This window comes from Zea mays, chromosome 2 (assembly GCF_902167145.1).
Source record: "Zea mays cultivar B73 chromosome 2, Zm-B73-REFERENCE-NAM-5.0, whole genome shotgun sequence".
NCBI lineage: Eukaryota > Viridiplantae > Streptophyta > Magnoliopsida > Poales > Poaceae > Zea > Zea mays.
In genome coordinates this window covers 239,112,614-239,184,702 of record NC_050097.1, presented here as the reverse complement: position 1 = coordinate 239,184,702, position 72,089 = coordinate 239,112,614, and the positions used below count along the sequence as shown (strand labels likewise).

Sequence of the window (72,089 nt, the reverse complement as noted above, 5' to 3'; positions counted from 1 at the left end):
AAAATGCTCAAAGCCTGCGGTGTGGTATATTTTTACAGGCGGATTCAGTTATCAACCGCCTGCGCTATTTTTAGTGGCGGTTTCTTAAGAAAACCGCCACTAGAAATCGTATTTTTAGAGGCGGTTCTTTATGAAAACCGCCAGTAGAAATCCATAATTTCTAGTGGCGGTTTTCTTAAGGAACCGTCCGTAGAAATCGATTTCTAGTGGCGGTTTTTAAGGAACCGCCACTAGAAATCATTTTTATCCTTAATTTTTTGAGTTTTTTTTCCAACGATCTCGTATGATGAAACCCTCAAAATAAAAGTTGTAGATCTCTAAAAGTTATAAAACTTTGTAGTTTACAACTTTTTTTATTTGAAATCATTTCGACTCTCAAAAATTGTATCTAAATTTGTCAAATTTAAAATTCAAATTTTGCAAACAACCTCGGATGAAAAAAGTGTCAAAATGAAAGTTGTAGAACTTCAAAATTTATTCAAATTTGTAGTTGACAAATTTTTTATTTGAATTCGTTTACGGTCTCAAACAAGCAGTTTACACTCAGTTGGTTGTAATATGTGGGCAACAAAACTACAAATTAGACACAAAACAAGTCATATGTGGAATGGTAGAGGAGGGTACGCGTGAGGGTGAAGTTTAGGTGTTCGATTCCTAGCAACTGCGCGTAGTACACGAAAAATGCTACGACTTGCGACTTCAATTAGAGACAGACGAGTGAGGGTGGGTGGGCCGAGGCCTCACCAAAAAATATTTTTTTTGCTATTTTTAAAACACGTTTTTATGTTTCCTGAAAACGATTTTTACTGACGGTTTATTATGCCGACCGCCAGTGAAAAAACGATTTTTACTGGCGGTTTATTATGCCGACCGCCAGTAAAAATCGATTTTCACTGGCGGTCCTCAGTTAACCGCCTGTAAAAATGATGATTTCTACTGACCTCTAGTACTGGCGGTTACATAAAACGTCACTATAAATAGGTTTACGACCGCCACTATAGAGCTTCTCTGTACTAGTGGACCACGAAAAAAAATTTTGGTGGCTAACTGTCAACCGTCGTAATTAGGGTTGTTTAGTCGCCCACTAGTTTATTTTAAATTAATCGGTGATAAATAAATAAAACTAAAACGAAGAGAGTACTGTATATATTTAAGTGGGCTTGTTGTGGTCCTACGCCCCCACGCTCAGTGCACTCCCGTGCGCTTGCTCACTGAGCTGCACAGAAAATAGTCGGTGTTGAGGACTCACATCTACACCACTCTAGCTCCAAACATCTAGCGTTTATCACCAAACCACACATTTGTTTATGTTTAAAAAGGAACGATAATTTAAATATGTAAATACTAATAATTAGAAATTTTAAAAATATAATCATGCTTGACTATATATCTCATTGAATTAATGTTTATCTATATGATATATAGAAATCGTAGCAAAGCACGAGCAACTAACTAGTGAAGATTTAATTTCTGTGACGAACTATCATTCGCCGAAAATTAGTCATGTATAAGCCTCACGCTCGGCTCTTCTTCCGTCGCTTTCTTATTTTGTAGCTTGTTGTTGTCGCTATCCATGCTCTTCGCGCCCCCGCCCCTGGCCCAGCGCTGTCCTCGACCCCGCGCGCTCGCCTCCGCCCAGTCCCCTCATGGCCGCAACCGCCCCTAACCCTAAGGGCCCATCGTCACCCCGTCCCAAGCATGACTGCATCTTTTCATACCCTGCTCGCGCCAGTGCCCCCACACCCCACCACTAGCGCACCCGACTGGCCTCGCAGCCGATGGCACGCCTACCCCATGCGCTAGCACCGCCCTAGCCCTGCACGCCCGACAACATCCTAGCCTCTCACGTCCATCGTTGTTGTTGCCCCGTGCGCCAGCCCTTGCGCTTGCGACGACCTATTGTAAAGCATGATTAACGATGTGTTTGGTTTGAGATCAAAGTAGGATGAGACAGGGGCGACACTGTCCCAACGATTTTTTGGGACCACACCGCCAAAAAAATTGCTCCCGTGTTCACTCAGCCCGTGTGACTCTCATCCAAATACTATATAAATTGTGGTCGTCCCCTTCCATCCCTTCTTATACGTCCAACCAAACACACCCTAATACTCCCTACGCCCCAAATTAAAATTCGTTTTAGTTAATAAATAGAATAATACAATACTTGGTGTATGTGTTCTATATATATGTCTAGGTTCATCTTCATCCATTTAAACATCGACATAAAAACCAAGAGCTAAAACGACTAATATTTTGGAAAGCATGGTTTTCTTGCAGTAAAGGCTTTTGTAAAGCCTGATTAATATCTGAACATTCTTGCCCTTCTTATCTATATCTTTGATACCAGCAAGCAAACCAGAAAAGGCAAGGCTGGCTGAATCCTTTTCGGCAATATAATCAAGCTCAAGCGATGGGTTTTGACATCTCTAAACCTCTGAATATATTCCGAGACCGACTCATTATTGTACTTTTGCTTGACCAATATCAAATCTGCAAGCCTAACTAAGTTCAGTTTCACCACTACAAAAGATATTCAGCAGAACTAAAAAGCCACGTGCATGCATGCATGTTCACAAACATCACGTTGCATATGTAAAGTAAAAAAGGCTGACACACGTACAGGGTGTTGAGAGAAGAAAAGCATCACCATCAGAAGGAATATAGGATACATCCAAGCATTCAGCAGAAAGAACTATAAAGCCACATGCGTGCTCACAAAGCACCATGTTGCATAACTCACATACAGCTGGTTGGAAGAAGAAAAGCGTCACCATCAGAAGGAATAGGAATATAGGATATAGAACATCTAAGCAAGAGGACCCGACAACAATCTGAACTTCACCCTTGCACATTTACAGCAACAATCTGATCTCGATCTTCTTCTTATTCACCCGAGATTATAAAATACAACACACCGTTAAGAACGGCACACCCAGTGCCCTCGCGAGGAGTTAAGCCATATCTACGCGCACTGATTAGCTTTCTAAACCCCTATGCCATCTCTGCACAACATATTAGCTTCCTAAAAATGAATTGGGCCAGCCATAAATAGGCTAAAAGAGCCGAATTCTAACAGAAAATTCCTGGCATACTGGAGCAAGCTCCTGATAATGACATTGCTGCACAGCACGAATATGCTCAGGTATTTTTCGAGGAAGAACGTGCAACCAAAGATTTGGAGCCAATTCAAAGGTTTCAGCGAGCAGCTGACAAGTATTGCTTGACATAAAAAACTGGTCGTATAGCTAGTAATAACTATTAGTGCAATTTTTCTTTGGGTTTTATGGAAATGTAGAAATAGCTATCTCCCACCATAATCTATCAGGCTGGTCCAACATGTTACTTCTGTCGATCGGAGGGAACTACCTTTTTACTCAGAAACTGACACCCAATATACAATGATTCCATCCAAACCAAAGCTGGAACTCCCTCGCCAATGCTTCAAGCACCAGCAGAACTAATATAAATTCGACAGGCAATAATATTTGAAACCGGTCCATACTAGCATGCAAGATTTCCAAGAAACGGAAGACGATTTTACCAAAGATCGACCAAATAAACAAAATTCGACATAAACAACGAGCTGCTCGTTACTACAGCCAACAAAAGGAAGCATATAAATCATGCATATAATAACTTATGTATAGCCAAAAACATAAATCATACAACGTATCCATTAATTTAACTAGCATCCATAAATATAGACTACATATATATATAAATGCCTCAACAGGCTTGCGGAACTAATTAGACCAAACACTCATGGACGAAATACTTCACTTGACCTTATTACAGTCTAACTAAGTTGCTAGCAGCTCATACTTGTATTAGACCACGCACTAATTGCTTGTAGTGCTTATTTGAGAGGCGCCGGTGAGAAACAAGGAACATAGCAACCAACCTTCCACCTGTGTATAGCTTTGGAACTGCTGAAAACACTCACTTCCTTGCTGTCCATGTCATATGCTATGAATCTACGTTCACAGTGTGAAAAGAAGAAGACCACATTGCGATCCAGATGCATGCTGGCCACCTCGCTGTACAACTCCAATGCGACACTTGTGGGGCAATTTCCTCCAAAGAGCTGGAGGGAGCTCACAGTGTCCTTCAGCACCCACTCTTGTGCATCGTAATCCTGAAGAGCCCAGATGGACAGCTCGTATTTCTCTTCGTTGAAGTCGAATAATTGTTTAGTAATGCAGTGCAGATGCCCCTGGGATTGGCCAAAGTAAACACAGTAGCATCCCTCACAATTACCAGCAGCCGCGTCTGGCAGTCTGATCATCCTTCTTGGACGTCCTTGTACATCTACAATGAGTATCTGCATTTTGTTGGAGCCCCAAACTAGCAAATGCAGGAAGCCATTAACAAAGGCGCATCGATTACTTATAGATAAGTAGACCTGATTCTGCCATTCTTCTTCTTCTTTCTCAGTTTGGCTATAGGTCCATATCCCAGTTTTAGACGAGTAAGCATGCACCGACATGGGCTCCATGTATTCGCGATTCTTTTTGAACCGGACCAAGTGGAAGTGGGAGGATACAGTCGGATCAAAAGCCAAATATGTGTAGTTTATTGGTACATGGGAGCTGCAGTCGGGCTCGGGCACGGCTCGCCATTGCTTCGTGGTCGGGTTGCACACGACATAGCCCAAACTGTTGTAGTGCGGCAGCTCCATAAGGTGCTGGAATAGGATCAGGCCATTGCAGGAATCCAGTAAGACGAGGCGATGGATCCCAGGCTGTTCCGTCAGGTAGGAGATGAAGCCTGCAGGGTCGACAACGTCCAGAGGCACGGATCCTACTGTCAGTGGCAGGTCCAGGAAGCTGAAGCTGTGGCGGTCCTTCTCTGGATTCATGTAGATGAGTCCCTGCATGGGTTGGCGGAGCTTCTTACGGTGGTCGGGACCGGCAATGAGGTCGAGCCAGGCCTTGGACACGCACTTGAACCGGCAGATGGACTTGGCGGGGACGCGGGAGAGGATCTCCACAAGGAGGTCGTCGTGGAGGTGGGCCACCAAGCCCGCGCCTGCCTGCTTGGAGCTGCGGTCCTCCATGGCACCCATCGATGAAATTAACGATCTGTGAAGGCAGGAGATGGACCGAGACGGAGATGTCAGGGGGGATGCGCGAGAGCACGCCGGTGAGCCGAGCCCTGGTGTTCTACACGATGCGTAGATAAACATGAATTGAGAGGAAAGGTCATTACCAGGAATCGGACGATAGCGTGCACTGCTCACAGCGGATGGTGGTTCGGCGGCGGAGGGTTTGCTCCGGTGAGCAATTCCACGCACCCCGGTCGGTTATTCGCTGAATTGGTAGCGTACAAAGCTTGCCCGTGTCCTGACGACTCCCCTGACAACCCTGCCGAGGACCAGGAAACGCCAAATCACCGCGGCGGCTCTTCCTCCTTCTCCCTGGCTTCTCTCTCTCTAAACGCTCTGGGTTGTTTGCCCGACAGTGGTTTATATGGTACCATCCAGGTCGACGAGAGGAGCCCTACCCCAACGACCCCCGCTACTCCGCTAGCAAGCGGGAGGTTGTTGCGATTTCCTCGCCGGACGACGCGATTCCCCCTGACCTGGGATGGCGCAGTGGAGAAAGTCCTGGCGACCCGGCCCCACCTGGCAGTGGCATGGGGGCGAGTCCGCGCGCGCGAGTAGAAGGGAAGAGAGACTGGCGCTCAGGTCCCAGCTCCCGAATACCGCAACCCGATCCTACTTTCCCAAGGGCTGATCAATGGGCCCCAACCTGCAGTCGGTGGAGAGGGATGCAAGGCAGTGGCTGGTTGGGCTGTGCTGCGGGGCCCACCTGGCGGTGAGGGAACGGCTGGCGCGGAGGGATGCTGGGCCGGAAAAAGGGAGAACACAGATGGGCCAAAAGCGATGGTGTCAGCCCAGCTAGGTTTCTTCTTCTCTTTTTTTTTATTCTCTTTTCTTTTCTCTTTTGAATTTCTATTCTAGATTTCAAATTAGATTAAACTCCAACTTCAGTATTTTATATATATTTTTATCATTATTAAGTGCATAAACAAATAACCTCCAACATGATGCATAGATTATTTATGTTTCATTACTTAATTTATTCACTTTAAATATGATTATTCATCATATGTTCTAATAAAAAAAGGAAAATACACATAAGGAGATTAACCCTTCTCTTTTATCATCCACAATTTAGGTATTACACACTTTTATAGTTTCTAGTAGGTGAGTGCCTGTGCGTTGCAACGGAAACACTTAATACATTTGTGATCCTATCTATACATAAATTTTGTTATTTTAATTTAGTTGTTTCACCACTACATTGCTTAAACACTACCCAGAACCCAGATCTATTTGTCTTCCAGAGCAAAACCAAAAAGACACGATTTGAATATTTCTACAAAAAATGATGCAGCATGCCATTGCTAAAAATTACAGCATATTTAGTGCCTAGTGAAGCAGACTGCTTTAAAAAAAGAATGAACAATAGCATTTACAAAGGTCAATAGTACAACAATAACAACAATAAAATATCAGTAACAAATAAATAGTAAATAATGGACAATTAATCAATCTAAGTAATAGATAGGCAATGATCACTTTATATCATGGGCTAGCCAACACAACTCAGGAAACATAGAAACACATTTGCCCAAGGTACGGGGACCGAGGCGCGGCTGCCATGGATTGGTCGCGGCAGCCATGGATGGAAGCTTTGTGGGCGAGATTCACGGCGGAGATTCGCGGCCATGGATGCAAGCCCAGCGCGTGGAGAAAGGCAGAAAGGCAGAACCGTGCACCAATTTCCTCTGTGGATGCCTACGTTAGTTACATAAGTAGTAGTAGAGATTAAAAGAGTATCTACCAGCAATAACCATAAGTTCCTGCCACAAAGGGAAGATATTTTCTTAGCTGCTATAATTTTTCTAAATGAAAATTGTACAGACGGAGAACACCTACACAACCACGGGTAAATTTTGTAAAGATAGGACTGCCAACTTGTTAGCATCATCATGGAACATATTATAAATAGAATATAACAAAAGGTAGAACGTACCATATAATAATTTACAATACTGTTCTTTTTATAATATGTGGATATAATATATTCTATTCCACATGTTCACCTTCTGCATCTAAATAACAAAATAATACTGAAATCACATGAAACAAATATAAGCTAAAAACTGGAAATTAGCTATTTAAAATAGGCCTATTTTAGAAATATGTGGTGTGGAATTTTGTAGGTCATTCTTTATGCCAAACAATATTAGCATAACTGAAACAATGCTAACGCAATATTGACCATGACATAGGACAAGCATGGTGCACTTCATATGAATACAACAGGAAATATGAATGGGGAAACAAGGGAAGCTAAAATGATTTCTGCTTACGGAGTATAGGAATATAAGATCACAAGCTGCTACCTGCAAAAGTACTCTGGATCTGTTTCTTCCTTTATGTTGGTGGGGTAACAAGCATCAACAATCATCCTTACCCAGCCATTCCTCTTTTTAACAGGAACAATGTTCCAAGCATGAGGTGTATAGTCAAGATGGCCCCTCACAAGCTCACAAGGAATTGGAGGATCCGCCCGGTCACACAAATACTGCAAAGCATACAGTTGTTGTGTTCAAACTTTAAATGCAAATACATAATGTCAAAGTACAAATACAGAATGGAAGCTGGTACATATAACAGGAATCAGGAGAGCTACCTTCATTAGGTCAGCTCGGTGCCTACAAACACCTAATTGCAGTGAACCTATAGGTGCAATATCCGAATTCCTTCTTTCTTTGATGAGATGTATTGACCTATTACACAAACCAGCAAAATCAAAGTGCCCAGAAAGAATATTGGTCTGCTTAGCTTCATTGTTGTCGCCCAAGTTCCCAGCAGAACAAGTACAGACAAAAGGCTACTCCTTCCTCAAGCTAATAATAGCTCTACGTGTTCTCCCAAGAGAAGCGCTTCGGTCACAACCACCAAAGTAGTAGAAACAAACAAAGCGAGAACAAAGGGAGCACAAAGGGGGGAAGAAGGGGACGCACTTCGGGAGCAAAGGGAGGAAAAAGGGGATCTAAAAGCAGGGATCTCAGACCTGAGAGCACACGGCGGGTTGGTGCCGTCTCCACTGACCGAGGCGGTTGAATCTCTGCGCCATGCCCCTGCTAGGATTGCTTGTCGCCATCTCCCTCAACGTCGTTGCCACCACCTCGCTCAAGCACGGTGGGGAGTTCGGGCATGGGCGCGGGGTGTGGGCTCGGACTGGCGTTGTACACCATGAGCTCCATCCTCGTCTTCGCCACGTGGACGGTGGTCGGCGCGGTGCCATGCCAGGACCTGGCGTCCGTGGCCACCAGCCCCCGTCGCGCCGCCGAAGCAGGCGCAGTGGGCGACGCTCATGTCCACGCTCCAGGAGCGGATCGTGCAAGGGAAGGGGGAGCCAGGCGCGCGGGCAACCATGGATGGAAGCCGGTGCGGTCGGGGGACCGGGGCGTGGCTGCCATGGATTGGTCGTGGCAGCCATGGATGGAAGCTTTGTGGGCGAGATTCGCGGCGGATTTGGCAGACCGACGATTCGCGGCCATGGATGTGATTTGTGGGTAATGCAGAATCTCCATCTCACGTCGTGCAAGAAAATGGGGAGCCGGGCGCGTGGGCAGCCATGGATGGAAGGCAGCGTGGCTGGGGGACCGGGTCACGGCTGCCATGGATGGAAGCTTTGTGGGCGAGATTCGTGGCCATGGATGCAAGCCCAGCACGTGGAGAAAGGCAGAAAGGCAGAACCGTGCACCAATTTCTGTGAGTACTCAAAACACTGATCTAGCTAATGTACTAGTAGCATCATGATATTTTCCTTCAATGGGAATGACCTCTTTCAATATGAATGTGCATAGATCCTCAATTATGCCATACAATACACCTTTGGCCATGTTCTCCAGCTTTCCTGGTTGAAAATTCTATAAAGAAAGTTTATAAACATCATATATTTACACTCGATAACACATTTGTATCTTAAATGACATAAATACATACATGACTATTACTAATAATACCTGGCTAGGGTTTGTGATGTATCGTCCGTTTTGTCTCATGAACTCGCACACATAGAACCCACATAAGACAGGTCCCAATGGTTGCTTGTGGCACCACATAAGGCTGGATGTCAAAGCTTTCCATCGTTTTTGTCCTCATCAGAAGCATGCCAGCTCATAAGTTTGGCATCCTCAGGGTTAGCTAACAAACACCTCAATCGATCAACGACGAGGAGGTACCACATCACCAAAGCATAAATCATTTTGAGCGCATAATAATCTACTTCTTTTTCTTTGCTCGTGGGTTTTGAACTTTGTTGGGTCTTCTTTTGGGTTTTCTTTCGCTTTTTCCCTTTATACACAAATGCAACACACTCTTTCTATCGATAGTCTTTATTCGTCTTGTACCTACTTGCACCACACTTTGGGCAGCTCTCCAAGTCTTTGTAATCATCACATCGATAAAGGATGCATTGATTTCTACACGCGTGGATCTTCTCCACACCCATAATGAGATGGTTGATTAGTTTCTTTGTGTAGTATGTGTTAGCAGACACTTTACTCTCCTTTGAAAGCATGTCTGTGATAATACTCAAGAACGCAGCAAAGCCAGCATGAGACAAATCATATCTAGCTTTTAACATCAACAACTTTAGCATAGACCAGAGCATCGTGAACTCTTTGGTACAACCCTTAGACTCATCGTACAAAGCTCTTTTGCTACCTTCATCAAGGACTCCATACCTTTAATGAAGAACATCTATGGATCTGTATGACGACGTAATATTGCCTCTAACAACTCTGCATCTTCCTCATCCATAACATTTGGAAGAACATGAGTTCTAGCACGTTCATTTCTGTGGAAGAGGTTGTTGTGTCTCGTGAACGAAATAAAATATGTCGTCAATGTTCGCTGGGTTTCCGGTTGTATAAGGCGAAGAACTACCATTTCCATGCTTTGTCCAAATAATGTAATCCTTCATAAATCATCGACATACCAGATGAGATATGATTTGTTCTTTGTGGTCAAACACAACAACATTTTTGTAGTCCATGCATGGACAATATATGTGCTCTGTCTTTGTTCTCCAAGTATGGTTCGTAGCGACATCAATAAACCTATGGACCTCAAATATGTATGATGGACCTAGCCTTGATAAGTTATACATCCAGGATGTCCTCTCCATCATCACCTGTAAAAAATTAACATAAGCACACAAGAACACAAATTGGCTAGAGAAATATAAACCAACATTTCCTAACAACTAAATATAGCACGGATAAACAAAAATTGACAAAAGGTAACATAACCAACCTTTGTTAGCAACATTCTTCCAAAAAATAAAGATCAAAATCTCTCCCTTTGTATTTTGTGAAATTTGGATGTCCAATGAAAGTTGGGCTGCGAGCTATAGTTCCTGTCGGGAAGGATGAAGAGGTGAAACCTTATATAAAAATGTGGCTAACATTGAGGGAAAATGAACAAAAATTGGCAAGGAAACATAAACCAAACTTTTCGAGCCATACTCTTCTCTCTAACACATGGCGAAGGGCTAGTTCCAAAATATAGTTAAAATTGAGCAAAAATGAACAATAATTGACAATTGAAACATAATTAAACCAACCTTTCATAGCAACTAATAAAAACAATCTTAATTACTAAACCTATCTTCCTCTCTCTCCATACAACACATGCACCATTCATTAAACAACCTAATATGCCATGGATAAAATGATTTCAGAACTAAACATGAAAAAAGAGAGAGAATAAACAAAATCTAACCATCTTAAACAACCTCATTTGAGGAAATAGAGAAAATAACCTAGCTATACTCTTTCTCTCACATGGTTAAACCCTAGATCCAAAATATGACAAAATGAAGATCAAAACTCCCCCCTTATATTTTGTGAAATCTGGACCTCCAAAATCACCTGCAATAGAAGTTGGTTGCGAGCTACAACTCCTATTGAGGAGGAAGAAGGGGTATTTTATAGTGCTAATGTCAGAGTCGGTTACTTAAGCCGGTCCTACCAGTTTTTTTCACTGACGTTTGAAAGGGAAATAGGGTCAAACCTTTTCCTAAATGATTTTGGTGGTTGAATTGCCCAACACAAATAATTGTACTAACTAGTTTGCTCTAGAATATAAGTTCTACATGTGCCAAAGGTTCAACACAAACCAATAAAAAGAGCTACAACACAAACCACAAACCTTTGGGTTTCTCCAGGCGCACTCCACTATAATTCACCGGACTGTCCGGTGCACCAAGCAGAGCAACGGCTATCAGCGCAACGGTCGACTGCATAGTGCCCTGACAGAGCTACAGTTCGCGACAGAAGTCAGAGCAGGTGCCAGAGGCGCACCTGACAGTGAACAGTGCTTGTCCGGTGCGGCACCGGACTGTCCGGTGCACCAAGATGTCAGAGCTCCAACGGTCGAAACCGTCAGAACCCTAACAGTTGGGTGTCGTGGATGGCGTACCGGACAGTGTCCGGTGGCGCACCGGACTGTCTGGTGCGTCCATCGATAGCAGCCCAACCCCAACGGTTGGTTTGGTGGTTGGGGCTATAAATACCCCCCAACCACCACCATTCAAGGCATCCAAGTTTTCAGCCATTGCATTCAATACAAGAGCTTCATACTTCACTCCAAGACACAAACAAGAGATCAAATCCTCTCCCAAGTCCAAAATCACTCCAAACACTTAGTGACTAGTGAGAGAGAGAGATCTTCATGTTCATTTGAGTTCTTGTCGCTTGGATCGCTTTTCATCTTTCCCATTCTTGTTCCCAAGACACTTGTAATCAAAGCAAGAGACACCAATTGTATGGTGGTCCTTGTGGGGTCTAAGTGACCCAGTTGATTGAGGAGAAAAGCTCACTCGGTCTATGTGACCGTTTGAGAGAGGGAAAGGGTTGAAAGAGACCCAGTCTTTGTGACCACCTCAACGGGGAGTAGGTTTGCAAGAACCGAACCTCGGTAAAACAAATCACTGTGTCATCTGCTTCATTTGCTTGTGATTTGTTTTCGCCCTGTATTTCGGACTCGGTTTTATTTCTAACGCTAACCCTGGCTTGTAGTTGTGCTTAAAGTTTATAAATTTCAGATTTGCCTATTCACCCCCCTCTAGGTGACTTTCAATTGGTATCAGAGTCCGGTACTTCATTAGATTCTAACAACTCGAAGTAATGTCGGGAGGATCCACCAAGGGGGAGATGGAAACGGGCACAAGCCACGGGAAGGCTCCATCAAGAGAGTCCAGCGACAAACGAAGGGAGGAGTCACCTCCCCGCGTCAAGTCGCATCGGAGTGGCGACAAGAAGAAGAAGATGAAGAAAGTGGTCTACTACGAGACCGACTCTTCGTCCCCATCCACCTCCGGCTCCGACGCTACGTCCGTTACTTCTAAGCGCCATGAGCGCAAGAAGTTTAGTAAGATCCCCTTACGCTATCCTCGCATTTCTAAACATACTCCATTACTTTCCATCCCATTAGGCAAACCACCGGTTTTTGACGGTGAAAATTATTGTATGTGGAGTGATAAAATGAGGCATCACCTAACCTCACTCCACTCTAGCATTTGGGACATTATTGTGTTTGGAGCGCAGGTACCATCCGTAGGGGATGAAGGATATGATTCGGACGAAGTTGCCCAAATCCGGCACTTCAACTCGCAAGCCACTACTATACTCCTCGCCTCTCTAAGTCGAGAGGAGTATAATAAGGTGCAAGGGTTGAAGAGTGCCAAAGAGATTTGGGACGTGCTCAAGACCGCGCACGAAGGAGATGAGGTGACAAAAATCACCAAGCGGGAGACGATCAAGGGGGAGCTCGGTCGGTTCGTCCTCAACCAAGGAGAGGAGCCACAAGCCATGTACAACCGACTCAAGACCTTGGTGAATCAAGTGCGCAACCTCGGGAGCACAAAATGGGATGACCGTGAAATGGTCAAGGTTATTCTAAGATCACTCGTTTTTCTTAATCCTACACAAGTTCAATTAATTCGTGGTGATCCTAGATACAAGCTAATGTCTCTCGAGGAGGTTATAGGAAAGTTTGTGAGATTTGAATTGATGATCAAAGGCTCCAAACAAATCATCGAGCGAGGCGCCACATACACACCCGAGGTGCAACCCATCGCATTCAAAGCGACGGAGGAGAAGAAAGAAGAGTCTACGTCAAGTAGGCTCCCCATCGACGCCTCCAAGCTTGACAACGAGGAAATGACGCTCATCATCAAGAGCTTTCACCAAATCCTCAAGCAAAGGAAGGGGAGAGACTACAAACCCCATTCCAAGAAGGTTTGCTACAAGCGTGGTAAGCCCGGTCATTTTATAGCAAAATGTCCTATTTCTAGTGACAGTGACAGGGGCGGCGACAAGAAGGGAAAGAGAAAGGAAAAGAAGAGATACTACAAGAAGAAGGGCGGCGATGCCCATGTGTGTCGGGAATGAGATTTCGACGAAAGCACCACCGACTCCTCCTCCGACGACGACGCCGCCAACATCGCCGTCACCAAAGGCCTTCTCTTCCCCAACGTCAGCCACAAGTGCCTCATGGCAAAGGACGGTAAGAAAAAGAAGGTACAAGCTAGAACCACCCCCCAAGTATACTACATCTAGTGATGAGGGTAGTTCTAGTGATGATGAAGATAACTTGCTTGCACTTTTTGCCAACCTTAACATGCAACAAAAAGAAAGGTTAAATGAATTGATAGGAGCCATTCGTGAGAAGGATGAACTCTTGGATAGCCAAGAGGAATTTCTTATTAAGGAAAACAAAAAGCATGTTAAAGTAAAAAAATGCCTATGCTCAGGAAGTAGAGAAAAGTGAAAAATTAACTAGTAAACTTAGCATTTGCCATGACACTATCTCTAACCTTAGAATTGAAAATGCCAAAATAATTGCTACGATTGAGAAATCAAATATTTGTGATGATTCTCTTGTCAACCTTAAAAATGATAATGCTAGTTTGATTGCTAAAATTGACAAGTTGAATGAATCAATTTCTAGCCTTAAGATTGAGAATGATAAACTAATTACTAAGGTTAAGAATTTAAATGTTTGCAATGATATTGTTTCCAATTTTAGAAATGAGAATGCTATTTTACATGCTAAGATTGATGAATTACATGTTTGCAAACCCTCTACTCCATTGTTGATCACGTTTCTATTTGCATGAGATGTAGAGATATTAATGTTGATGCTATTCATGATCACCTAGATTTAATTAAACAACAAAATGATCACATAGCATAACTAACTAGTAAAATTAATGAGCATGAGATAGAAAATGAAAAATTTAAATTTTCTAGAAGTATGCTCTATAATGGGAGACGCCCTGGCATAAAGGATGGCATTGGCTTCCAACAGGGAGACAATGTCAAACTTAATGCCCCTAAGAGATTGTCCAACTTTGTAAAGGGCAAGACTCCCATGCCTCATGATAACAAGGGTTATATTTTATATCCTGCTGGTTATTCTGAGCACAAAATTAGGAGAATTCATTCTAGAAAGTCTCATTCTAGTTCTCATCATGCTTTTATGTATAAGAATGAGGCATCTAGTTCTAGGCACACTACACATGCTAAAATGCCTAAAAAGAAATCTCCTACTGCATCAAATAATTATAACATTTCATTTAAGACTTTTGATGCTTCTTATATTTTAACTAACAAATCAGGCAAAGTAGTTGCCAAATATGTTGGGGCCAAACACAAGGGCTCAAAGACTTGTGTTTGGGTACCCAAGGTGGTTTTTTCTAATGTGAAAGGATCCAAGACCGTTTGGGTACATAAGAACAAGGCTTAAATTGTTTTGTAGGTTTATGCATCCGGGGGCTCAAGTTGGATCATTGATAGCGGATGCACAAACCACATGACAGGGGAGAAAAAGATGTTCTCCTCCTACGAGAAAAACGAAGATCCCCAAAGAGCTATCACATTTGGGGATGGAAATCAAGGTTTGGTCAAATGACTTGGTAAAATTGCTATATCACCTGACCATTCTATTTCCAATGTTTTTCTTGTAGATTCCTTAGATTATAAGTTGCTTTCAGTTTCTCAATTATGCAAAATGGGTTACAACTGTCTTTTTACGAATATAGGTGTCAATGTCTTTAGAAGAAGTGATGATTCAGTAGCATTTAAGGGAGTATTAGAGGGTCAGCTATACTTAGTTGATTTTAATAGAGCTGAACTCGATACTTGCTTAATTGCTAAGACTAATATAGGTTGGCTCTGGCATCACCGACTAGCCCATGTTGGCATGAAGAATCTTCACAAGCTTCTAAAGGGAGAACACATTTTGGGACTAAACAATGTTCATTTTGAGAAAGACAGGGTTTGTAGCGCATGTCAAGCATGGAAGCAAGTTGGTAGTCATCATCCACACAAGAACATCATGACGACCGACAAACCGCTTGAGCTACTCCACATGGATCTATTCGGCCCGATCGCTTACATAAGCATCGGCGGGAGTAAGTACTGTCTAGTTATTGTGGATGATTATTCTCGCTTCACTTAGGTATTCTTTTTGCAGGAAAAATCTCAAACCCAAGAGACCTTAAAGGGATTCTTAAGATGAGCTCAAAATGAGTTCGGATTAAGGATCAAGAAAATAAGAAGCGACAACGGGACGAAGTTCAAGAACTCTCAAATCGAAGGCTTTCTTGAGGACGAGGGCATCAAGCATGAGTTCTCTTCTCCCTACACACCACAACAAAATGGTGTAGTGGAGAGGAAGAATATAACTCTACTTGACTTGGCAAGGACCATGCTTGATGAGTACAAGACTCTGGACCGGTTTTGGGCAGAAGCAATCAACACTGCTTGCTACTCCATCAATCGGCTCTACCTTCACTGAATCCTTAAGAAGACATCATATGAACTCCTAACCGGTAAAAACCCTAATGTTTCATATTTTAGAGTCTTTGGTAGCAAATGTTTTATTCTTGTTAAAAGAGGTAGAAAATCTAAATTTGCTCCTAAAGCTGTAGAAGGCTTTTTAGTAGGATACGATTCAAACACAAGGGCATATAGAGTCTTCAACAAATCCACTGGATTAGTTGAGGTTTCTTGTGACATTGTGTTTGATGAGACTAGTGGCTCTCAAGTAGAGCAAGTTGATCTTGATGAGTTAGAAGATGAAGAGGCTCCATGCGTCACGCTAAGGAACATGTCCATCAGGTAGGTGTGTCCTAAGGAATCTGAAGAGCCTCCACAAGTACAAGATCAACCATCATCTTCCATGCAAGCATCTCCACCAACTCAAGACAAGGATCAAGCTCAAGATGGTGAAAATGAAGATCAAGAAGAGCCACCTCAAGAGGAGGACAACGATCAAGGGGGAGATGAAGTTGATCAAGACAAGGAAGATGATCAGGGTCCAAGACCGCCACACCCAAGAGTCCACCAAGCGATACAAAGAGATCATCCTGTGAACTCCATCCTCGGCGATATTCATAAGGGGGTAACCACTCGATCTCGTGTCGCTCATTTTTGTGAACATTACTCTTTTGTGTCTTCTATTGAGCCATACAGGGTGGAAGACGCACTAAGTGATTCAGATTGGGTGTTGGCAATGCAAGAGGAACTCAATAACTTCACGAGGAATGAGGTATGGCATCTTGTTCCACGTCCTAACCAAAATGTTGTAGGAACCAAGTGGATATTTCGCAACAAGCAAGATGAGCATGGTGTGGTGACAAGGAACAAAGCCCGACTTGTGGCCAAAGGATATTCACAAGTCGAAGGTTTGGATTTCGGTGCAACCTATGCACCCGTAGCTAGGCTTGAGTCAATTCGTATATTACTTGCCTATGCTACTTACCATGGTTTTAAGCTTTACCAAATGAACGTGAAAAGTGCCTTCCTCAATGGACCAATCAAGGAAGAGGTCTATGTTGAGCAACCTCCCAGCTTTGAAGATAGTGAGTACCCTAACCATGTGTATAAACTCTCAAAGGCGCTTTATGGGCTCAAGCAAGCCCCAAGAGCATGGTATGAATGCCTATGAGACTTCCTTATCACTAATGGCTTCAAAGTCGGTAAAGCCGATCCTACACTCTTTACTAAAACCATTGCAAATGATTTGTTTGTATGCCAAATTTATGTTGATGATATCATATTTGGGTTTACTAACAAATCTACTTGTGAAGAGTTTAGTAGGATAATGATTCAAAAGTTCGAGTTGTCGATGATGGGGGAGTTGAAGTATTTCCTAGGATTTCAAGTGAAGCAACTCCAAGAGGGCACCTTCATCAGCCAAACCAAGTACACTCAAGATATACTTACCAAGTTTGGAATGAAGGATGCCAAGCCCATCAAGACACCCATGGGAACTAATGGGCATCTCGACCTCGACACGGGAGGTAAATCCGTAGATCAAAAGGTATATCGGTCGATGATAGGATCTTTACTCTATTTATGTGCATCTCGACCGGATATTATGCTTTCTGTATGCATGTGTGCAAGATTTCAAGCCAATCCTAAGGAAGTTCACCTTAGGGCCGTGAAAAGAATCTTGAGATATTTAGTTCATACACCTAAGTTTGGTCTTTGGTACCCCAAGGGATCCACTTTTGATTTAATAGGTTATTCAGATGCTGATTGGGCAGGGTGTAAGATTGATAGAAAGAGCACATCAAGGACTTGTCAGATCTTGGGAAGATCCATGGTGTCTTGAGCTTCAAAGAAACAAAATTCAGTAGCTCTTTCTACCACCGAAGCTGAGTATATTGCCGCAGGCCATTGTTGCGCGCAATTGCTTTGGATGAGGCAAACCCTTAGGGACTATGGCTACAAATTAACCAAAGTCCCTCTCCTATGTGATAATGAGAGTGCAATCTGCATGGCGGATAATCCTGTTGAGCACAGCCGCACTAAGCACATAGTCATTCGGTATCACTTTTTGAGGGATCACCAACAAAGGGGGATATCGAGATTGCTTATGTTAGCACCAAAGAACAACTAGCCGATATCTTTACCAAACCATTAGATGAGAAAACCTTTACCAAACTTAGGAATGAGCTAAACATTCTTGATTCTCGGAATTTTGATTGATACTTTGCACACATATCTCATTTATATATCTTTGATCATATTTCCTTCGTGTGCTATGACTAATGTATTTTCAAGTAAATTCTCTTGCTAAGTCATAGATTGAAAGGGAAATGGAGTTTTCGGCGAAGACAATCCATCGTATTATTTACCCTTCGCCATCTCTCCGACCTGCTCTCCACTTTGGTATAATCTTCACTTATATTCATTACTCATACTATTGGGGAGAAATTAGAAGGGCTCTAAAGACTCCGTTTTTGGCGATTAATGCCAAAGGGGGAGAGAGTAGCCCAAAGCAAAAGGACTGCACCACCGATTTCCAAAATTTTCGAAACAAAGTTTTTAATGTTTTTAATTGGTATCTTTCAAATTAGTTATTCCTCTAAGAAATTCTATCTCAATTGGTATTGAAATGTTTAAAAGAGGACTTTTTCAAAAATTGGTATATAAAATATTTGATCTTCTTTTAATTGATAAAACCCTCTTGAACACTAAGAGGAGAATTTCATCAAGGGGGAGTTTTGTCTAGTCAAAGGAAAAAGCATTTGAAACAGGGGGAGAAAACTTCAAAATCTTGAAAATGCTTCTCGAAATCTTATTCATATACCTTTGACTATTTGCAAATGGACTTTGAAATGATTTTCCAAAAGAATTTGCAAAAACAAAACACGTGGTGCAAATGTGGTCCAAAATGTTAAAAGAAAGAAAGCAATCCATGCATATCTTATGAAAATATAAATTGGTTTAATTCCAAGAAACCTTTGCACTTACCTTATGCAAACTAGTTCAATTCTACACTTATATATTTGCTTTGATTTGTGTTGGCATCAATCACTAAAAAGGGGGAGATTGAAAGGGAAATAGGGTCAAACCTTTTCCTAAATGATTTTGGTGGTTGAATTGCCCAACACAAATAATTGTACTAACTAGTTTGCTCTAGAATATAAGTTCTACAGGTGCCAAAGGTTCAACACAAACCAATAAAAAGATCCGAGTTAGAGTTCAAAAGAAAGGAGCAAAAGAAACCGAAGAGGACCCTGGTCTAGCGCACCGGACTGTCTGGTGTGCCACCGGACAGTGTCCGGTGCACCAGGGTGGATCGGCCTCAAACTCCTCACCCTCGGGTTTCTCCAGGCGCACTCCGCTATAATTCACCGGACTATCCGGTGTGGCACCGGACTGTCCAGTGCACCAAGCGGAGCAACGGCTATCAGCGCAACGGCCGACTGCACAGTGCCCTGACAGAGCTACAGTTCGCGACAGAAGTTAAAGCTGGCGCCAGAGGCGCACCGGACAGTGAACAGTGCCTGTCCGGTGCACCACAATGTCAGAGCTCCAATGGTCGAAACCGTCAGAACCCTAACAGTTGGGTGTCGTGGCTGGCGCACCGAACAGTGTCCAGTGGCGCACCGGACTGTCCGGTGCGCCCATCGACAGCAACCCAACCCCAACGGTTGGTTTGGTGGTTGGGGCTATAAATACCCCCAACCACCACCATTCAAGGCATCCAAGTTTTCAGCCATTGCATTCAATACAAGAGCTTCATACTTCACTCCAAGACACAAACAAGAGATCAAATCCTCTCCCAAGTCCAAAATCACTCCAAACACTTAGTGACTAGTGAGAGAGAGATCTTCCTGTTCATTTGAGTTCTTGTCACTTGGATCGCTTTTCTTCTTCCCCATTCTTGTTCCCAAGACACTTGTAATCAAAGCAAGAGACACCAATTGTGTGGTGGTCCTTGTGGGGTCTAAGTGACCCAGTTGATTGAGGAGAAAAGCTCACTCGGTCTAGGTGACCGTTTGAGAGAGGGAAAGGGTTGAAAGAGACCCGGTCTTTGTGATCACCTCAACAGGGAGTAGGTTTGCAAGAACCGAACCTCGGTAAAACAAATCACTGTGACATCTGCTTCATTTGCTTGTGATTTGTTTTCGCCCTCTATTTCGGACTCGGTTTTATTTCTAACACTAACCCCGGCTTGTAGTTGTGCTTAAAGTTTATAAATTTCAGATTTGTCTATTCAGCCCCCTCTAGGCGACTTTCAACGTTTGATAACTGAAATCGACTGTGAAAATTTGAACGTACCGCTGGCTTTGAGCTCTTTTCTACTCGTGTTCAGCAGAACTAAAAAGCCACATGCATGTTCACAAGGACGAATTGAAGCTGCATATGTAAAGTAAACGGAGGCTAACTCACATGCATACAGCCGGTTGAAAGAAGGAATATGATTAGAGATGTCAATGGGGAATTCCCCATCGAGTTATAGCATCCCAGGCCCATCTCCATCATGTTTGGTCCCTCCCCATACCCATCATAGGTGCAAAACTCATCCCATACCTATCCCCATTCAGGTTTCGGGTCCCCATCCCCAATTAGGGCCTTGCCTTGCCGTGTTGCCTTGTTGATCTAGGACATGAGGCCTGGTGCGCTGCCGTGCTGGGCATTGTGGCCGGCTCGACCTCAACTCATTCATACAAACACGACAGGTGTAGACGTATGAAATACTCATGGATAATCAGGTTCAAATTATTGCTTACCAAATCCATACCCGTTTACCCAATGGGTGAAGATTTTGTCTCATATCTATACCGATGGGGACAATTTTTGTCACATACCGTACCCTAATAGGAGAATTCCCCACGGGTTAGCGGGTATCGGGTCCCCATTGACATCTCTAAATAGGATAGAACTTCCAAGCAAGAGGATTTGGAGAACTAAAATGCACCACACCTAATAACAGGTCACTCATAAAAAAACTGTGACGTCACTCATAAAAAAACTGTGACGTCACTCATATAAAAGATCGTTCCACCGGCCCCTTATTCCGTGTTTTGCCGCCTATGGATGTCTTCGGCAACACTTCTCGCAAATCTTCAGTCCGATTTATTTTCGGATGCTACCTATTGGCTATCAAAAATAACTTTACTTTGGACCGCTAACAGATGATCACCAAAAATAATTTTGGTGGCTAACTGCCAACCGTTGTAATTAGCGTTGTTTTCATCTGCTAACAGGTGGCCACAAAAATTATCATGTATCAGCTACCGAAAATCTTTACTACCTCCATTCTCCAATATTTGTCGTTCGCTAGTTCATTTTAAAACTAATGACAAATAAAAAACGAATAGAGTACTAGCTAGTTTGGGAACCCCATTTTCCCACGGGATTTTTATTTTCCCAAGAAAAATTAGTTTATTTTCCTTTAGGAAAATATAAATCTCTTAGTAAAATGAAGTTCCCAAACTAACCCTTAGGGCTAGTTTGGAAACTCCAATTCTCTCCGGGATTGGAGGGGATTGGGAGGTGAAAGGGAATTAGGCTTCCACCTAGTTCCTAAATAATTTTGGTGGTTGAATTGCCCAACACAAATAATTGGACTAACTAGTTTGCTCTAGTGTATAAGTTTTACAGGTGTAAAAGGTTCACACTTAGCCAATAAAAAGATCAAGTATAGGATTCAACAAAGGAGAAAAGGGACAACCGAAGGCACCTCTGGTCTGGGGCACCGGACTGTCCGGTGCACCAGAGGACTCCAACTCAAACTTGCCACCTTCGGGAATTTCCAGAGGCGCTCCGCTATAATTCACCGGACTGTCCGGTGTACACCGGACAGTGTCCGGTGCTCCAAGGAAGAGCCGCCTCAGGAACTCGCCAGTCTCGGGAAATCATAACGGATGCTCCGCTATAATTCACCGGACATGTCCGGTGTACACGGGACTGTCCGGTGCAACCGCGGAGCAACGGCTACTTCGCGCCAACGGTCGCCTGCAACTGCAATTAATGCGCGCCAGAGCGCGCAGGCGTCAGGCACGCCCATGCTGGCGCACCGGACACTCTACAGTACATGTCCGGTGCGCCACCGGACATCCAGGCGGGCCCAGAAGTCAGAAATCCAACGGTCGGAATCCAACGGCTTTGGTGACGTGGCTGGCGCACCGGACATGTCCGGTGTGCACCGGACTGTCCGGTGTGCACCGGACTGTCCGGTGCACCATACGACAGTCAGCCCCACCAAACGGCTAGTTTGGTGGTTGGGGCTATAAATACCCCAACCACCCCACCATTCATTGCATCCAAGTTTTCCAGCTTCCAACCACTATACAAGAGCTAGCATTCATTGCAAAGCACACCAAAAGAGATCAAATACTCTCCCAACTCCACACAAAGCTTTAGTGACTAGAGAGAGTGATTTGTAGTGTTCATTTGAGCTCTTGCGCTTGGATCGCTTCTTTTCTTTGGCATTCTTTCTTGTGATCAAACACTCACTTGTAATTGAGGCAAGAGACACCAATTGTGTGGTGGTCCTTGCGGGAAGTTTGATTCCCAAGTGATTTGAGAAGAGAAGCTCACTCGGTCCGAGGGACCGTTTGAGAGAGGGAAAGGGTTGAAAAAGACCCGGCCTTTGTGGCCTCCTCAACGGGGAGTAGGTTTGCAAGAACCGAACCTCGGTAAAACAAATCCTTGTGTCTCACCGCTTTACTCGCTTACGATTTGTTTTACACCCTCTCGCGGACTCGGTTTTATTTCTAACGCTAACCCGGCTTGTAGTTGTGTTTATATTTGTAAATTTCAGTTTCACCCTATTCACCCCCCCTCTAGGCGACTATCAATTGGTATCAGAACCCGGTGCTTCATTAGAGCCTAACCGCTCGAAGTGATGTCGGGAGATCACGCCAAGAAGGAGATGGAGACCGGCGAAAAGCCCACTACAAGCCACGGGAGCACTTCATCGGAAGAGTCCCGCACCAAAAGGAAGGAGAAGAAAGACTCCTCCAAAGGGAAGGAGAAGAAATCTTCTTCACACAAAGAGAAGAAGGAAAAAATCCTCTTCTCACAAGCCTCGTCGGAGTGGGGACAAGAAAAAGAAGATGAGGAAAGTGGTCTACTACGAGACCGACTCTTCATCAACATCCACCTCCGGCTCTGACGCGGCGTCCGTCACTTCTAAGCGCCAAGAGCGCAAGAAGTATAGTAAGATCCCCCTACGCTACCCTCGCATTTCTAAACATACACCTTTACTTTCCGTCCCATTAGGCAAACCACCAACATTTGATGGTGAAGATTACGCTAGGTGGAGTGATTTAATGCGATTTCATCTAACCTCACTCCACAAAAGTATATGGGATGTTGTTGAGTTTGGTGCACAGGTACCATCCGTAGGGGATAAAGACTATGATGAGGATGAGGTGGCCCAAATCGAGCACTTCAACTCTCAAGCGACAACAATACTCCTCGCCTCTCTAAGTAGAGAGGAGTATAACAAAGTGCAAGGGTTGAAGAGCGCCAAGGAGGTTTGGGATGTGCTCAAAACCGCTCACGAAGGAGATGAGCTCACAAAGATCACCAAGCGGGAGACGATCGAGGGGGAGCTCGGTCGGTTCCGGCTTCGCAAAGGGGAAGAGCCACAAAACATGTACAACCGGCTCAAGACCTTGGTGAATCAAGTGCGCAACCTCGGGAGCAAAAAGTGGGATGACCACGAGGTGGTTAAGGTTATTCTAAGATCTCTTATTTTCCTTAACCCTACTCAAGTTCAATTAATCCGTGGCAACCCAAGATATACACTAATGACCCCCGAGGAAGTAATCGGGAATTTGTAAGTTTTGAGTGCATGATCGAAGGCTCAAGGAAGATCAATGAGCTTGATGATCCCTCCACATCCGAAGCTCAACCCGTCGCATTCAAGGTGACGGAGGAAAAGAAGGAGGAGTCTACACCAAGTCGACAACCAATCGACGCCTCCAAGCTCGACAATGAGGAAATGGCGCTCGTCATCAAGAGCTTCCGCCAAATCCTCAAACAAAGGAAGGGAAAAGACTACAAGTCCCGCTCCAAGAAGGTTTGCTACAAGTGTGGTAAGCCCGGTCACTTCATTGCTAAATGTCCATTATCAAGTGACAGTGACAGGGATAACGACAAGAAGGACAAGAGGAGAGAAAAGAAGAGGTACTACAAGAAGAGGGGCGGCGATGCCCATGTTTGTCGAGAGTGGGACTCCGACGAAAGCTCTAGCGACTCCTCCGACAATGAGGACGCCGCCAACATCGCCGTCACCAAGGGACTTCTCTTCCCCAACGTCGGCCACAAGTGCCTCATGGCAAAGGACAGCAAAAGGAAGAAGGTTAAATCAAAATCCTCCACTAAATATGAATCTTCTAGTGATGAAAATGTTAGTGATGAGGAAGATAACTTGCGATCTCTTTTTGCCAACCTCAACATGCAACAAAAAGAGAAACTAAATGAATTGATTAGTGCTATTCATGAAAAAGATGACCTTTTGGATTCTCAAGAGGACTTCCTTATTAAAGAAAATAAGAAGCATGTTAAGGTTAAAAATGCTTATGCTCTAGAAGTAGAAAAATGTGAAAAATTGTCTAGTGAGCTAAGCACTTGCCATGAGACTATAGACAACCTTAAAAATGAGAATTCTAATTTATTAGCTAAGGTTGATTCTATTGCTTGTAATGTTTCAATTCCCAATCTTAGAAATGATAATGATGATTTACTTGCTAAGATTGAAGAATTGAACTTATCTCTTGTTAGCCTTAAGAATGAAAATGAAAAATTAATTGCTAAGGCTAGAGATTTTGATGTTTGCAATGCTACTATTTCCGACCTTAGAACTAAAAATGACATGTTACATGCTAAGGTCGTAGAACTAAAATCTTGCAAACCCTCTACATCTATCGTTGAGCATGTATCTATTTGTACTAGATGTAGAGATGTTGATATCAATGCTATTCATGATCACATGTCTTTAATTAAACAACAAAATGATCATATAGCAAAATTAGATGCTAAAATTGCCGAGCATAACTTAGAAAATGAAAATTTTAAATTTGCTAGAAGTATGCTCTATAATGGGAGACGCCCTGGCATCAAGGATGACATTGGCTTCCAAAGGGGAGACAATGTCAAACTTAATGCCCCTCCTAAAAGATTGTCTAATTTTGTAAAGGGCAAGGCTCCCATGCCTCAGGATAACGAGGGTTACATTTTGTACCCTACCGGTTATCCCGAGAGCAAAATTAGGAGAATTCATTCTAGGAAGTCTCACTCTGGCCCTAACCATGCTTTTATATATAAGGGTGAGACATCTAGCTCTAGGCAACCAACCCGTGCTAAGTTGCCTAAGAAGAAAACTCCTAGTGCATCAAATGAACATAGTCTTTCATTTAAAACTTTTGATGCATCTTATGTTTTGACTAACAAATCCGGCAAGATAGTTGCCAAATATGTTGGGGGCAAGCACAAGGGGTCAAAGACTTGTGTTTGGGTACCCAAAGTTCTTGTGTCTAATGCCAAAGGACCCAAAACCATTTGGGTACCTAAAGTCAAGAACTAAACTTGTTTTGTAGGTTTATGCATCCGGGGGCTCAAGTTGGATCATCGACAGCGGGTGCACAAACCACATGACAGGGGAGAAAAAGATGTTCTCCTCCTACGAGAAAAACCAAGATCCCCAACGAGCGATCACATTCGGGGATGGAAACCAAGGTTTGGTCAAAGGATTGGGTAAAATTGCTATATCTCCTGACCATTCTATTTCCAATGTTTTTCTTGTAGATTCATTAGATTACAATTTGCTTTCTGTATCTCAATTATGCGAAATGGGCTACAACTGTCTTTTCACAGATGTAGGTGTCACTGTCTTTAGAAGAAGTGATGATTCAATAGCATTTAAGGGAGTGTTAGAGGGTCAGCTATACTTGGTAGACTTTGATAGAGCTGAACTCGACACTTGCTTAATTGCTAAGACTAACATGGGCTGGCTCTGGCATCGCCGACTAGCACATGTTGGGATGAAGAATCTTCACAAGCTTCTAAAGGGAAAACACATTTTAGGACTAACAAATGTTCATTTTGAGAAAGACAGGGTTTGTAGCGCATGCCAAGCAGGAAAGCAAGTTGGTGCCCATCATCCACACAAGAACATCATGACGACCGACAGGCCGCTTGAGCTACTCCACATGGATCTATTCGGCCCGATTGCTTACATAAGCATCGGCGGGAGTAAGTATTGTCTTGTAATAGTGGATGATTATTCTTGCTTCACTTGGGTGTTCTTTTTGCAGGAAAAATCTCAAACCCAAGAAACCTTAAAGGGATTCTTAAGACGAGCTCAAAACGAGTTCGGCTTAAGGATCGAGAAAATTAGAAGCGACAACGGGACGGAGTTCAAGAACTCTCAAATCGAAGGGTTCCTTGAGGAGGAGGGCATCAAGCATGAGTTCTCTTCTCCATACACGCCACAACAAAATGGTGTAGTGGAGAGGAAGAATCGAACTCTATTGGACATGGCAAGAACCATGCTTGATGATTACAAGACTTCAGATCGGTTTTGGGCTGAGGCAGTCAACACCGCTTGCTACGCCATCAACCGGTTATATCTACACCGAATCCTCAAGAAGACATCATACGAACTCCTAACCGGTAAAAAGCCCAACATTTCATATTTTAGAGTCTTTGGTAGCAAATGCTTCATTCTTATTAAAAGAGGTAGAAAATCTAAATTTGCTCCTAAGACTGTAGAAGGCTTTTTACTAGGATATGATTCAAACACAAGGGCATATAGAGTCTTTAACAAGTCCACTGGACAAGTTGAAGTTTCTTGTGACGTTGTGTTTGATGAAACTAACGGCTCTCAAGAAGAGCAAGTTGATCTTGATGAGATAGGTATTGAAGAGGCTCCGTGCATCGCGCTAAGGAACATGTCCATTGGGGATGTGTGTCCTAAGGAATCCGAAGAGCCTCCAAATGCACAAGATCAACCATCCTCCTCCACGCAAGCATCTCCACCGACTCAAAATGAGGATGAAGCTCAAGTTGATGAAGTAGAAGATCAAGCAAATGAGCCACCTCAAGATGACGACAATGATCAAGGGGGAGATACAAATGATCAAGACAAGGAGGATGAAGAACCAAGGCCGCCATACCCAAGAGTCCACCAAGCAATCCAACGAGATCACCCCGTCGACACCATCCTCGGCGACATTCATAAGGGGGTAACTACTAGATCTCGTGTTGCACATTTTTGTGAGCATTACTCTTTTGTTTCCTCTATTGAGCCACACAGGGTAGAGGAAGCACTTCAAGATTCGGATTGGGTGGTGGCGATGCAAGAGGAGCTCAACAATTTCACTAGGAATGAGGTATGGCATTTAGTTCCACGTCCTAACCAAAATGTTGTAGGAACCAAATGGGTCTTCCGCAACAAGCAAGATGAGCATGGTGTGGTGACAAGGAACAAAGCTTGACTTGTGGCCAAAGGATACTCCCAAGTCGAAGGTTTGGATTTCGGTGAAACCTATGCACCTGTAGCTAGGCTTGAGTCAATTCGCATATTATTGGCCTATGCTACTTACCATGGCTTTAAGCTTTATCAAATGGACGTGAAAAGTGCCTTCCTCAACGGACCGATCAAGGAAGAGGTCTATGTTGAGCAACCTCCCGGCTTTGAAGACAGTGAGTACCCTAACCATGTCTATAAGCTCTCAAAGGCGCTTTATGGGCTCAAGCAAGACCCAAGAGCATGGTATGAATGCCTTAGAGATTTCCTTATCACTAATGGCTTCAAAGTCGGAAAGGCCGATCCTACTCTATTCACTAAAACTCTTGAAAATGACTTGTTTGTATGCCAAATTTATGTTGATGATATTATATTTGGGTCTACTAACGAGTCTACATGTGAAGAATTTAGTAGGATCATGACACAAAAATTCGAGATGTCTATGATGGGGGAGTTGAAGTACTTCTTGGGATTTCAAGTGAAGCAACTCCAAGAGGGCACCTTCATTAGCCAAACGAAGTATACTCAAGACATTCTAAACAAGTTTGGGATGAAGGATGCCAAGCCCATCAAGACACCCATGGGAACTAATGGGCATCTCGACCTCGACACGGGAGGTAAGTCCGTGGATCAAAAGGTATACCGGTCGATGATAGGTTCTTTGCTATATTTATGTGCATCTCGACCAGATATTATGCTTTCCGTATGCATGTGTGCAAGATTCCAAGCCGACCCTAAGGAAGCTCACCTTACGGCCGTAAAACGAATCTTGAGATATTTGGCTTACACTCCTAAGTTTGGGCTTTGGTATCCTAGGGGATCCACATTTGATTTGATTGGATATTCGGATGCCGATTGGGCGGGGTGTAAAATCAATAGGAAGAGCACATCGGGGACTTGCCAGTTCTTGGGAAGATCCTTGGTGTCTTGGGCTTCAAAGAAGCAAAATTCGGTCGCTCTTTCCACCGCCGAAGCCGAGTACATTGCCGCAGGCCATTGTTGCGCGCAATTGCTTTGGATGAGGCAAACCCTGCGGGACTACGGTTACAAATTAACCAAAGTCCCTTTGCTATGTGATAATGAGAGTGCAATCAAGATGGCGGATAATCCCGTCGAGCATAGCCGCACTAAACACATAGCCATTCAGTATCATTTTCTTCGGGATCACCAACAAAAGGGAGATATCGAGATTTCATACATTAATACTAAAGATCAATTAGCCGATATCTTTACCAAGCCTCTTGATGAACAAACTTTTAACAAACTTAGGCATGAGCTCAATATTCTTGATTCGCGCAATTTCTTTTGCTAACTTGCACTCATAGCTCATTTGTATACCTTTGATCATGTCTCTTTCATATGCTATGACTAATGTGTGTTCAAGTCCATTTCAAACCTAGTCATAGGTGTATTGAAAGGGAATTGGAGTCTTCGGCGAAGACAAAGGCTTCCACTCCGTAATTCTTCCTTCGCCATCACTCCAAGCAACTCTCCATTTTTGGGGAGAAACCATGAGCACCAAGCAAAAAGACTCCATCTTTGGTATAATCTTCACTCATTTGTTTTGACCAAAGAGGGAGAATGTAACTCAAGGGCTCTAATGATTCCGTTTTTGGCGATTCATGCCAAAGGGGGAGAAAGTATGAGCCCAAAGCAAAAGGACCGCACCACCACCAACTTCAAAAACTTAGTTTGTCAAAGAGTATTTTCAAATTGGTATCCTATTGTGTTCAAAAAGGGGGAGAAAGTAGTATTTCAAAAATGATATATCAAAACCCTCTTGAACACTAAGAGGAGGATCTCATTTAGGGGAGTTTTGTTTAGTCAAAGGAAAAGCATTTGGAACAGGGGGAGAAAATTTCAAATCTTAAAAATGCTTTGTAAAATCTTATTCATTTACCTTTGACTATTTGCAAAAGAACTTTGAAAAGGATTTATGAAAGAGTTTGCAAAAACAAAACATGTGGTGCAAGCGTGGTCCAAAATGTTAAAAATAAAGAAACGATCCATGCATATCATGTAAGTATTAATATTGGCTCAATTCCATGCAACCTTTGCACTTACATTATGCAAACTAGTTCAATTATGCATTTCTATACTTGCTTTGGTTTGTGTTGGCATCAATCACCAAAAAGGGGGAGATTGAAAGGGAATTAGGCTTCCACCTAGTTCCTAAATAATTTTGGTGGTTGAATTGCCCAACACAAATAATTGGACTAACTAGTTTGCTCTAGTGTATAAGTTTTACAGGTGTAAAAGGTTCACACTTAGCCAATAAAAAGATCAAGTATAGGATTCAACAAAGGAGAAAAGGGACAACCGAAGGCACCTCTGGTCTGGGGCACCGGACTGTCCGGTGTACACCGGACAGTGTCCGGTGCTCCAAGGAAGAGCCGCCTCAGGAACTCGCCAGTCTCGGGAAATCATAACGGATGCTCCGCTATAATTCACCGGACATGTCCGGTGTACACCGGACTGTCCGGTGCAACCGCGGAGCAACGACTACTTTGCGCCAACGGTTGCCTGCAACTGCAATTAATGCGCGCCAGAGCGCGCAGGCGTCAGGCACGCCCATGCTGGCGCACCGGACACTCTACAGTACATGTCCGGTGCGCCACCGGACATCCAGGCGAGCCCAGAAGTCAGAACTCCAACGGTCGGAATCCAACGGCTTTGGTGACGTGGCTGGCGCACCGGACATGTCCGGTGTGCACCGGACTGTCCGGTGCACCATACGACAGTCAGCCCCACCAAACAGCTAGTTTGGTGGTTAGGGCTATAAATACCCCAACCACCCCACCATTCATTGCATCCAAGTTTTCCAGCTTCCAACCACTATACAAGAGCTAGCATTCATTGCAAAGCACACCAAAAGAGATCAAATACTCTCCCAACTCCACACAAAGCTTTAGTGACTAGAGAGAGTGATTTGTAGTGTTCATTTGAGCTCTTGTGCTTGGATCGCTTCTTTTCTTTGGCATTCTTTCTTGTGATCAAACACTCACTTGTAATTGAGGCAAGAGACACCAATTGTGTGGTGGTCCTTGCGGGAAGTTTGATTCCCAAGTGATTTGAGAAGAGAAGCTCACTCGGTCCGAGGGACCGTTTGAGAGAGGGAAAGGGTTGAAAAAGACCCAGCCTTTGTGGCCTCCTCAACGGGGAGTGGGTTTGCAAGAACCGAACCTCGGTAAAACAAATCCTTGTGTCTCACCGCTTTACTCGCTTACGATTTGTTTTGCACCCTCTCGCGGACTCGGTTTTATTTCTAACGCTAACCCGGTTTTGCACCCCCCCCTCTAGGCGACTATCAGGAGGGAAATGAACTAATTTCCCCCTCAATCCCCTCCAATCCTGGAGGGAATTTGAGTTTCCAAACTAGCCCTTAAGTGAGAACTAGGTGTGTGCCCGTGCGTTGCTATGGAGTAAACATGCTATAATAAGATACATTGAGATGCAGAAGCATTAATTATCATTCAATGTTCTTGTTAGCATCTTTTTAAAGGTTAAGAATGTTTACATAACTATAATTTTATCTTCATCAATGAAGATAAAATCCATAAAAACATTTCGTGATAGTTTGCTTTTCATGACAGGACAACGCTAGAGACTTTGACATAGAGTCCTCACATCGTCATCTCGATGTTGAGGCTAGGTATAGCCAAAGACGTCGGATAGGAGGTCCGAGACTTTGAGAGCCTGTCGTGGAGGTCTATGATCTTGAAGAGTTTCTAGGTGGGCGACCGATGCTGATGGCCTCGACGAAGCTGAAGAGGTGCAGCGCGGCGCCACTGATGGCCTTGGCGAAGGGGGTGTGAAGAACAAAAATACCAAGCATCACAATACTCATTGAGCTTTGAAACCAATTTACACGATAAGTTGAGCTTCAAATAGAATGTCCTTCTCGAATGTAAAGTAAACATAAGAACACACCTGAGAACGATGTCCTTCTCGACTTTACTAATATCTTTGTGCTTCTGAACATCGCAATTCATACAATACAAGGAAAATATATTAATTGGAGTTTGACAAAAGAAAAACCAAATATCCCAACAGCATTCATCAGACAGTGAAAACATATCTACTATTGCAAATGGAACCTAAATTTTTCTTTTAAACAAGCAACAGTAAATTTAGTACTACACGAAGCAAAAGGAGTAGTTGCTACAATACAAATAGTCAAATAATGTGAGGAATTGTTAATATCACAAGATACATGACTATTTCAGATCATAACTATTTCAGCAAGTTTTACCTCTAGCAGCTCACACCTCATAGATTATTTGCAACACAGAAGTTACAATTCCTATCTTCCAAATCATACCAGTTCATAGAGTTTGATACGCTTCAAGGCTTGCATTAACAAAAATAAGAAACTGGTGCTGCTCAAAATCCAAATCTATGAGACCACAAACATATGTATGACAAGCAATATATTTAGAGAGCAAAAACCACACAGTGGAACCAAATGTTACTCCCAACTGAAGGATTCCAGGGATGGCATGCTTTCGGCACGGTCTCAAAGTTTGCTTGATCCATGTGAGCCCCTGAGAAGAGTTGAAGCAAGCATAAGCAAAGTGGCAACTCCTAGGCCTCATATCATATCGATTAGCTAAAGAAGTTGTGATACAGAACAACAAACATATATATGACAAGCAATATATTCTAAGAGCAAAAACTACACAGATCTGCATTTTGTAAAGCACAGCTCAAACTGAATCATTAACATACCACACCTTGGACATCGAAGATGGTAGTGGAGTCAATATGCCTCTTAGCAGCTAATGTGTAGGCAGAGAACCTCTCCCTAAAAGCTCTCTCAAACTCTAGGACACCTTCTCTAGCCTCTCTATGTACATCAGCCGGCCTTCACAGCCCACACCATGTAGCCCCGAGGATAGTAAACAACACATCATCCAATTCCTCAAAAATAAAATCATGAACACATATTCTGAATGCATAGAACCACAACAGATTATTTTAGTATACCAAACAATGATTAGTATCTCCCAAGTACTACTCACGATCCAGACTTGGTAGTGGTCACCATCCACAAGAAATTTCGCTTAAAATTTTATAAATTGGAGCACATATCGATGTACTATGAATGTATGTAGAAAAGAAAGAAGCGAGCGAGTTTGAAATGGTGTGAGATAAGTTCTTGCAATATATTGCAGCAGCTTTTCTCAGCTTCCAAGTCTCTTTCTAGCTACTGCCTAGAACCCAAACAATTTAGCCTATCAGCTTTCTCCAAAAGCACATATATAAAGACGAAACACACACCAAATTTACAGTGGTTGTAAGAGAAATTTCTGAATCAACAATATGATTCTCTAGAAAGATCTTTGTTCTAGTCGATGGCCTGCAAAATAGTAATACAATGACTTGAAAGATATGGATCAGTGGTGGTAGAGTAGCGAGCATGCTACCTGAAAAACAGAGTAAAGTCACATGTCAATGTGGTAGCGTTTGTAACACCTTTTAAAATCCATCTGTCTTTGGTGTAACAGAACAATGAGATGGGAATGCGAGTGGGAGGAAGTAGACTAAGCAGGACTTGAGTTTCATTGATCATGCCTAAAACATTACTATATGTGCCTGGTAATAAATAAAACACAAGATGTTTTTATGAAAATAGCAAAGCAAGGCTAGAGAATATACTGCTGCTAAAGTAATCACCTGATCCCGAGTTGATGTTCGGTTTGATTCGTCCGTAAAAATACTACTGTAAAAGATAAAAAGACGAGACTTATAGTGGAGTCGAGGATGCCAACACTTTTGGAAGCAACCAATTGCAATAAGTCATAGAGCAAATGTTTTCAAAGAAAATGTTCATTGAAAGCAAGAAAAACATTAAACTTGTGATGACTTAAGACAGAGAGACTGACCTACAGGGTGTAGATTGTAGTGAGGAAATTTAGTCACATGTTGGCCGTGACAGTGGACTCCACTCCAGCCTGAAAAAAACAAGATTACTTAGTGTATCAATGTATTGTAACGAGGAACACTTTACTCAGTGTATCAGTGTTCTACTATGATACAAATCAAGCTACCAATAGGGATAAAAAATTCTAGATCCGTATATTTGCACCGTCAGAAAAAACAGTGGCTCCAATATCTTAAACAGATGGCTCACATTTCAGCTTGAACAACAGATGCTTGTGGATGTGTTGATCTTGTAACTGAAGCATAGATCCAGAGATTCCCAAATAGGTCAACCTTTTGAACTGCCTGTTGAATCCATGAGCAGGCAAGAGACAACCTGACAAACTGAAACCTTTACCAGTTGCTCTATACTATTAATATTTTAAAAACTTGAATCAGATCAATATCCAGAAATTTAGAAAGTGATAGGCAACACTTTGTATCCAAAAGACTACCTTTGCACATACTCGTTAACAAATTTGACCAACTCAAGTGAATTACAGATGTCTCTACTCTCTAGCAACGAAATAAGACCATCAGTGACAAGCATTTAGCTTCAGGTAGCATTGGTGTATTACTACTTTTCAGCAGAAATATAGGAGGAAAAAAAACATCCACATGAATAATGTTCTATAGTGACAACTCAGACTGAGCCATGAAGAATGAAGTTGAAAAACAAATCATGTTATGGCATCACATCGAGAACTGTTCAGGCAAGAACACCATAAAGTAGTGAATGATCAAACTTAAGAGAACATGGGACAAAAGGATGGATCTTACATCAGAAATAATAATGAATAACTCCATGAAAACAAATTATGGGCATTACCTGCTGCGGTTTGACTAAAACATGATGTTCAAATCCTTATGTGTAGAAAAAGAAATTTGCAGGCAGCAGGATGTTACATGCTCCGGAAGCAAGTAACTACGATAAAGGTCCAAAGGAAAATTCAATTTATAACAAGCATAAGAAAGTACAACAAACAACAAGAATGGATGACAAAGGGAAGGCCACACAATGTCACCTTGGGATGCTCCTTCCATCTAAGGATTCTCTAGCAGCTGAAGCAGTAGCTGCATCAGTGTACTGGATCAATGCCTGCCAGAAAGAATAAGATAAGGCTCTTGATGTTCATTTCAAAATTACTAAGTATCTGAAGCAAGTAACTTTAACCTGACCTGAAAACCTGCAGCCTTTTCATAGGTGGCTATTTTATGAACATACCCAAAAGCCGAGAAAACCTGAAAGGAAAATAATAAAGGGATCATACGTAGGAGGTAAAGGGAAGGCTATTTTAGGAAATGCATAACAATTCATGGCACGTGTAAAAAACTGCATCACAGGGCACAACACACAATGATTGACATAATATTTGATAATAAAAGTAAACATCATTTCCAGACAAAAGATAAAAACTCTTGAAGCTTAATATAGTAGAGATAAACCTTGTCTTAAATTATTGCACAATCAATTGGCGAACTGTTCCAAAACGTGTTGCTTGCTGTACACGGATCGATCAGGTGTTGGCTGGTTAAGCATCAGTGACGCCAACATGCTCTCATTAGTACACATCGAGATCGAGGGATCAGTACTCACTCGCAGTCACACCAAATCTGAGTCCTCCCTGGGCCTGGGCGCGTCTTCAACGTGCAGCGATTTCTTGTAGAGCTGGAGGAGCAGACGACGCCCGTGAAAGGGATCAGGACGCCAACGGCGATCGGCATGCCCAGGACGTTGTAGCCCAGGGCCCACACGTAGTTCAGCCGGATCCTGGAGAGGGTCTTGTGCGAGAGATCAATGGCGGTGATGACGTCCTCAAGGTGCTCTTCATTATAACGATGTCAGCAGCATCGATGGCCACGTCTGTGCTAGCACCGATCGCCATGCCCACGTCTGCCGCCGCCAATGCTGGGGAGTCGTTTACCCCATCGCCAACCATTGCCACGTCTGCCGCCGTCAACCCTTGAATCTATTCGGCAATGGGCTCACCGTACACAAATCATACTATTAGCTAAGTCTTCCCACTATCATTATATAAATAACATCAACCTCTATATACAGGAAGCATGCATATAAACTTTACACTACCCAAATAAATACTCGAAACACACATAAGTTTGGAATATTATACTAATTATTAATTAGTGTGTCAATTAGTACTCGACCAACCAAGTGTTTCTAAATATTGTCGCTACCTAGATTAAATTACTTTGTACATAGTTGTAGAAATTCAGCAGAGAAATGCATCAACTCATTTTTGGGCTAGGTTGGGCCCTGGAGATCCACTTGCTTTAGTGATTGTTTGGTTCCTAGCCGGGCGGTGTGAGGGACCGGAGGCGAGGGCGCGAGGCGATTGGCGAGAGGCAGGAGGGAGAGGGGGATATTCAGCAAACCATGATGACTTTCAGTTGATCAAGGATTTTATATTTCGGCAATCTGATGTGCTGAGAGGGAGAGGGGGATATTCAAGCAATGCAAGTGCCGGGTCTGTTGCAGGTGTTGGCATGGTGGCTGTTGCTGCAGCTGCAGTATCAGCTGCATCTGGGAAACCAGTTAATGCACCTGACCTCCCTACTTTTGATAAATGGTTGTCTATAAGTACCTCTATTCTAACTGCACTGTTGAGTGGAAGAAATGTGCTGAGATGTCAGTCTGAAAGAAAGACTCATACAAGTCCTACTGAGAAGAATGGACAACTTCCTGTAGGATCTAATGCTATTGAGATCACATTATTGTGCTTGGAAAGTAACAATGGGCTTAACATGAAATTTTCTTCATCATGGTGTCAAAGGGTGCTTCCAGCTGATAAGGAGATATACCTGAAAGGTTTGCCTGCCTTTTACACCACAAGAATGCATGAAGTGCAGCTACAGAAGGCATTGCGGTCCTTTGGCTCAATGGTTAAAGGACCAGCAGTCAGGGTATTCTCAAAGAAGCTAGAAGATGAATGCCGGGCAATATGGGAATCTGGAAGGCAACAATGTGACGTTGTTAGCCTAACTGGCAGACCATGCAAGCACCGCAGGCATGGTGATTTCTTTTCATCAGATGCAATGGAGCAACATTTTAGTGGATATGTCTTCCTCCATGCATGTTCCTGTGGCCGGTCACGCCGCCTTAGAGATGAACCTTTTGACTTTCAGACAGCCAACGTGTCTTTTAATTGTTTCCAAAATTGCGATGACCTATTACTGTAACACCCAGTTTGTAATATATATAAAAAAGGAGAAAAGTCATTTCCTATATTTTATGTGTGTATTGAATTTACTTATCATCACATGTGAACACCATATTCAAACAACAAATAAATAATAAAGATATAAGCCACCAAATTATGCATCATGCTGGATTTTATGTTGTGTGCATATTGTGAGAAAATAAAATAAAAATATGACAAGAAATATATTATAAATAAAAGTAAGACCATTATGTTCAAATTATACTTTAAATCTTATAAGAATTCACCAAAAGATTTAAGTGTGAAATTTGAATTCAAATGAGATGGGAAAAATATAAATCAGAAAAAGGAAAAGTAAAATAAAAAGAAAAACTAGCGCATGGGCTGAAACCTACAGAACCGGCCCATCTCCAGCTCTTCGCGCAGCCCATTACACCCCCGTCCCTGCGCGCCATGGCGCCGACAGGCGACAGGTGGACCCTCGGCGTCGGTGATCCGCACACTTCGACCTCTGCTCGTTTGGGCCCGCTCGTCAGACGGCCTTGTTCCTTCACGCCCAGTTCTGTCGCCGGCTGGTGGGCCCGAGCACCTCAGCTCCGTCGCCCTCGCGTGGTTGGCGCAACAACATGGCCGAGCTCGGCGGATCGACCGTAATTTCAGGCGAGCACCCACCTGCTCGGACTCTGCCCTAGGTATAAAGCCGGACCTCCCCTCGCCCCTATCCGCTCCACGCCAACCCCTGGGAGCTTGGGACCGAAGCTTGGGTTTCGCTGTTCGCAGCCGGGGGATCATCGCCGTGGGAAAGTTCGCCGCGGCGGGGCACCATCCACCGTCTGTCGGTCTGGCCGGGGCCGAACGCCCCCAGGCTCACGCCACCACTGGTGGCCACGCAGGAAGCCCTGGCCCCAATTCGACGAAGAAGCTTCGGACCATGGGAATCGCTCACCAAATTTCTCTGCTACCGCGGTGCCGCGAAATACCGTCGCCGGCCCACTTCTCGACCCGGCTGCCGGTAAGTAGCTCGTGATCACGTTCGCCAAGTTACTTCAATTCGTTAAGCACCATCGGATCTCGTTGCGGGGCACTGGAAATCAGAATCGGGTTGGGGCTGCTCCGGTTATGGCGTTGCCGTGCCGGTCCATGTCGCCGCGCGTCGCCTCTAGCAAGGTTTGGGGTCTCCGCACCGTCACCCCTGAGATTTACCAACCAGTCGAGTTCTTCTGTTCTCTAGTAAGTGTCACCCCCGCCGATTGATGACCCGTGCGCCGGCGTATAGAGAATTGCTCGTCGGGGATCTATGCCGCGCCGCCAGCCGCACAATATCATGGCCGGCCATGCTTCTGTCGTCGCAGCCCCTAAAGTACACCTCTCCGGAGATCGCGCTCTTCTCTGCTGCGAATAACGTCAGTATAATCGGAGGAATCGGGCACCAGTGGGGTGCGTGGCTTCCGCCGACAATGGCGCCGCCGCAGACTCTGTGCGCCACCGTGCTCTGGTGTCGTGGGGCTGGGGGGGTTCCCTGGCCGATGGATTGCAAAGGAACGATCGCAGATTAGATCAAGGTGTGGGGCACTCCTGGCCGTTAGATCTGATCGGACGGCTATTATAGCGTACCCGTTCGGAGTTATGGCAAAATGATCTGGGCCGTTGGCTTAAATCTGGCGGCTCAGAATCCATCTGACCCCTTCTGCCCAGCGAATATGCAAAAGGGCCCCTGTCCTTTATATATATAAACCCGCAGTCCTGCGCTGTGGGCACTGAGTCACGGGAATTTTTGCGCAGGGGTCCTTGTCTTAACTGTTATTTGAGGAGCAGTCCAGGGAAATGGGAAATCAGAGAAAATGAGTTATAAAATGAATTTCTTATATAAAAACAATTCCAACCTCTTGTTAAATCCATAGGAAACTCATTTTAAGTCCAAATGAGTCCATTTCAATTTCTATAATTCTATAATATTATTGTTTATCATATAGTACCTCTGTTTTGACATGAATATCACAATAAAATTAATATCCTAATTAATCTTTTATACAACACTTAAAACTTTATAAATTCATAATTTCCTTGTTTTAACTCCGATTTGATCTGTTCAAGTTACGTTAGTCTCGTAGAAACGCGTAGATTATTATTATGTAGTATATTCTTATGTTTGGTGTGATGTTAATTTTATCTATACCATGTTTGTTTGTATTGCTACGACTAGCGCGAGGACACGTGTCATCTGAAAAACAAGATGGTACCTGGAATCTCAAGTCCCAGGCAAGTTGTGCCCTTGATCACTTCTTTTTACCTACTCATGTTCTGATTAATCATAATGATCTGCATAGGTTAATTTTGATGGGACCCAATAGGTTACCCTAGTTTGATTATCTTTATACCTTGTTTACCACTGAACTTTTTGGGTAGTACTTGCTAGTGCTTTATGTGGTTTTGGGTATGAAGATACATTATTCAAGATTATACTTTTGTTATCCGTTGTTATTTACTGTTCATGATAAGATCATTATGTTAATTGGAACATGGAGCGACCACCCGGGAAAACAGTGCTACCACAAGGGTATAATGGGACGCCCTTGGCTGATTAATTAGGAAAGCTAGTGGAGGACTACCTTACCCGAAAGGGGCAAGGGCAGTAGGGGAGTGGTCAGTGTAGGGAGGCCCTCGGGAGGATTTTGCTGCGATGGCGGTCCTGCAAGGGATTCCTGCATTGGAGCTTCCTATAAACTGTAGCGGGTTTTCTGAAGCTAGTGGAACTTTGTAAAGGCCTCGTAGTGTTACCCTGCCTCGCCTCCTCGGTAGAGGTGTATGGGAAGTCGCGATCCCTTGGCAGATGGGTAACATGACTTGTGGGTAAAGATGCGCAACCTCTGCAGAGTGTAAAACTGGTATACTAGCCGTGCTCACGGTCATGAGCAGCTCGGACCCTCACATGATTAATCTATAGAACTTAAATTCAATTTGTCATATGCATTGCATCGCAGGTGATGTTGTTACTTCTGTTCTACTATTTAATTGGGTTGGTATTTACTTATACTTAGTAATGGCTAATAAAATTTTGACCAACTTTAAAAGCGATGCTCAGCTTCAGCCATCCTCTTTGGTAAGCCTTACACTTCACATGAGCTCCCACCTTTGGCGAGTTCATACACATTATTCCCCACAACTTGTTGAGCGATGAACGTATGTGAGCTCACTCTTGCTGTCTCACACACCCCCACAGGTCAAGAACAGGTACCACAGGATGAGGCGCGTGAAGGATGCTGCGATGTGTTCGTGAGAGGTCTAGGTCGTCGTCTCCCAGTCAACTTTGGTTTGCTGGACCGTTGTCTCCTTATAATGTAATTATTTATTTTGTACAGAACTCCTGTTATGTAGTAAAGATGTGACATTCGATCCTGTGCCATGATTCATCATATGTGTGAGACTTGGTCCCAGCACACCTGATGATTATGTTCGCGCCCGGGTCTTGGTGCTCCGAAACCCGGGTGTGACAATTACCTACCCTTGCGCTTCCAAGAGGCAACAATGTTGGTTCATGTTCAGTATCCACTTGGTGCTTGGTGCGTCTTGGAGGAGCAAGGTACTACAAGCCAACAAAAGGACTCCTTCAAAGTGGATTAGCTTCAAAAGCATTGATGAGTCGCTAGTCACTAAAAAAATTAGGAAGCTAGAAGCTGCTTTTGGTGACTGCTCCTGCTTTGCCACGCGCTTGACAGCTTGACCAGGTGACGAAGAGATGTAAATGTGAGTATAAAATACGTGGAAAGAAATTAGAAAAGTGAAAAAATACGATAAATGGTAGTATAATCAATTGGAAGATGTTTATTGCCCTGTTTTTACAAAATAAATGTTTTGGATGGTATTATTGCGAAACGTCATATTTGAAGTCCCAAAAATGCAATTGTCTCGTTAGGAAAGTCAGTTGGCTTGGAAGTTGAAACCATATGGAAGCTTGATTGTTTTTCCCCAGATTTTGGAACTAATGTGTCTGCTACCCAAACACCTGCAATCATGCTTGTATTTCTTTTGTACTTTCCTACATGTAATGCCATTTTGTGGCCATCGACGAAGATTGGTGGACACTTCTCCCTCTTACTGCTATAATGAGCCCAGGATTAAAGTCATAGGGGTTGGAGGTGGTGGCTCCAATGCTGTGTATAGGATGATTGAAAGCTCCATGAAGGGTGTGGAATTCTGGATTGTGAACACTGATTTTCAGGCTATGCCGATGTCACCCATTGAACTAGAAAATAGGTTACAGGTTGGCCAGGAATTGACACGTGGTCTTGGTGCTGGTGCCGATATGGTTTTTGTGACGGTAAGTACATATTGCTCAAGCTGTCAAGCATTACACATTTCAGTTTGATCTAGAATGGTCTGCTTTTGGTGACTGCTACAGATAACTGCCAACGCTTCTTAAGAAATGCAAATGAACCGAAGTCAAAGTATACTACCAGCTAAGCCTCCCCACTATCATTTTATCTAAAAATTAGCATCAACCGATATATACCGGAAGAATGCATATAAACTTTATACCCCAATTAAAAACCCCAATACACACAAGCTCGACATTGTATTACTTAACATTTGTCATATAAAAGTTATATTAGGGGAAGCATATAAGAACAACAAGAGGCTAATTGCATGTCAGAAAATGAACCAAGACCAAGTTGGTCTTTGTAATAATGTATTATCTTTTTTCTCTTCCATACTATTCATGTGCTTATACTTATCAACCATAAATATGCAAAGAAGGGAGTAGGAGATGTGCAGAAACAATAATGCTAACATTTGAGAGTAGAACAGAGCACCTCTAAAATGCTTCAGCGGATCCAAGAATGGGAGAGCCTCTAATTGTCGACAAGCTGGGAAATTATTCAAAAAAAATAAAAGTTATATTAGGGGAAGCATAAGAACAGCAAGAGGCTACTTTCATGTTAGAAATGGACCAAGACCAAGTTGTTTTTTGTAATAATGTAACACATCAAAGAGTAGCCTAAAACAAAAATTTATCCATGAATTGAACTAAGGGATAAGGAAATGTTACAATCTGCAGGACTAACACGCGACAGGAGCGCCAAATCTGAACCCATTGGCCACCTTGAAAGGAATATAAATCAACAAAGGGGGAAGTAGTAGTTGTGCAAAAATAGTGGCCTCCAGAGGTGTAGACTAAGGTGCAACAGAAAAAATAAATGAGCCCCCTTTGTTGATTTATATTCCTTTCAAGGTGGTCTCCAGAGGTGTAGACTAAGGTGCAGCAGAAAAAATAAATGAGCCCCCTTTGTTGATTTATATTCCTTTCAAGGTGGCCTCCAGAGGTGCAAACTAAGGTGCAGCAGAAAAAATAAATAAGCAAGGTATTATAGGGACACCAGCATTAAACCATGAAAGCTCATCGTCCTTGCCTTTTAGAAAGTCCTGCCTTGAGTACAAACTGTTATAGTCAACATCAACATCCGTCTCAGATTTGGAATCCTGGAATCTTGATACCTGAAACAAGTAATGCGGTGAATCGCGTGTCCATGAATAAAGTGAACCTTTTTGCAATGTCATACAGGAGAGCCAATAATCTTCAATGGGCATTAATAACCAGAGTACCATTCAAATTCACTGGAGAATTTCCATTGTGAGGTCATCTTCCCATATAAAATTAGCCAGATACAGTAAAGTTTTTTTTGGTCCAACTACTATACCAGTAAAGCTGGTTGTTCTACTAATACCGAGACAACTTCTTAAGCAAAGCAAACAATCAAGTAAGAGGATATATAGGATGAAGTGCCTTAAAGAACACGTCCCATGAATTGGCCTCCAACTAAGTGTAAACTAATGAGGTGAATCGCGTGTCCATGAATAAAGTGAACCTTTTTGCAATGTCATACAGGAGAGCCAATAATCTTCAGTGGCCATTAATAACCAGAGTACCATTCAAATTAACTGGAGAATTTCCATTGTGAGGTCATCTTCCCATATAAAATTAGCTCGATACAGTAAAGTTTTTTTTGGGTCCAACTACTATACCAGTAAAGCACGGGTCTACTAATACCGAGATAACTTCTTAAGCAGAGCAAACAATCTCCCTTCACACCCTATCAATTGTCAGACTTCTTAGCATTGGGTGTGTTCATAGAAGATAGAGCAGTACATCCTGTGGTATCATAGAAATTGGCTACCTACACTTCCAGTTTCGATTCAATGACATAACCTATAAGCACATCAGAGACGTGCACTTTTGAATATTCAATCCTTCTACGGACATTCGCAACAGATGACACAAGCAACCGGTGGGGCAGAGGAAAAAGGACGGAGGGAGAACTCACCTCGGCGAAAACCAACATGACGAGGGCGGCCGCTAGGTGACAGCGAAGTAGATGTACAGTTGGGGAGCGGGCTTGCCAGAGTAGCGGATTGAGGACGCGCTGCTCTGCGCTAAAAGGACGGGCGAGCAGTCTATAGTACCTCCTTGGGAGTATGGTTTTTGAGAGGGGAGGTTCTTGAGAGCGGCGTAAATCTCGGAGTCGAGGAAAGGCCGAGACACACGGCGATGGAGGCAGAGGTTGTTGAGAGCGGGCGTAGCGGGGGATTCACCGCGGTCGTGTGCGTGATCCGCGGGCGGCTGGGGAATCGCGGCGGGAGGGGGCGGTCGTGCGCGTGATCCGTCGCGGCGGGGGTGGGCAAGGGGAATCGCGGCGGGGGTGGGCGAGGGGAATCGCGGCGGCGGGGGGCGAGCCGTGCGCGTGATCCGTCGCGATGGGGGTGGGCGAGGGGAATCATGGCGGCGGGGGGGCGAGCCGTGCGCGTGATCCGTCGCGACGGGGGTGGGCGAGGGGAATCACGGCGGCGGGGGCTGTCAACGTGCGCGTGATCCGTGGCCATAAGGGGAATCGCGGTGGGGAGGGAGGCGGGCGTGCGCGTGATCCACTGGCGGGAGGGCAGTCGCGGTGGGGGCAGTCTACACTGTCCCCTTAATAGTTAGTAGAGATAATCCTTGGTGCGTTCGCTCGCTGCGACCCCTCAGTCCCCCGCGCTCAGTCGCTCACTACCCTACACAAAAAATAGTCGGTGTTGAGGAGTCAAACCTACACCACTCTGGCTCCAAACATCTAGCATTTATCAGCAAACCACACATTTGTTTATGTTCAAAAAGGAACGATAATTTAAATATGTAAATACTAATAATTACAAAGTTAAAAAAATATAATCATGCTTGACTATATATCTCATTGAATTAATGTTTATCTATATGATATATAGAAATCGTAGCAAAGCACGAGCAACTGAATAATAAATATTTAGTTTCTGCGGCAAATTGTCTTCCGTCGAAAATTAGTCATATATAAGCCTCACGCTCTGCTCTTCTTCCTCTAGCTTGCTTATTTTGTAGCTTGTTGTTGTCGTTGTCCTTGCTCTTCGCGCCCCCAACCCTGGCCTAGCGCTGTCCTCGACCCCGCGCGCTCGCCTCCGGCCAGTTCCTCATGGCCGCAACCGCCCCTAGCTCAACAGGCCCATCGTCGCTCTGTCCCAAGCATGACTGCATCTGTTCGTGCCCTACTCGCGCCAGTGCCCCACACCCCACCACTAGCGCGCCTGGCTGGCCTCGCGCAGCCGATGGCACGCCTACCCCATGTGCTAGCACCGCCCTAGCCCTGCACGTCCGACACCATCCTAGCCTCGCACGTCCACCATCGTTGTTGCGCCCTGCGCTAGCCCTTGCGCTTGCGACGACCTATTGTAAAGTCTGATTAACGATGTGTTTGGTTTGAGGTCAAAGTAGGATAAGGTTGTGATGACACTGTCCCCCCCAAGTTTTTAGGACTACACCGCCACAAAAAAAATTGATCCGGTGTTCACTCAGCCCCGCGTGACTCTCATCCAAATACTACAGAAAATGTGTCCGTCCCCTTCCATCTCTTCTTGTACGTCCAACCAAACACACCCTAATACTCCCTACGTCCCAAATTAAAATTCGTTTTAGTTAATCAATGGGATCATACAATACTTGGTGTATGTGTTTTGTATATGCGTCTAGGTTTATCTTCATCCATTTAAATATCGACATAAAAACCAAGAGGTAAAACGACTAATATTTTGGAAAGCATGGTTTTCTTGCACTAAAGGCTTTTGTAAAGCCTGATTAATATCTGAACATTCTTGCCCTTCTTAGCTATCTTCGATACCAGCAAGCAAACCCGAAAAGGCAAGGACGGCTGAACCCTTTTCAGCAATAATCAAGCTAAAGCGCTGGGTTTTTACATCTCTAAACCTCTGAATATCAAATCTGGGGCCGACTCATTTTACTTTTGCTTGACCAATATCAAATCTGGAAGCCTAAGTTCAGTTTCACCACTACAAAAGATATTCAGCAGAACTAAAAAGCCACATGCATGCATGCATGTTCACAAACATCAAGTTGCATATGTAAAGTAAAAATGCTGACTCACATACACGTTGAGAGAAGAAAAGCATCACCATCGGAAGGAATATAGGATACATCCAAGCATTCAGCAGAAAGAACTATAAAGCCACATGGGTGTTCACAAATCTGATCTTGATCTTCTTCTTATTCACCCGAGATTATAAAATGCAATACGCCGTTAACAACGGCACACCCAGTGCCGTCGCGAGGAGTTAAGCCATATCTACGCACCGATTAGCTTTCTAAACCCCTATGCCATCTCTGCACACCATATTAGCTTCATAAAATGAATTGGGCCAGCCATAAATAGGCTAAAGGAGCCGAATTCTAACAGAAAATTCCTGGCATACTGGAGCAAGCTCCTGATAATGACATTGCTGCACAACACGAATATGCTCAGGTATTTTTCGAGGAAGAACATACAACCAAAGATTTGGAGCCAATTCAAAGGTTTCAGCAAGCAGCTGACAACTATTGCTTGACATAAAAAACTGGTCGTATAGCTAGTAATAACTATTAGTGCAATTTTTCTTTGGGTTTTATGGAAATGTAGAAATAGCTATCTCCCACCATAATCTATCAGGCTGGTCCAACATGTTACTTCTGTCGATCGGAGGGAACTACCTTTTTACTCAGAAGCTGACACCCAATATACAATGATTCCATCCAAACCAAAGCTGGAACTCCCTCGCCAATGCTTCAAGCACCAGCAGAACTAATATAAATTCGACAGGCAATAATATTTGAAACCGGTCCATAGCATGCAAAATTTCCAAGAAACGGAAGACGATTTTACCAAAGATCGACCAAATAAACAAAATTCGACATAAACAACGAGCTGCTCGTTACTACAGCCAACAAAAGGAAGCATATAAATCATGCATATAATAACTTATGTATAGCCAAAAACATAAATCATACAACGTATCCATTAATTTAACTAGCATCCATAAATATAGACTACATATATATATAAATGCCTCAACAGGCTTGCGGAACTAATTAGACCAAACACTCATGGACGAAATACTTCACTTGACCTTATTACAGTCTAACTAATAAGTTGCTAGCAGCTCATACTTGTATTAGACGACGCACTAATAGCTTGTAGTGCTTATTTGAGAGGCGCCGGTGAGAAACAAGGAACATAGCAACCAACCTTCCACCTGTGTATAGCTTTGGAACTGCTGAAAACACTCACTTCCTTGCTGTCCATGTCATATGCTATGAATCTAAGTTCACAGTGTGAAAAGAAGAAGACCACATTGCGATCCAGATGCATGCTGGCCACCTCGCTGTACAACTCCAATGCGACACTTGTGGGGCAATTTCCTCCAAAGAGCTGGAGGGAGCTCACAGTGTCCTTCAGCACCCACTCTTGTGCATCGTAATCCTGAAGAGCCCAGATGGACAGCTCGTATTTCTCTTCGTTGAAGTCGAATAATTGTTTAGTAATGCAGTGCAGATGCCCCTGGGATTGGCCAAAGTAAACACAGTAGCATCCCTCACAATTACCAGCAGCCGCGTCTGGCAGTCTGATCATCCTTCTTGGACGTCCTTGTACATCTACAATGAGTATCTGCATTTTGTTCGAGCCCCAAACTAGCAAATGCAGGAAGCCATTAACAAAGGCGCATCGATTACTTATAGATAAGTAGACCTGATTCTGCCATTCTTCTTCTTCTTTCACAGTTTGGCTATAGGTCCATATCCCAGTTTTAGACGAGTAAGCATGCACCGACATGGGCTCCATGTACTCGCGATTCTTTTTGAACCGGACCAGGTGGAAGTGGGAGGATACAGTCGGATCAAAAGCCAAATATGTGTAGTTCATTGGTACATTGGAGCTGCAGTTGGGCTCGGGCACGGCTCGCCATTGCTTCGTGGTCGGGTTGCACACGACATAGCCCAAACTGTTGTAGTGCGGCAGCTCCATAAGGTGCTGGAATAGGATCAGGCCATTGCAGGAATCCAGTAAGACGAGGCGATGGATCCCAGGCTGTTCCGTCAGGAAGGAGATGAAGCCTGCAGGGTCGGCAACGTCCAGAGGCACGGATCCTACTGTCAGTGGCAGGTCCAGGAAGCTGAAGCTGTGGCGGTCCTTCTCTGGATTCATGTAGATGAGTCCCTGCATGGGTTGGCGGAGCTTCTTACGGTGGTCGGGACCGGCAATGAGGTCGAGCCAGGCCTTGGACACGCACTTGAACCGGCAGATGGACTTGGCGGGGACGCGGGAGAGGATCTCCACAAGGAGGTCGTCGTGGAGGTGGGCCACCAAGCCCGCGCCTGCCTGCTTGGAGCTGCGGTCCTCCATGGCACCCATCGATGAAATTAACGATCTGTGAAGGCAGGAGATGGACCGAGACGGAGATGTGAGGGGGGATGCGCGAGAGAAATATGCAGCTAGCGAAGGGGGCTTACCAGTTACCAGGCACCGGGAGATGGCCGACCGGGATCGACGGCGCCCTGGGGGGATGGGGGCGTGAAACCCTAGCGATGCCGGCGCTTGATGCTCAGAGAGCGGTGGACTTCGAGTTCACGGCGTGCGTCCTGCGTCATACAAGATATGTAGTTAATTAAGCTAATCTTAATACTCTAAAACACGTGAGTTAATGAATTATTTTTACCCATAAATTATTTTATAAACACACTTTATCAAATTTTCCTCTAAAACACGTGACGCATAGAAGGACCGACAACAATGACCAGTTTGTCATCCTCGCCACCGTTGGGGTAGCTTTTGTGCCGACTTGCCTTTAATTCTTTTCGCAAACACACACTTTGACTTTTTGTTTAAGCAAAAGCGTATGGTGGTATGTGTCTGATGACTAACGATGTACGAGGAAATTTCTTCCGGTATGTGTGAAACGTGCTCTCCAATGATGAGACCATACAAATTGTAATATATATCGAAGTCTGCATGATACTGATGGTTGCAATGTAGTGGTGAAACAGATAGATTGTAAATAACAAAATTTATGTAAGACCATAATCACAAATTGGTTATAAAACATTTTCTCATAACGATATAACACCCATTTTGTATATAAGTTATCGTAGTATACTGATATTATATATTCCCGTTGCAATGCACGGGCATTCAGCTAGTTACTTTATAAACACACTTTATCAAATTTTCTTTTAACTGTTTGGACCGCAGGCCATAATTCTCAAGAGTCTAGGGTCTAATCCATAACTGACCACTCCGCACTATTCTGTCTCAATGTGGACGGCGGGTTCAATCATCATAACTATAAGGGCTTATTTGTAAATCCGCGCACCGCGAATGGGTACGGGCAGCCGTTGGCCGACCGATCAAGATTCGGCCACCCAGATTAGACTGGCAATGCGCTCGAAACGGTACCGTGCCCTGGCCGCGCGATCGCATTTGAACGCATCGGATTTAAAACCTGCTAGATCTAAACTCGCCCGTCCACCCGTCGATCAACGGTCAGGATCATCCCAGCTAAACCGGTATGAAACTCTAATCTGGGCCGTCCGTTGCACGATCCACGACCAATCCCCTTTCTTCCCCTTCTCTGCGGCGACCGGACGCGGCTCCCTCTTTCCCCCACGGCGGAGCACGCCGGTGAGCCGAGCCCTGGTGTTCTGGAGAACGAACTACAAATAGGCCAGACTCTACACGATGCGGAGATAAACATGAATTGAGAGGAAAGGTCATTACCAGGAACCGGACGCTAGCGTGCGCTGCTCAGAAGGATGGTGGTTCGGCGGCGGAGGGTTTGCTCCGGTGAGCAATTCCACGCACCCCCGTTGGTTATTCGCTGAATTTGTAGCGTCCAAAGCTTGCCCGTGTCCTGGCGACTCCCCTGAGCACCCTACCTAGGACCAGGAAACGCCAAATCACGCGTTCCACCGCGGCGGCTCTTCCTCCTTCTCCCTGGCTTCTCTCTCTCTCTAAACGCTCTGGGTTGTTTGCTCGACAGTAGTTTGTATGGTACCTTACAGGTCGGCGAGAGGAGCCCTACATCGGGTTATATACCTAGACCACCGACCCCAACGACCCCCGCTAGCAAACGGGAGGTTGTTGCGATTTCCTCGCCGGACGACGCGAGGTGATGGCGCAGTGGAGAAAGTCCTGGCGACCCGGCCCCACCTGGCAGTGGCATGGGGGCGAGTCCGCGCGCGCGAGTAGAAGGGAAGAGAGACTGGCGCTCAGGTCCCAGCTCTCGAATACTGCAACCCGATCCTACTTTCGCAAGGGCTGATCAATGGGCCCCAACCTGTAGTGGGTGGAGAGGGATGCAAGGCAGTGGCTGGTTGGGCTGTGCTGCGGGGCCCTCCTGGCGGTGAGGGATGCTGGGCCGGAAAAAGGGAGAACACAGATGGGCCAAAAGCGATGGTGTCATCCTAGCTAGGTTTCTTCTTCTATTTGTTTTTATTCTCTTTTCTTTTCTCTTTTGAATTTCTATTCTAGATTTCAAATTAGATTAAACTCCAACTTAAGTATTATATATATATATATATTTATCATTACTAAGTGCACAAACAAATAACCTCCAACATGATGCATAGATTATTTATGTTTCATTAGTTAATTTATTCATTTTAAATATGATTATTCATCATATGTTCTAATGAAAAAAAAAGGAGAATACACATAAGGAGATTAACTCTTCTCTTTTATCATCCACAACTTGGGTATTACACACTTTTATAGTTTCTATATCACATATGTAGACGTTATGATAGACCTTATTTAATTAGTATAGTTGTAGAAACACATTTCAAACCTTTACACCACAATCATTAAAGGCAGGCACAAACAAAGGTAGCTGCTAGTATCTACCAACAAAATTTTATAAAAAAAAAACCGCAAGCCTAATGGCTACCAATAATCCTTGACACACCCCACAAAATCAATTAGGTCAGGCCGCCAGACCACACCCACTGTTTTCAAGAATAAAACTGCAGAACGTTAAAATACGATGGCTTCAGTCATTCTTGGGCTGCTAGGCTCGGCACTTTCAAAGCAGCCTGCTCCATCTCTACAAGCGACCGATTTTTTTTGCATTTTGGCCCTTTCTCGGAAAAAAATTATTGTTTGGACCCTAGAAAATTTTAATGTCATTTCTATTCTATAAGACATTATCGTAGGCGTCCACACTTGTGTTCTGCCACGCTGCGCTCCCAACGCGCGACCGCGTCCGCCGATTTCGCGTCGCACGCTTTCCCGGTGGTCCCCGCCGTCGCTCGTGCTCGGCCCGCTGTAGGCCAGCGCGCCATGGGGCCTCCCGAGCCCCGGCTCCGGACCCTCCGCTGCCGCTGCCGCCGCCGCCGGCGACGACCACCACCACCACTCGCCCTTGCCCCTCTCCCCTCCCGCACCTCTAAATCAGATCATCGTCCGCGCCTCCCCCTTCCATTCCTCACCTCCTTCGCCATGCCGCAGCCACCACCTCCGGCGGCTGGAGCCTGACCTAGATGCGATGGACGACCTCAATCCCACGCCGCCAGTGGATTTGGAGCGCTGGCCCTCACCGTCGCGGAGCGGTGGCACAAGGCGGTGGACATGCGGGAGCGCATGCTGTCGTGGATATGCAACCGCTCCCCCAATCCTCGCCGGCATTTAGCGCCCCTCCCTCGCTCATCCACGCACACGCAGCCGCTGCGTCGTCGACCCCGACCGTCGTCGCAAGTCCGGTCGCATCGGTGCTCATGGACCTTGAACCTGGCACCATGGACGCCTTCCGCACGGGCCCCTACGGCCAGATCTTCTGCACAGACAACTTTGTCTTTGGCCAGTCCGACACCGGCAACAACTTGGCGGTGCACTACACCGAATGTCGTAGTCCGAGGTCCACAACCTAGAGAGCCTGGATGGGTGGTACGATGTGGTGGTGTGACTGGATATGCTACTTCGACTTCCTCATGTGCGTGGTCGAGCTGTTCCCAAGCCCGTCCAAGGCCATGCACGCCTATTTGTGTGCCGAGGGTGACATGGAGGATGTCGTCCGCCAGGCTGGCTGGCAAGTCGCCCCCGTAGCTTCATCTCCATTGAGGGGATTGGGAACAAGAGGAGGCCACTACACTTGGGACTTCGAAAACTTATAGATAGTTATGTAAGTTTCTAATTGCTTATTTGTTTAATTTCCTAATTGATATACTATAATCTTCTGCTGCTGATTCATAAAACACAGGGAACCCTGAGGGTCATGGGGCTTCACCTTCTATCCGTGTTTTTAGTGAACGCAGTTGGGAACACTTGGTGTCTGTTTTTCTGCTTAACATCATGTGTATGATCAACAATTAGAGAAGGTAACATTTTTGTTCAACACACTTATGGAATAAGCATTTGTTATTTTTCTAGAATTTTTAGTGAACTTTATATATGGTAGGTTATCAAGGCCCAAGATGTCATATGTGTAGGAAACGGGTGACGCCTAAGAGGGGGGGGTGAATTAGGACTTCTAAAACTTTTACTAAACTAGGCCACAATTAAATCCCTAGAGCAAAACCTATGCAAATAATCAAAACTAGAATGTGCAAACTAGGTTTTGTCTAAGTGTTGCTATCTCTACCGTAAAGGCTAAGTTTCAATCTACACTAAATAAGTATGGCAATAAGATTGAAACTTAAATGCTTAATATAAATGCGGAATGTAAAGAGCTAAGTAGAGAAGCAAACTCTCGTGGATGACGCCGGTATTTTTACCGAGGTATCCGGAACCACGCAAGGTCCCGACTAATCCTCGTTGGTGCCCCTACGCAAAGGGAAGCCCACGCGAGGGCCAAGCACCACGGTCGAGTAACTCCGTAGAGAGCCACGGGCCTTCTCCACGCGCAAGTGGTGCTCCGCTTCCGGCTCCTCTCGGACGCTCCTCGCCGTCTCCACTATCGAGCTTCCGGCCAAAACGCCGCGGGCCTCGTTCCCTCCGGTACACGGTGGCGGCCGTGACACAAACGCGGTTGTCACGGTCTCGCAAGACTCTCGCCCCACTCGGTACGATTACAACGGCTCGCGCAAGAGCCGAGGGGTTGTGTGGTTTTACAAAACTCACTCAACTAACTAGGGTTCACCTAGAGCAAGCGCTAAAGCGGTCTAACTAACCTAAGCACTTCGCAAAGCACCTACGCTAATCACCGAGTGATTCTATTAAGCACTTGGGTGTTTGAGCTCTTGGAAATGTGCACTATGTGTCTTGGTATGTTGCTTGGGCTCCCACACTAGAGAATGGCCGGTTGGGGTGGTATTTATAGCCTCCACACCCCCAACTAGCCGTTGGACAGAAAGCAGCAGCTTTCTGTCGACGGGTGCACCGGACAGTCCGGTGCACCACCGGACACTGAACAGTAGATGTCCGGTGCACGCCACGTCAGCCGACCGTTGGCGCCTGTAGCAGTCGACCGTTGGATCCGACCGTTGCCTTTCTGCCCGTTGGCACACCGGACAGTCCGGTGCACACCGGACAGTCCGGTGCTACAGCCAGAGAGCGCCTTTCTGCGGCCTCTCTGCGCAGACTGTCCGGTGCCTCACCGGACAGTCCGGTGCACACCGGACACCGATGTCCGGTGCGCCACCTGGCGCTGGCTGACAGCCCTTTCTTGGATTTCTTCGCTGATTTCTTCGGGCTTCTTTGTTCTTGAGTCTTGGACTTCTATGCATCTTTTTATGTCTTCTTTTGAGGTGTTGCATCCTCATTGCCTTGGTCCAATTCTCTTCGCATCCTGTGAACTACAAACACAAACACTAGAAAACTTATTAGTTCACGGATTGTGTTGTTCATCAAACACCAAAACTTAATTAGCCAAAAGGCCCGGGGTCCAGTTTCCTTACAATCTCCCCCTTTTTGGTGATTGATGACAACACAACCAAAGCAAGCAAATAATACAAGTATTTGAATGAAAATGTGTAATCTACTTGCTAAGATGCATGATTGTCCCTCAATGTGATATTATGGACTTAAGCCTCCTCCTAACTCCATAATTCACTTACTTCCTATTTTTGGACCAAACAACCAAAACCACTTGAAAAACCATTTGTAGATATAAAATTTTAAATTGGTGGTGTTTGGTGTTTGATATAGTTTTCATTGCTTTGGTCCCTAAACTTCTCCCCCTTTGGCATCAACCACCGAAAAGGAAGACATTAAAAGCATGTAGGAAGTAAAAGCTTGCCCTCAACAAATGATATCACTTGAAGGATATTAAATTAAGCCATGAAAGATACCACTTGGAGATCATGAAAGATACCATGAGTAGGAGTTTCTCAAAAAAATTACTCCCCCTAAATGAGTATTCTCCTTTGGAAAGAGTTTTTCCCCCCTTTAGAGATGAAGAAATACTCCCCCTGACAGAGATCCTCTACTTAGGAAAAAACATGTGAAAATTAGAGGTGCAAGACATGATTTGAAAAGACTAACTTCCCTTATGCATAGGTAACAGAATATGAGTTAACCACTTATGCATTTTTTTTTTGGCAACAGGGAAGCATATGATATGAAATATAGTCTAATCAACTATTGGAGAAGACATGTAAATGATATTAAATGTAGTCTCAAAAGATACCAATTGAAGACCAATTGTAGGTCGATGGCGAACTTGAGAGACATGAGAGTTCTTGGAGATTTTGCAGTGGAAGATTTTTGTCTTTCTCCGGGGACTTCTTTTTCCTTACAATGAGACTATCACATGAAATAGACTTGAAAAGGTGTTAGTCTCAAGGTGTTAGATTATAGAGTAACCTCCCCCTAAAGGTGTGCATACAAGTTTTGAATACTTGTAGGAGACATGCACTTTGATTTGATATCAAGAGGGGCAAATTATCCATAATCCTAACTTTGGCACATATAAGTTAAATGATACACTTGTAGAAATCAAAAATTTTCAGTTGATGCATCATTTACTATGGAGTGATATAAAAGCTATGTGCCATACTTAAATAAACATTTTAAGCCATGTAGGTTTGCTTAAGAGTATGAATTAAGAACAAGCAATCCTACCATAGGATTTACCTAGTATGCATGATTTTGAACAAAAGTACATAACAAATGTAATACTAGGCAAGAAAGGTAAACTAGATAAAAGATAAATAGGTACCAATTGTAAAAATAGTGAATACAATAAAACTAGTTACCTTAGTCATGGGTGGGAAATTTGGGTCCAAAGTTTTCACTAACCCACTTGGCACTAAACTTGATCCAATATGATGTATCCCATGATATACATCCCAACTTTGCCAAGTCTCCAAATTTCCCGAGGACCTTCGGTCCACTCACTTCCCTTTCGGGATCCAAACCTTCTTGGTGCTTTTCATGTTTGAAATTATCTCCTTTGGCACCCAGATGCGTTTGGCCCCCTTTCCTTTGTTGGCTTGCTTGTTAGCCTTTATTGCTATCACCTTTCCGTTCTTTTTCTTCTTGATCAAATATGGTGTAGCATCCTTTTTGTTCACCTTTTTGATGTAGGTGTTGGAGATTTTGCTTGATGGCTTTTGCTTGAGCTTTTGCCTTTGTTTATCCCCGGTCATCGCCTTGCATTGGAAAGACTTGTGGCCTTCCTTGTGGCACAGCCTACAAATCACAGTTTCTCCCTCTACAGGCTTGTTCACTCCCGCAGTGGTGTTATCCTGTGGAGGTCGAATTTGTTTAGCTTTGCCTTTCTTGTCATACAAAGCCTTGCCAAGACGAGCCACTTCTTGCTTTAATTGTTCATTTTCCTTTGCAACCTCATCCGAACATGTCTCTACAACAATATTCTCAACAACAACTTGGTTGCAGGGGTTAGAATCATCAATTAAATCAAAGCAGGAAGTAGAAGCATCTTTCTTAATTATTTCAGGTATTTCAACTAAAGATGCTGCTGGGGTGCTACAAATGTTTTCTAGCTTAGTAGTTAGCTCATTATTGTGTATGCTAAGAATTTCCATTTTCTCTAGCAAATTTTCAATAGCTTCTTGGGAGCTAGCTAACTTAGCCTTAAGTTTTTCATTCCTTTTAATAAGGCTATCATCGGTAGCAGTGGATGGAGCACTAGATTCTAATAGCTCAATTTTAGTTGATAGCTCACTATTTAAGTTTGCAAAAGTTTCAAATTTTTCTAGCAAACCTTTGTAATCATTTTGAGAGCTGACCAACTTATTTTTCAAAGTTTTAAGTTGAGCCTTTTGCTTAGTGCAAACATCCTGGAAAAAATTAACGGCTTCCGCAAGTTCTTCTAGAGAGGCCTTTCCCTCACCTTCATCACTACTACTTTCATCACTAGAGGATGGAATGCTTTTGTTACCTCTTGCCATAAGGCATTTGTGTGATGACCGTGATGATCGTGATGAGGACCGGTGGCTGCGCGTCCTTGGAGGTTCATCTTCACTTGAAGAATCATCCCATGTTCTAACACTTGTTAGCGCCTTGCCTTTGCTCCTCTCCTTTTTGGGCTTGGCCATATTTGGACAGTTGTCCCTGAAGTGGCCCTTCTCCCCACATGCGAAGCATCCTCTCTTCCTTTGCTTTTTCCTGTCAATGTTAAAGAGAAGATCCTCGACCTGCAGGGGCACACCCATTAGATTAATCTTGCGGATCATCCCCATTACCTTTCCGACGCGTCGGATTGTCTCTTCGTCCTCGGAGGATGATGTGCACGGTTGATTATCTTTATCATCATCACTTCCTTCTTCTTCTTCCTCTTCTTCGCTTGAGGAACTTGGAGTGGGAGCCTTCTTTTTGCCCTTTCTTTCATCACATGCAAAAGCATATGGTCTTGAGGAAGTTGGCTCCTCTCCCCGACTCATTTTTCGCGACATCTCAAAGGCCGCGATTTTCCCAATCACAATGGTCGGGGTCATGTTGCTCAAGTCCTCCATGTTGTGAAGGATGGTGATGATGCTCCCATATCTTCGTTGTGGTAGCAGGGAGATAATCTTCCTCACAATGTCCGCATCGCCTAGCTTATTAATGCCAATAGAGTTGAGCTCATTGATTATTAGATTCAAACGAGAATACATGTCTCTAACAAGCTCATCATCTTTCATAGCAAAAGAATTATACTCATTTAAGACTAGGCAATGTTTTTGCTCACGAACATTGGATGTGCCGTCATGGAGCTCATGCAATTTTAGCCAAATCTCATTAGCAGTTTTCAAGGTAAATACTTGGTTAAAAATATCCATGCTAAGAGATTCATACAAGCAATTTTTGGCTCTAGCATTTAAATGGATTTCTTTTTCCTCACTCGTGGTGGGTTTCTCGGGATTCTTGAGGGGTTTCATCCCGTCACGAGTGACTCTCCAAACACCTAGATCAACGGCCTCTAGGTAACAAGCCATTCTAGCACTATAATATGGGAAGTTAGTGCCGTCGAAGTGTGGTGGCCTATGGGTATCCATCCTTTCCTCTAAAAAGCGTCGGCTCTTTTAGCGGTGAAGCTAAAGCGTTTCAAATGAGCCAAACCGGGCTCTGATACCAATTGTAGGAAACGGGTGACGCCTAAGAGGGGGGGGGGGTGAATTAGGACTTCTAAAACTTTTACTAAACTAGGCCACAATTAAATCCCTAGAGCAAAACCTATGCAAATAATCAAAACTAGAATGTGCAAACTAGGTTTTGTCTAAGTGTTGCTATCTCTACCGCAAAGGCTAAGTTTCAATCTACACTAAATAAGTATGGCAATAAGATTGAAACTTAAATGCTTAATATAAATGCGGAATGTAAAGAGCTAAGTAGAGAAGCAAACTCTCGTGGATGACGCCGGTATTTTTACCGAGGTATCCGGAACCACGCAAGGTCCCGACTAATCCTCGTTGGTGCCCCTACGCAAAGGGAAGCCCACGCGAGGGCCAAGCACCACGGTCGAGTAACTCCGTAGAGAGCCACGGGCCTTCTCCACGCGCAAGTGGTGCTCCGCTTCCGGCTCCTCTCGGACGCTCCTCGCCGTCTCCACTATCGAGCTTCCGGCCAAAACGCCGCGGGCCTCGTTCCCTCCGGTACACGGTGGCGGCCGTGACACAAACGCGGTTGTCACGGTCTCGCAAGACTCTCGCCCCACTCGGTACGATTACAACGGCTCGCGCAAGAGCCGAGGGGTTGTGTGGTTTTACAAAACTCACTCAACTAACTAGGGTTCACCTAGAGCAAGCGCTAAAGCGGTCTAACTAACCTAAGCACTTCGCAAAGCACCTACGCTAATCACCGAGTGATTCTATTAAGCACTTGGGTGTTTGAGCTCTTGGAAATGTGCACTATGTGTCTTGGTATGTTGCTTGGGCTCCCACACTAGAGAATGGCCGGTTGGGGTGGTATTTATAGCCTCCACACCCCCAACTAGCCGTTGGACAGAAAGCAGCAGCTTTCTGTCGACGGGTGCACCGGACAGTCCGGTGCACCACCGGACACTGAACAGTAGATGTCCGGTGCACGCCACGTCAGCCGACCGTTGGCGCCTGTAGCAGTCGACCGTTGGATCCGACCGTTGCCTTTCTGCCCGTTGGCACACCGGACAGTCCGGTGCACACCGGACAGTCCGGTGCTACAGCCAGAGAGCGCCTTTCTGCGGCCTCTCTGCGCAGACTGTCCGGTGCCTCACCGGACAGTCCGGTGCACACCGGACACCGATGTCCGGTGCGCCACCTGGCGCTGGCTGACAGCCCTTTCTTGGATTTCTTCGCTGATTTCTTCGGGCTTCTTTGTTCTTGAGTCTTGGACTTCTATGCATCTTTTTATGTCTTCTTTTGAGGTGTTGCATCCTCATTGCCTTGGTCCAATTCTCTTCGCATCCTGTGAACTACAAACACAAACACTAGAAAACTTATTAGTTCACGGATTGTGTTGTTCATCAAACACCAAAACTTAATTAGCCAAAAGGCCCGGGGTCCAGTTTCCTTACAATATGTATGCTCATGAGTCAAAAGAATTTGTTATTAACAAGGAAGAGGTGTTAGTGTACCATGGGTATGCAGAACACTGAATTTATTTTTACAGCCATAGTGAACACTCTCTTAGTTGACCTTTTGGTTTGAAATAAACCACTATAGAACATTGATTTTTCTTTTACAGTCATAGTGAACACAAGATACCTTAAGCACAATTATAACAGACTGTCCCATCCATGTATCGAGGAAGGAAGTTTTTCTGATTTGTTGCTTAATTACCACTTTTATATACTTATGGAGGTTTCATCACCTTGCTCTGTTGAAGTTATAGAATTTTCAGCAAGGATATGGAGTACACCCCCTACACAACAAGCTCCTATGTATCTCACATCTCGCTGCTCGAGGAAGTTCTTGGCTGGAGGTTTTGACTTTACGGAGACTTCATGTTCATCTGTTTTGTCAACTGCACCTAAGGATCAACCAGCACTTAGCGACTGCCTTGAATGGTCCCATGCTGTCAAACATTAGGTATGTGCACACTCTCTAATGTAGACATGATCTATTTTTGACTTATCATTATGCAGACGTATTCAATATTTTGTTGTCGCAAAAGCATGGGATTAGCATACATAACTTTGAGAGGAGTATCCAGTGACTTTGGTGTTGTAACATCCAAATACACTCCTGCTATACATATATGAGTCATGATTTTTTACTATACAACTGTTCTGAAATAAGGGCAGTTATGTGCACCACCAGCGAATAAAATGGAGAGGTGAAGATGCTCTATAACCAGATGATTATAACGAATTAGAATATTGTCTAAGTTGTTTGTAGCAGTAATCTGGTTTAGCTACCTGTTCACTTAATGAAGAATCATCTAGATTAAGCGTGATCTGTATTGTTTTCTGGCAACTAAACAACACTGCTAACAGCCCTACCGGGTATTACTATACCCTATCCCTTAGCCTGTTGTTTCGGCTAGCGAGCGGGTGCGGAAGAAGGAAGGGAGAGGCGCTTGGTTGACATGGAATAGTTGCTTCTCCAGACACCAATTATTGCAGCTGTATGTATTGATGTTCTAGTGTTCTATTATCAATTTTTTGAACCAAATACTACTAGCGATTATTTATATACAATAAACTGATATTGTGCACTTTGGGTGCTTTCGATTGCTCCCTTTTTCCGTGCTATGCCAAATGGTTGGCTGGCCAATTTTAGGCGGCCCAGGAATCAGCTAGGCATTAGCCTAAATGTACTGCGCATTGGTCGCACGACGTTGGGCATAACAAAACACGACTAGAATTCTAAACCCTATTCTACCTACGGTTACTGACCAATGTTTTGATTGGGCACGCGTAGGCACAATCCAAACACACCCTATACATGATGTTTTCATTATCTCATTCTAGATGCCTTATTAGGTTATATGTATATGCATCCTCTAAATGAGGCAAGTTTGTTAAACATTGTGCATATGGATTTTCTGTTTCGTTTTCTTTTCTCCTTGTACTATCTTAAAGTTTCATTTAGATACAAATATTTGATTATTGCTTCTATCTTGCTGTTTATGACAGTGGCTTAAAGGAACTGCTCTGAATTTGCCGTGTAATATATTGTATTGGTACATGCCCCTGGTGCCGACATTGGCAACCTATGTGGTGGTCCAAGACATGCAACTCAAAACATAAGAAGGGTTTCATTTGAAATTTCAAAGTTATTGTATCACTATGATGCCTAATGAACTTTTAATTTTTCTCTCTCTCACAAGAGATCTTCATCATGCAGTGGTTTGAGTCGCTCTCTAATCATCAACGTTGTGTTATGAGGCATGTTTGAGCCAACTGTTTACTACATTTCTTTTAACAATAGGCAAAATTTCAACTGCTTTTAACTTGCAGTGCATTAGTTGGACGTTAATATTCTGTGTCATAGTGCACAAAGCTGCTTTATGAGACGCAATACCACGTCTAACGTCTATTGTATGCTAGATTAAATTTTGCATCATAGATATATTAGTGCTGCTACCTTTCCAGAAGCCTCCCATTGACATGGGTTGCTATTCTCCAGGAAGAGGCGCTCCCGTTGCAATGGGTGTGCGACGACAGCTTCGCCACGACTCTAGGATCTGGCTGTTGTTTTCCTTCTTCATGGTGCTTCTCCAGGCATAGGCAAGCCACGACGAGGCTTCGATCAACGGTGAAGGTAACTATGACCTATTTCGCAGAGGGAAGTCTGCTCCTGGGGCATGGTATTGGTGGCGACCGTGTTCATTGAAAATTCGGTCTGGTGATTTGTGACTGCCAGTACTAGCACTGTTGGAACTGAAGGTGAGGGTGGAGGCTGATCCCCATGGCGTCCAACATTGGGATCCATCCAATGCAGCTGGTCTGGCGTGTGGTGCTTTGACGGTAAACTAGAGATTCTGTGAGTGTGATTTTCCTTTATTTCCATACGAATTGATGCTCAGATGCTATGAATGGCCTCTTGATGATTCTTGTAGTTCCATTTTAACAGTTTGCTAACAATCTCTTGATAATATTTGAGCTTCCATTTTTAGTAGTTTGCTACAACTGTACATTAAAAGGACATTAGAGGAAGGAAAGAACTTATTTATATTGTACATTTCTCGTAATAATGGGTTGTATTTGTTCTCTGATTACAGAGAAGGAACAATTTCATCCTCGGGAGGATGAGAATGATGGGTGCCCAGCCTTGATGAGCTCTTTCATGGACAGTCCAATAGTCCATGACATCGACTTGGTCAGCATGTAAATTCTTGAGCTCTTCATGTGTTTCAGTTTCCTTTTGCCTGTTTATTCATTTCTGATTTAATAAACTGATGTGATCTTGATGCCAAACATAGGCAGGTTTCGCTGGTGACGACGCATCGAGAGCTGTCTTTCTTAGCATTGAAGACTTATAGAGTATGCCACACTGGTGTGATGGTGGGCATGGGCCAAAAGGATGCATATGTGGGCGACGAAGCTCAGTCCAAAAGAGGTATTCTGATACTAAAGTACCCAATTGAGCATGGCATAGTCGGCAACTGGGATGGCATGGAGAAGATCTGGCACCACATCTTCTACAATGAGCTTCGTGTGGAACCTGAGGAGCACCCTATACCGCTGACCGAGGCTCCTCTGAACCCCAAGGAAAACAGGGAGAAGATGACCCAGATTATGTTCGAGACATTCAACTGCCCAGCAATGTATGTGGCCATCCAGGCCGTTCTTTCCCTGTACGCCAGTGGTCGAACAACGGGTATGTTACTGCATTAAATCTGTTTCATATCAGCATTCAAATAATAGTGTAGTCAGTGATAGGAATCTTTCTGCAGGTATTGTGCTCGACTCTGGTGATGGTGTGAGCCACACCGTCCCTATCTACGAAGGGTACACGCTTCCTCATGCTATTCTTCGATTGGACCTTGCTGGTCATGACCTTACCGACAACCTGATGAAGATCCTTACTGAGAGGGGTTACTCCTTCACTATGACTGTCGATCGAGAAATTGTCAGCGACATCAAGGAAAAACTTGTCTACGTTGCCCTTGATTATGAACAAGAGCTGGAGACTGCCAGGACCAGCTCCAGTGTTGAGAAGAGCTACGAGATGCCCGATGGCCAGGTTATCACAATCGGTGCATAAAGGTTTATGTGCCCTGAGGTTCTATTCCAGCCATCCTTCATTGGCATGGAATCTGCTAGCATCCATGCCACGTACAACTCCATCATGAAGTGTGACATCGATATCAGAAAGGATCTGTACGGTAATGTTGTCCTCAGTGGTGGCTCCACTATGTTCCCTGGTATTAGTGACCGCATGAGCAAGGAGATTACTGCACTTGCCCCAGCAGCATGAAGGTGAAGGTGGTTGCTCTGCCAGAGAGGAAGTACAGTGTTTGGATTGGTGGTTCCATTCTGGCCTCCCTCAGTACCTTCCAGCAGGTTGTTACCCTCTCAAAATCTAAATGAGACGTTTTTGCTTGCTCTGCAAGCTATTGTATTTGAAATTTGACTTAGTCTTGTTATTGTGTTGTAGATGTGGATCTCCAAGGAAGGGTATGACGAATCTGGTCCGGGCATCGTCCACATGAAGTGCTTCTGAATTTCAGGAGCAGTATATCTGTTGCTTGCATTTTCAGTTAGTTGGGATGCAAGTTTGTCCTGTGGTCTCTCTAGCATTATTCGTTCTTTCTGGATATTGAAGAGCAGTTGGCCATGGAGCATTGTGCAAGGTGGTAAAGTCGATTGATGTATTGCACAAAGAAACATGTGCAGTACTTCAGCAGTATAGATCGTGTGTCAGTTTAGTTTTTTCCCCAACAACAGTGCCATATTAGGATGTTCCTGATGTGCGCAGTTGGTCTGGGTTTTACACAACGGAAGGGTGTCAGCTGTCGCCCGTGCAGTTTGCGTCTTTGTGAGAATAACTGGACTGCACGTTGGGGTTCTAAGAGGGTTCATGTAAAGAGGGTGATGCTTATGTGAAAAAGGTTTATCTGACTATAGAAAGAACGGCAACAGTTATGAAAAGGATATTGAAATGGATGACAATATGTTTCTTGAGGTTGATGATAATATGTGTTGTTAGTTTTTGTGTAATTATTGTGTACTAACATTTTATTGAATAATTTGTGTCATCACCACGTACGGACATTGTACTATATTTAAAACGTGTGTGGCACTACTATAAAGTTGTATACATAGTTTAATTTTAATTAACAACACAACATATGGTCATGAATATGTTATTGTTGTACTGTTCTTTTTCCGTTGCAACACACGGGTATTTACCTAGTAAGGAGATTAACCCTTCTCTTTTGTCATCCACAATTTAGGTATTACACACTTTTATAGTTTCTACTAGGTGAGTGCCCGTGCTTTGCAACGGAAACACTTAATACATTTGTGATCCTATCTATACATAAATTTTGTTATTTTAATTTAGTTGTTTCACCACTACATTGCTTAAACACAACCCAGAACCTAGATCCATTTGTCTTCCAGAGCAAAATCAAAAGGACACGATTTGAATATTTCTACAAAAAATGATGCAGCATGCCATTGCTAAAAATTACAACATATTTAGTGCCTAGTGAAGCAGACTGCTTTAAAAAAGAATGAGCAATAGCATTTACAAAGGTCAAGAGTACAACAATAACAACAATAAAATATCAGTAATAAATAAATAGTAAATAATAGACAATTAATCAATCTAAGTAATAGATAGGCAATGATCACTTTATATCATGGGCTAGCCAACACAACTCAGGAAACATAGAAACACATTTGCCCAAGGTACGGGGACCGGGACGTGGCTGCCATGGATTGGTCGCGACAGCCATGGATGGAAGCTTTGTGGGTGAGATTCGCGGCCATGGATGCAAGCCCAGCGCGTGGAGAAAGGCAGAACCGTGCACTAATTTCCTCTGTGGACGCCTACGTTAGTTACATAAGTAGTAGTAGAGATTAAAAGAGTATCTACCAGCAATAACCATCAGTTTCTGCGACAAAGAGAAGATATTTTCTTAGCTGCTATAATTTTTCTAATTGAAAATTGTACAGACGGAGAACAGCTACACAACCACAGGTAAATTTTGTAAAGATAGGACTGCCAACTTGTTAGCAGCATCATGGACCATATTATAAATAGAATATAACAAAAGGTAGAGCGTACCATATAATAATTTACAATACTGTTCTTTTTATAATATGTGGACATAATAATATTTTATTCAACATGTTCACCTTCTGTATCTAAATAACAAAATAATATTGAAATCACATGAAACAAATATAAGCTAAAAATTGGAAATTATCTATTTAAAATAGGCCTATTTTAGAAATATGTGGTGTGGAATTTTGTAGGTCATTCTTTATGCCAAACAATATTAGCATAACTGAAACAATGCAAACGCAATATTGACCATGACATAGGACAAGCATGGTGCACTTCATATGAATACATCAGGAAATAAGAATGGGGAAACAAGGGAAGCTAAAATGATTTCTGCTTACGGAGTATAGGAATATAAGATCACAAGCTGCTACCTGCAAAAGTACTCTGGATCTGTCTCTTCATTTATGCTGGTGGGGTAACAAGCATCAACAATCATCCTTACCCAGCCATTCCTCTTTTTAACAGGAACAATGTTCCAAGCATGAGGTGTATAGTCAAGATGGCCCCTCACAAGCTCACAAGGAATTGGAGGATCCGCCCGGTCACACAAATACTGCAAAGCATACAGTTGATGTGTTCAAACTTTAAAATACAAATACATAATGTCACAGTACAAATACAGAATGGAAGCTGGTACATATAACAGGAATCAGGAGAACTACCTTCATTAGGTCAGCTCGGTGCCTACAAACACCTAATTGCAGTGAACCTATAGGTACAATACCCGAATTCCTTCTTTCTTTGATGAGATGTATTGACCTATTACACAAACCAGCAAAATCAACGTGCCAGAAAGAATATTGGCCTGCTTAGCTTCATTGTTGTTGCCCAAGTTCCCAGCAGAACAAGTACAGACAAAAGGCTGCTCCTTCCTCAAGCTAACAAAAGCTCTACGTGTTCTTCCAAGAGAAGTGCTTCGGTCACAACCACCAAAGCAGTAGAAACAAACAAAGCGAGAACAAAGGGAGCGCAAAGGGAGGAAGAAGGGGACGCGCTTCGGGAGCAAAGGGAGGAAGAAGGGGATCTAAAAGCAGGGATCTCAGACCTGAGAGCACACGGCGGGTTGGTGCCGTCTCCGCTGATCGAGGCGGTTGAATCTCTGCGCCATGCCCCTGCTAGGATTGCTTGTCGCCATCTCCCTCAACGTTGTTGCCACCACCTCGCCCAAGCACGGTGGGGAGTTCGGGCATGGGCGTGGGGTGCTGGCTCGGACTGGCGCTGTACACCATGAGCTCTGTCCTCGTCTTCGCCACGTGGATGGTGGTCGGTGCGGTGCCATGCCAGGACCTGGCGTCCGTGGCCACCGGCGCGCCGCCGAAGCAGGCGCAGTGGGCGGCGCTCATGTCCGCGCTCCAGGAGCGAATCGTGCAAGGAAAGGGGGAGCCGGGCACGCGGGCAACCATGGATGGAAGCCGGCGCGGCCGGGGGACCGGGGCGTGGCTGCCATGGATTGGTCGCGGCAGCCATGGATGGAAGCTTTGTGGGCAAGATTCGCGGCGGATTTGGCAGACCGGTGATTCGCGGCCATGGATGTGATTTGTGGGTAATGCAGAATCTCCATCTCGCGTCGTGCAAGGAAAGGGGGAGCCGGGCGCGCGGACAGCCATGGATGGAAGCCGGCACGGCTGGGGGACCGGGTCGCGGCTGCCATGGATGGAAGCTTTGTGGGCGAGATTCGTGGCGGAGATTCGCGACCATGGATGCAAGCCCAGCGCGTGGAGAAAGGCAAAAAGGCAGAACCGTGCACCAATTTCTGAGTACTCTAAACACTGATCTAGCTAATGTATTGGTAGCATCATGATATTTTCCTTCAACGGGAATGACCTCTTTCAATATGAATGTACATAGATCCTCAATTATGCCATACAATACACCTTTGGCCATGTTCTTCGGCTTTCCTGGTTGAAAATTCTATAAAGAAAGTTTATAAACATCATATATTTACACTCGATAACACATTTGTATCTTAAATGACATAAATACATACATGACTATTACTAATAATACCTGGCAAGGGTTTGTGATGTATCGTCTGTTTTGTCTCATGAACTCGCACACATAGAACCCACATAGGACAGGTCCCGATGGTTGCTTGTGGCACCACATAAGGCTGGATGTCGAAGCTTTCCATTGTTTTTGTCCTCATCAGAAGCATGCCAGCTCATAAGTTTGGCATCCTCAGGGTTAGCTAACAAACACCTCAATCGATCAACGATGGGGAGGTACCACATCACCAAAGCAGAAATCTTTTTGAGCGCATAATAATCTACTTCTTTTTCTTTGCTTGTGGGTTTTGAACTTTGTTGGGTCTTCTTTTGGGTTTTCTTTCACTTTTTCCCTTTATACACAAATGCAACACACTCTTTCTATCGATAGTCTTTATTCGTCTTGTACCTACTTGCACCACACTTTGGACAACTCTCCAAGTCTTTGTAATCATCACATCGATAAAGGATGCATTGATTTCTACACGCGTGGATCTTCTCCACACCCATAATGAGATGGCTGATTAGTTTCTTTGTGTAGTATGTGTTAGCAGAAACTTTACTCTCCTTTGAAAGCATGTCTGTGATAATACTCAAGAACGCAACAAAGCCAGCATGAGACAAATCATATATAGCTTTTAACATCAACAACTTTAGCATAGACCAGAGCATCGTGAACTCTTTGGTACAACCCTTAGACTCGTCGTACAAAGGCTCTTTTGCTACCTTCATCAAGCACTCCATACCTTTAATGAAGAACATCTATGGATTTGTATGACGTAATATTGCCTCTAACAACTCTGCATCTTCCTCAGCCATAACATTTGGAAGAACATGAGTTTCTATCACGTTCATTTCTGTGGAAGAGGTTGTTGTGTCTCGTGAACGAAATAAAATATGTCGTCAATGTTTGCTGGGTTTCCGGTTGTATAAGGCGAAGAACTACCATCTACATGCTTTGTCCAAATAATGTAATCCTTCATAAATCATCGGCATACCAGATGAGATATGATTTGTTCTTTGTGGTCAAACACAACAACATTTTTGTAGTCCATGCATGGACAATATATGTGCTCTGTCTTTGTTCTCCAAGTATGGTTCGTATTACATCAATAAACCTATGGACCTCAAATATGTATGATGGAGCTAGCCTTGATAAGTTATACATCCAGGATGTCCTCTCCATCATCACCTGTAAAAAATTAACATAAGCACACAAGAACACAAATTGGTAAGAGAAATATAAACCAACATTTCCTAACAACTAAATATAGCACGGATAAACAAAAATTGACAAAAGATAACATAACCAACCTTTGTTAGCAACATTCTTCCAAAAAATAAAGATCAAAACCTCTCCCTTTGTATTTTGTGAAATTTGGCTGTCCAATGAAAGTTGGGCTGTGAGCTACAGTTCCTGTCGGGAAGGATGAAGAAGTGAAACCTTATATAAAAATGTGGCTAACATTGAGGGAAAATGAACAAAAATTGGCAAGGAAACATAAACCAAACTTTCCGAGCCATACTCTTCTCTCTAACACATGGCGAAGGCCTAGTTCCAAAATGTAGTTAAAATTGAGCAAAAATGAACAATAATTGACATTTGAAACATAATTAAACCAACCTTTCATAGCAACTAATAAAAACAATCTTAATTACTAAACCTATCTTCCTCTCTCTCCATACAACACATGCACCATTCATTAAACAACATAATATGCCATGGATAAAATGATTTAAGAACTAAACATGAAAAAAGAGAGAATAAACAAAATCTAACCATCTTAAACAACCTCATTTGAGGAAATAGAGAAAATAACCTAGCTATACTCTTTCTCTCACATGGTGAAACCCTAGGTCCAAAATATGGCAAAATGAAGATCAAAACTCCCCCTTATATTTTGTGAAATCTGGACCTCCAAAATCACCTACAATAGAAGTTGGTTGCGAGCTATAGCTCCTATTGAGGAGGAAGAAGGGGTATTTTATAGTGGTAATGTCAGAGTCGGTTACTTAAGCCGGTCCTACCAGTTTTTTTTGCTGACGTTTGATAACTGAAATCGACTGTGAAAATTTGAACGTACCGCCGACTTTGAGCTCTTTTCTACTCGTGTTCAGCAGAACTAAAAAGCCACATGCATGTTCACAAGGACGAATTGAAGCTGCATATGTAAAGTAAACAGAGGCTAACTCACATGCATAGAGCTGGTTGAAAGAAGGAATATGATTAGAGATATCAATGGGGAATTCCCCATCGGGTTATAGCATCTCAGGCCCATCTCCATCATGTTTGGTCCATCCCATTACCCATCATGGTGCAAAACTTATCCCATACCTATCCCCATTCGGGTTTCGGGTCCCCATCCCCAATTAGGGCCTTGCCTTGCCGTGTTGCCTTGTTGATCTAGGACATGAGGCCTGGTGCGCTGTCGTGCTAGGCTTTGTGGCCGGCTCGACCTCAACTCATTCATACAAACACGACAGGTGTAGACGTATGAAATACTCATGGATAATCGGGTTCGGACTATTGCTTTCCAAATCCATACCCGTTTACCCAATGGGTGAAGATTTTGTCTCATATCTATACCGATGGGGACAATTTTTGTCACATACTCGTACCTTAATAGGGAAATTCCCCACGGGTTAGCGGGTATCGGGTCCCCATTGACATCTCTAAATAGGATTGAACTTCCAAGCAAGAGGATTTGGAGAACTAAAATGCACCACACCTAATAACAGGTCACTCATAAAAAAACTGTGACATCACTCATAAAAAAACTGTGACGTCACTCATATAAAAGGTCGTTCCACCGACCCCTTATTCCGTGTTTTGCCGCCTATGGATGTCTTCGGCAACACTTCTCGCAAATCTTCAGTCCGATTTATTTTCGGATGCTACCTATTGGCTATCAAAAATAACTTTACTTTGGACCGCTGACAGATGATCACCAAAAAAAAATTTTGGTGGCTAACTGCCAACCGTTGTAATTAGCGTTGTTTTCATCTGCTAACAGGTGGCCACAAAAATTATCACGTATCAGCTACCGAAAATCTTTACTACCTCTGTTCTCCAATATTTGTCGTTCGCTAGTTCATTTTTAAACTCATGACAAATAAAAAAACGAATAGAGTACTAGCTAGTTTGGGAACCCCATTTTCCCATGAGATTTTTATTTTCCCAAAAAAAATTAGTTTATTTTTCCTTTGGGAAAATAAAAATCTCTTAGTAAAATGAAGTTCCCAAACTAACCCTTAAGTGAGAATAATCCTTGGTGCGTTCGCTCACTGCGACCCCTCAGTCCCCCGCGCTCAGTCGCTCACTACCCTACACAAAAAATAGTCGGTGTTGAGGAGTCAAACCTACACCACTATGGCTCCAAACATCTAGCGTTTATCACCAAACCACACATTTGTTTATGTTCAAAAAGGAACGATAATTTAAATATGTAAATACTAATAATTACAAAGTTAACAAATATAATCATGCTTGACTATATATCTCATTGAATTAATGTTTATCTATATGATATATAGAAATCGTAGCAAAGCACGAGCAACTGAATAATAAATATTTAATTTCTACGGCAAATTGTCTTCTGTCGAAAATTAGTCATATATAAGCCTCACGCTCTCCTCTTCTTCCTCTATCTTGCTTATTTTGTAGCTTGTTGTTGTCGTTGTCCTTGCTATTCGCGCCCCCAACCCTGGCCCAGCGCTGTCCTCGACCCCGCGCGCTCGCCTCCGTTCCTCATGGCCGCAACCGCCCCTAACTCTACGGGCCCATCGTCGCTCCGTCCCAAGCATGACTGCATCTGTTCATGCCCTACTCGCGCCAGTGCCCCACACCCCACCACTAGCGCGCCTGGCTGGCCTCGCGCAGCCGATGGCACGCCTACCCCATGTGCTAGCACCGCACTAGCCCTGCACGTCCGACACCATCCTAGCCTCGCACGTCCACCATCGTTGTTGCGCCTTGCGCTAGCCCTTGCGCTTGCAACGACCTATTGTAAAGTCTGATTAACGATGTGTTTGGTTTGAGGTCAAAGTAGGATAAGGTTGTGATGACACTGTCCCCCGAGTTTTTAGGACTACACCGCCACAAAAAAATTGCTCCGGTGTTCACTCAGCCCCGCGTGACTCTCATCCAAATACTATAGAAAATGTGTACGTCCCCTTCTATCTCTTCTTGTACGTCCAACCAAACACACCCTAATACTCCCTACGTCCAAATTAAAATTCGTTTTAGTTAATCAATGGGGTCATACAATACTTGGTGTATGTGTTTTATATATGCGTCTAGGTTTATCTTCATCCATTTAAATATCGACATGAAAACCCAGAGGTAAAACGACTAATATTTTGGAAGGCATGGTTTTCTTGCACTAAAGGCTTTTGTAAAGCCTGATTAATATCTCAACATTCTTGCCCTTCTTATCTATCATTGATACCAGCAAGCAAACCCGAAAAGGCAAGGCCGACTGAATCCTTTTCGGCAATAATCAAGCTAAAGCGCTGGGTTTTGACATCTCTAAACCTCTGAATATATCAAATCTGGGGCCGACTCATTTTACTTTTGCTTGACCAATATCAAATCTGGAAGCCTAAGTTCAGTTTCACCACTACAAAAGATATTCAGCAGAACTAAAAAGCCACATGCATGCATGCATGTTCACAAACATCAAGTTGCATATGTAAAGTAAAAATGCTGACTCACATACAGGTTGAGAGAAGAAAAGCATCACCATCGGAAGGAATATAGGATACATCCAAGCATTCAGCAGAAAGAACTATAAAGCCACATGGGTGTTCACAAATCTGATCTTGATCTTCTTCTTATTCACCCGAGATTATAAAATGCAATACGCCGTTAACAACGGCACACCCAGTGTCGTCGCGAGGAGTTAAGCCATATCTACGCACCGATTAGCTTTCTAAACCCCTATGCCATCTCTGCACACCATATTAGCTTCATAAAATGAATTGGGCCAGCCATAAATAGGCTAAAGGAGCCGAATTCTAACAGAAAATTCCTGGCATACTGGAGCAAGCTCCTGATAATGACATTGCTGCACAACATGAATATGTTCAGGTATTTTTCGAGGAAGAACATACAACCAAAGATTTGGAGCCAATTCAAAGGTTTCAGCAAGCAGCTGACAACTATTGCTTGACATCAAAAACTGGTCGTGTAGCTAGTAATAACTATTAGTGCAATTTTTCTTTGGGTTTTATGGAAACGTAGAAATAGCTATCTCCCACCACCATCTATCAGGCTGGTCCAACATGTTACTTCTGTCGATCGGAGGGAACTACCTTTTTACTTAGAAGCTGACACCCAATATACAATGCTTCCATCCAAACCAAAGCTGGAACTCCCTCGCCAATGCTTCACGCACCAGCAGAACTAATATAAATTCAACAGACAATAATATTTGAAACCGGTCCATAGCATGCAAAATTTCCAAGAAATGGAAGACGATTTTACCAAAGATCGACCAAATAAACAAAATTCGACATAAACAACGAGCTGCTCGTTACTACAGCCAACAAAAGGAAGCATATAAATCATGCATATAATAACTTATATATAGCCAAAAACATAAATCATACAATGTATCCATTAATTTAACTAGCATCCATAAATATAGACTACATATATATATATAAATGCCTCAAAAGGCTTGCGGAACTAATTAGACCAAACACGCATGGACAAAATACTTCACCTGACCTTATTACAGTCTAACTAATAAGTTGCTAGCAGCTCATACTTGTATTAGACCACGCACTAATTGCTTGTAGTGCTTATTTGAGAGGCGCCAGTGAGAAACAAGGAACATAGCAACCAACCTTCCACCTGTGTATAGCTTTGGAACTGCTGAAAACACTCACTTCCTTACTGTCCATGTCATATGCTATGAATCTCCGTTCACAGTGTGAAAAGAAGAAGACCACATTGCGATCGAGATGCATGCTGGCCACCTCGCTGTACAACTCCAATGCGACACTTGTGGGACAATTTCCTCCAAAGAGCTGGAGCGAGCTCACAGTGTCCTTCAGCACCCACTCTTGTGCATCGTAATCCTGAAGAGCCCAGATGGACAGCTCGTATTTCTCTTCGTTGAAGTCGAATAGTTGTTTAGTAATGCAGTGCATATGCCCCTGGGATTGGCCAAAGTAAACACAGTAGCATCCCTCACAATTACCAGCAGCCGCGTCTGGCAGTCTGATCATCCTTCTTGGACGTCCTTGTACATCTACAATGAGTATCTGCATTTTGTTCGAGCCCCAAACTAGCAAATGCAGGAAGCCATTAACAAAGGCGCATCGATTACTTATAGATAAGTAGACCTGATTCTGCCATTCTTCTTCTTCTTTCACAGTTTGGCTATAGGTCCATATCCCAGTTTTAGACGAGTAAGCATGCGTCGACATGGGCTCCATGTACTCGCGATTCTTTTTGAACCGGACCAAGTGGAAGTGGGAGGATACAGTCGGATCAAAAGCCAAATATGTGTAGTTCATTGGTACATGGGAGCTGCAGTCGGGCTCGGGCACGGCTCGCCATTGCTTCGTGGTTGGGTTGCACACGACATAGCCCAAACTGTTGTAGTGCGGCAGCTCCATAAGGTGCTGGAATAGGATCAGGCCATTGCAGGAATCCAGTAAGACGAGGCGATGGATCCCAGGCTGTTCCGTCAGGTAGG

At 43.9% G+C, this 72,089-nt stretch overlaps 3 protein-coding genes, 1 long non-coding RNA gene, 1 other non-coding gene and 1 pseudogene across 5 annotated transcripts in view; 1 reads left to right on the top strand and 5 right to left on the bottom strand.

Moving 5' to 3' along the window:
• Positions 1-3,625: 3,625 nt before the first annotated feature.
• LOC103648245 (F-box protein At5g07610-like) lies at positions 3,626-5,567 on the bottom strand. Its single transcript, NM_001319755.1, has 2 exons — positions 5,209-5,567; positions 3,626-5,081 (listed from the first exon to the last, which is right to left on the bottom strand). Exon 2 carries the CDS (start codon positions 5,063-5,065, stop codon positions 3,857-3,859), a length of 1,209 nt encoding a protein of 402 aa, NP_001306684.1. The 5' UTR covers positions 5,066-5,081; positions 5,209-5,567; the 3' UTR covers positions 3,626-3,856.
• A 981-nt stretch (positions 5,568-6,548) lies between these two features.
• Positions 6,549-8,944, bottom strand: LOC103648244 (uncharacterized). The gene is made up of 3 exons (XR_004856549.1): positions 7,704-8,944; positions 7,414-7,595; positions 6,549-6,802 (listed from the first exon to the last, which is right to left on the bottom strand). It is a non-coding gene; the product is annotated as an uncharacterized protein (transcript).
• A 23,162-nt stretch (positions 8,945-32,106) lies between these two features.
• Positions 32,107-35,117, bottom strand: LOC103648242 (uncharacterized). Its single transcript, XR_563342.3, has 6 exons — positions 34,742-35,117; positions 34,475-34,537; positions 34,321-34,394; positions 33,507-34,220; positions 33,259-33,327; positions 32,107-33,145 (listed from the first exon to the last, which is right to left on the bottom strand). It is a non-coding gene; the product is annotated as an uncharacterized lncRNA (long non-coding RNA).
• Positions 35,118-45,750: 10,633 nt separating this feature from the next.
• On the bottom strand, positions 45,751-49,013 carry LOC103648241 (F-box protein At5g07610). Its single transcript, XM_020548734.2, has 3 exons — positions 48,576-49,013; positions 47,312-47,440; positions 45,751-47,229 (listed from the first exon to the last, which is right to left on the bottom strand). Exon 3 carries the CDS (start codon positions 47,211-47,213, stop codon positions 46,005-46,007), a length of 1,209 nt encoding a protein of 402 aa, XP_020404323.1. The 5' UTR covers positions 47,214-47,229; positions 47,312-47,440; positions 48,576-49,013; the 3' UTR covers positions 45,751-46,004.
• A 1,556-nt stretch (positions 49,014-50,569) lies between these two features.
• On the top strand, positions 50,570-61,837 carry LOC103648240 (actin-66-like; annotated as a pseudogene).
• Positions 61,838-70,983: 9,146 nt separating this feature from the next.
• LOC100273406 (uncharacterized) overlaps positions 70,984-72,089 on the bottom strand; it is a 2,151-nt gene continuing 1,045 nt past the window's right edge. The window contains exon 3 of the mRNA NM_001147843.1: positions 70,984-72,089. This exon is cut by the window's right edge and continues 323 nt beyond it. Within this exon, the coding sequence (NP_001141315.1) occupies positions 71,188-72,089 (902 nt within the window). The 3' untranslated portion in view covers positions 70,984-71,187.

Bases quoted from the DNA above. Each gene is read 5' to 3' on its own strand.
- LOC103648241 (XM_020548734.2), bottom strand. From the start codon at position 47,213: ATGGGTGCCATGGAGGACCGCAGCTCCAAGCAGGCAGGCGCGGGCTTG.
- LOC103648245 (NM_001319755.1), bottom strand. From the start codon at position 5,065: ATGGGTGCCATGGAGGACCGCAGCTCCAAGCAGGCAGGCGCGGGCTTG.